This window comes from Ruditapes philippinarum, unplaced genomic scaffold (genome assembly GCF_026571515.1).
Source record: "Ruditapes philippinarum isolate M1 unplaced genomic scaffold, ASM2657151v2 ctg11922_1_1_1_1, whole genome shotgun sequence".
NCBI lineage: Eukaryota > Metazoa > Mollusca > Bivalvia > Venerida > Veneridae > Ruditapes > Ruditapes philippinarum.
The window spans coordinates 1-66,975 of NW_026855192.1; the positions used below are offsets into that span (position 1 = coordinate 1).

General features: G+C 33.3%; 1 protein-coding gene across 2 annotated transcripts; it reads right to left on the reverse strand.

The window, feature by feature from the left end:
• Positions 1 to 26,406: 26,406 nt before the first annotated feature.
• LOC132742397 (uncharacterized) lies at positions 26,407 to 58,215 on the reverse strand. Of its 2 annotated transcripts, none has more exons than XM_060730811.1 (5): positions 57,961 to 58,215; positions 55,234 to 55,408; positions 51,944 to 52,146; positions 27,520 to 27,603; positions 26,407 to 26,682 (listed from the first exon to the last, which is right to left on the reverse strand). In XM_060730811.1, exons 2-5 carry the CDS (start codon positions 55,355 to 55,357, stop codon positions 26,536 to 26,538), a joined length of 558 nt encoding a protein of 185 aa, XP_060586794.1. In that variant the 5' UTR covers positions 55,358 to 55,408; positions 57,961 to 58,215; the 3' UTR covers positions 26,407 to 26,535. The 2 variants fall into 2 exon arrangements, with proteins under 2 accessions (XP_060586794.1, XP_060586795.1); XM_060730812.1 differs by lacking the exon at positions 57,961 to 58,215 and adding an exon at positions 57,373 to 57,507 and having other exon boundaries at positions 26,411 to 26,682.
• Positions 58,216 to 66,975: the final 8,760 nt, after the last annotated feature.

A 66,975-nucleotide genomic window follows, 5' to 3' on the forward strand; every position in this document is an offset into this window, starting at 1 on the left:
AAAAGGGGGTTTTAAATTTTTAAAGCCCGGAATGAAAAAAGAATTAAAATGAAATAAATTTTTTTTAAATTTTAAAAAAGCAATCTAATTTATTTAAAAAAAGAATTTGATAAAATTTCCCTTTTTAAAATTCAAAAAAAAATGGTTATTTTCCCATGATTATAATTCAAGGCCCACTAATTTTTTAAAAAGGGAGTAATATTATGGGTTTTTGACCCATGGTAAATGAATAAAGTTTTGTTAAAAACAAAAAGTTTAAGTAAACCTACTCAAAAGATTTATGAAAATTAAAAAATTTATTGAAAATTAAAAAATAATGGCTAAATTTTCCCATAAAAGCCTTTTAAAACTTTACCAAAAATAAAAATTTTAAAAATTGGGGGAAGTTTACCCATTAAAAATTTTGGGGGCCCCAAAAAAAGTAAGTAAAGCCAAATAATGTTATACTATCAAGTACAACTACATATAATTGACTAAAATAAGAAAACCCCATTGAATTATATTTACAATGAAGAAAGATAGGGTAAATTTTCTATGATGCCTATTTCTTCAAGCAAATACATTACATCTTTAAAAATAGGGGTAATTTTACCTTATTATAACCTCCTAGGAAATGAAACCAAGTTAGTAAGGCAACATATTACTATAATATTGAATAACAATTACATCTGTTTGATTGATATGGAAAAAAATCCACCAAATTTCATTGAAAAATAAAAAAAGGTATGGCAAATGTCCTATAATGCAGACAGAGGTGTTCAGATCCACTATCAGTAAGGAAGTGTTCCCTTCCCCGTCAGGGGACCATTACTGGCATGGTATATGGAATCACAAAAAAAGATACTGTAAAACTGATTTTTTCATTTCTACAGCTCAGAACTGTTCACTATTGAGGGGAGGAGATGTGAAGGGAAATGAAGTTTGGGCCCCTAGTCAGCTTGACACTGAATTTTAAGGGGGCCCGGTTTAAGCTTAGTCGGCTGATATTTAAAGGCGTCTTTACACCAAAGTTTTCATAAGCTAATGAGTCAGTAATTTTATGAAAATGTGGAAAACCCAAAATTTCGGAGTGGGGAAAAGGCAACCCGGTGTGTGATAAAAATATTATCCCCACCTGTGGAAATTTTTGGAAATCCTAAAATATGGTATTGGGAGGGCCGTGGATATATTTTGAAAGTGACTCCCTTAGGTTTTTTGGGAAAACATAGTGAAAGAATGCTAATGTTTGCGTTAAACCCAAAAGGAAAGGGCAAAAAAAAAATGAATTTATTTTATTTAAAAAGTTTTATTTTTGGTATGGGGATAATGAATATTTTAAAAACGTGTAAGTTATTTCTGAATTTTTTTGGGATCGTTGAATAAATAGAGGATATTGAATGAGTGTAGTTTAACACTAAATTTATTGAACAAGTTAAATAAAATCATATTATGCGAGCCTTTAGTATTGATTCTACACGAATATAATATTCTATTTATCACATATTAAAAATAGGAACAGTAAACTGTTAAAATGAGTATTTTTTCAATGACGCGCCCGTAGTGTAACGCTAACATTAGCGCGCTTTAACGCTATGTTTCTATATAGCGCAAATGACGTCACGTCAAAGTGTTATTACATTAGTGTAATATCGTTTTTATTAAATGGCTTTATTACACTCCTGCGCCGCGGTTTATGTGATAAAGTAATATTATACTCACCAGAGGCTCGCGTAATATAATTTTATTCAACTCGTGCAATAAATTCAGTATTGAACTTACACTCATTCAATATCCTCTATTTAATGAATATAAAGCGCATGTCAATAAATTTCAATTTAAAGTGATATGAAAAATATTTTCTGTTGCGCTGTCTTTGTAAATCCCATAACTTTACATCACAACCCGTTTCCTTATTTTCCTCATATTTTCCTCTCAACTACAGTTTCAGACCTAAAATAAAATTGCGTTCTTAATATTTATATATACTCATATATTGTAATGCCCTAGAAATTTTACCTTTTTTGTGATTTCACTGGATTTCAGTATTGTTTATTTCTACTTTCACTTTCGTTTTGAGAAACTTTTACTGGCGATAACACAGTAAATCATGCGGTGTCCTAATGAAACATACAGAACATCAACTTAAATCTACGTATTGTGCCAGCAATTAATCATACCTGATTCTGGAAGCTTTTCTCTTAATGTTATCCATAATGTTATCCGTGGTAGAATCCTGTGTTTTTAATCCGTTTTCATGACTTCTGTCAAAATAGTTTATTCCTTTATTTTACACTCAAGATTATATAGTTCGATTGTTTATGATGCAGCCTCACTTAATATATAGATTTGCCTCATAAATCCATCTGAATTTAATTGTTAGCACTGTATATTTATGAAAATTTGCAATGTGTTTTTCAATGTCGGCCATGTTGGACTATTACGTTGAGATTACGTAGTGAATGCAAGGAATAGTTCTTTATCCGATTGCGCATAAAAAGGAACACGTTACCCTAACTATTTTACTTTCGATATTCGCGCATGATAGCTTATAAATTTTTCTAAAAATCATTTGTTGAGGCTGTGACAAAAATTAATTTCGGTGCTAGGTTGAGTGCATTTCAGTTCTTACATACACTCGTTTAAAATACATTTCTAGCTACTATATACATGATATATAATCAAAATTTATCGCTAAACGATCTTCAAGTAGCTAAAGTTGTTAAAAACTTAATTAATAATATGATAACGATATTTTAATAAAAGGATTAGAAACGTTTTTATTTTGCGTGCGTTTTAGCGTGCGTATATCGTTTAGCGTATTTCGTTTAGCGTTTATCGTTTTGCGTGCGTCTGCGTATTTCGTTTCGTTTTGCGTGCGTATAACGTGCGTTCGTATAGCGTGTAACGTGCGTGCGTTTTTTCCAGAACGTGCGTTTTGCGTGTAAACTGACACGTTCACCCTACTGTACTAATGAATATACTAACAATTTTCAATAAGCATGTAACACAATTTGCCAAAATTTTCATCAGAACTACATAAATTACAGATTTTTGCTATGTCAAAAAAAATGTATGCAAAGGAACCAAATAAATATTTCCAAAGCAGTTTAAAATTATGGATTCACACTGTATAAGTTATCATACTATTGACATAAACCTTTATAGAAATCAAAAGTATCAATAGGCATTCATAGAAAATTCTAATATTATACTCTTTACATTAATGGGCAATTATAATTTTTTCTAAATGAATAAATATAAATGAAACTTTTTGTGGAGTCAAACTTATGTCCTTCGAATTTTAAGTTTGTTTTTGCTAAACATCATAATTTCTATGCAGTTTTAGTCCTATCATTTTTAAATAAATCTTTTATCGGATGGACAAGCCTAACGAAGATTTAACAAAATATTCAAGGACCATATTTTTCAACTCAAAGCTACTTTTTCAAACAGCAACAAAAACTAAAATTGTGATCAAACAACAATTTCTCTATGAAACAATTACATTCAGAATTAATTGTTCAATGCCTCCAGATATGCCATAAGAAATCAAACTTGTTAAAACAGATATTAAGAAAAGTTAAAAGAAATACCTTACATTATGTGCCATTAATGACTGATTTTGCAATATTCAAATGATCCCCATATTTCTACAGTGTGACTATCCCCGGGCTATTTTTGCATATTTTGGCGTCTTTTTGGTAAATTATATGGATTGTGTCATTAGCAATATGTATAATTACTTTCTTTGTTTACTTCACAATATTTTACTTTGATATACATTTTCAAAATTTTCATGAAAAAATAGCAATAACCTAGAGGCATGCTGCTTCAAGATAAAAACACAAAAAAAATACAACTCTATTATACATAACATACTTGAGTATCTTTATAGGCTAGAAAATCTACCAACAGCAATGAACTGAGAGTTATGGTATCAAACCCCAGGCCAATGGGGCCATTTTTTGTTTAAGTTTAAACATTACTTTTGTACTTTTATATTAGTTTAAGATAGAAAACAGTTTCAATTTTAATCCTATTCTTATAATAGTATTCATTGGATTCATTATTCAAAATTAAATGAAAGAGCATGGAACATAATATTTTCAAGATCTATAAAATCCAATTGTTTTTAAAATCTAGTAGAATTAAAACTATATAATAAATATATTGATAAATACACTATAAAGTACATTATAACAAACGCTCTCTTCGCAGCTCACTGAATACACTCATGTTACTTCAGAAAGTGAGCGATAGTGGAACATTCGACCGATGCGCAGGAGAGTAATTATAACAATACATGTATTTTGGATAATACACTCTAAGCTGAAATATTTAAAGTGGGTGTGGTAGCTTAAATGTTTGTAAATATTGTAAGTTATCTAATCAATGAGTCTGTTCTTAATAAAAGAAACTTGCACCTTGATATTTTTTTGTACAAACAAATTTTTAAACATTGATAAGTTAGCTCAGGTGATGAACTGGTGCCTCTATATACAAATGTGGTTCTGTTCAAAAACATAGGTTATCTCATGTTCTTTGTTGATAAACTCTCACCTTAAAGTTTATAAAGTTCTGTTCATACATATTTCAAAAATAGGTAAGTGATCATATTTTCCTGTTGAAAACTGGTGGCTCATTATAGTTCTTTACATATGATATTTCAAATAATTGGAAAAGTTATCTCATGTTCTTCGTGAAAGACTGGTGACTAGTTTTCTCCTCAATGTCATTTCTTTTTCTAATTACATTAAGTAAGGGTACTATATTCATGAGGCTTTCGACATCACATCTAAAACTCATTATCCAATATTGCAAAGGGCAGGCAGTCTCCTGGTATTCCAATTTCTTTAAGTTTTGAAAAAACCCAAACATTTCAATTTCTCAGGCGTTTCCGACATAAAGACATATCCACATGTAACTTCTATTATCACTCCTGCTTTAAAACTGTTCTGTCAATAAAAGCGCCTCTGTTTCCTGAAATATTTGTTTATATAGAGGATATTTGTTTAGTTCTGTGTAAGATCGGAATATATTTCACCGAGTGAGCACCAAAAGGTATATTTCACGAGTGGCGCAGCCACGAGTAAAATATGAATTTTTGGTGTTCACAAGGTGATATATATAATTCGATCTTACACTAAACTAAACATTTTTTCTTTTTATTATATGCAAAGAAACGTTTTAAAAATAACCGTTTTTAACCTTATACTGAATGAAAAGCGCGCCAAATAATAATATAACGTGACGTCATTTCCGACGTCACGTCATTAAGTTGGCCCGCAGTACTGTGCACGCTGGTATTTCACTGAAACAACGTAAGGGGCTTAAATTCAAAACAATGAAATTATCAAAGTGGTAATTTCACTGTTTCAAACAGTGAAAATACCATTTTTATATCACTGATATATTTCTATAAACCACCGAAAAGCATGTAATAAAAAAAGTTAATTGCAAAATTAAAATTTCATTATTTTGATTTTTTTTTAGGGAGGGAGGGGGCAATTTAAAGCACAGATTATATGCCCAATCTCCAGCTTAACTGGTTGAGGAAGACCTTGGTGCACCTATGTGTATGAGTTCAGGCACTAACAAGCATCTGGGTACCATCAATGTTCCATAAATGAGCTGGATAGCTTTCTCACATGAAAGAATCCGTAAACCCTTGCAGGGCTCTAACCTACAGCAGTGACAGCTTAAAGGTTTAAAGTCAAGAAACTAAATAATCCACCACAGACACCCCACGTATTTTATCTATTTGCTTAGCAGAAATTTTTTACAAAACTATTTAAATTCATAAATGTGAGTGATTCTGATAAGCTATAGACAACTAAATGAAGATAAGATAATCATGTATGTCAGATATTTCAGAGTGCTTATTGTGAATATTCAATATTTTTTGCGAATTGTCTTGAGATGAAAAGGAATGGAAAGCTGAATTCCTAAATACATGTAACATGTGACAATTGTTCTTGCTACCTACTTTTGTTCCTAATTTCTAGTATAAGATATTTAAATACAAATACTTCTTAATAATCATGTACCTCTTACTTAAATGCCCATGCTATTGAAAGAAACATTTTTCCATTTATTCACTTCAAGGTTAGTCAGATTGACAGTCTCACATTTTAGCCTTTATCTCTCTTGATTCCATCCTCATTGACCATGAAGCATCCATAAAATCGATATCCTGCCATTCACATTCACAAATCTGACATGTAGGCCTACCTTCTGAAACAGAAAGTTGGAAAGAGAAAATATAATTATTATCAGATATACATATAGTATCCCAATAATTATGTTAGTTCATATCAAATGAATAATTTTAACTATTTAAGAAACAATTTGTTCAAAATTGTCCAAGCACAAAGATTTTTATAGTTTACTATAGTAATACAGTATGAACTAAATGTCTTTACAATCTATCATACTGTCCTGAAATTTTAAGAAAACAACTATCTTTAAAATCCATTGCCTCAGAAGTTGCAGTACCAAATAAATGAAATTGTTCTGAGTTTGTATCATTCTGCACAACTTCTGATCACAAAAGCTTCAAGGACATTTATAAGTGAACCAGGTCCAGAAAGACTGTTGTGTTCAAGTTTGAAGACAATCCATTCAAAAATAAGTTATAGCCACTAATAGCAAAAAATCAAGAAAAAAATAGACATTTTACCTTGAATGTTAATATAAAGGTCAAGTTTAGTCTGGTCTGCTTGAAGGGTTGTTGTTGCCAAGTATCAAGACAATACACCAAGATCTGAAAAAGTTATGAACAAGGTTAAAATTTGTTGACAGCAACGCGAAAGCCGTCATGACTGTAACAATATATTTTGGCCTAAAATGCAAACCGAAAGATTAGCCTATACATACTGTTGAGGCTAGCCATTTTTTCAATAATAAATTAATGCAATGATAAAGTCAGTAACTTGCAAGTCTTCTAACATTTTTACAAAGAATGAACATATTTTTTTTTTAATTCCATGATGTTGTTCAGCCATTTATATTATAACAAGAAATCGGAAAGATCTATCAGAGATAAATTGGCCCGTGGACTTTAATGTCAATTATAGAGCTCTTATGCAAAATGAAATGGTAAGCAAACATCCAGCATGAAATTTTCAAGTCGCTAAAAGTTAAATAAAATTATCAAAAATACTTTTTCATAATTCAACCAGGGCTGGAAATTGACCAGCATGTTTGATTACAAATGTATTACATCTATATTGTCCATAGAAATAATATAATAATATTCAGTCTATTTCTTTTTGCGCCGCTTTCACACAGACTTAAATTATTCAAGTCCATGATTTTCAGAAGGAAAACACATCTTCTGATCATCACACACTAAAATTAATATACCAACTGTAAATTGTATATGATATTCAATATAATCTTCTTTTAGAAACAAGTTTGCATATTATTGTTTTAGGCAACTCATTTTTAAAATGCTGTACGGCTAGCCTCAACAGTGAGTATCTTTTATTACCCTTCACTTTTTTCGTAATGCTAATTTCCCATAGGCCTCTAGAAGTTTTTTTACTGTTAATGCAAGTGTACCACGTGACTAAGAATTTTATACTGTTACATAGGTAACATTTTTTTTTTAACAGTATAAAATCTGACCACGTGGTCTATTTTCTAAATAAAATGAAATAAAATGGCCGCCATTTTTTTCTCGATTCATTCTTATTTTTGACGTTAAACCCCGATAGGACATCAATTTCCTCTCTGGAGTAACTATGACACCCATAAAATTGAGTTGTTGCACCCTGGTGTGCTTTTCGCGTATAAAATATATTTTTGTTGAATAGTCAAAAAGTGAACATCCGTTTTCAACGGAAGTAATTGCAATGTTATAATTATGTCTCAAACTGGAATATGCAGACGATTTAAGCATGCAACAAAGGATTATTTAACAATTTTAATCAGTGAAACGTTTCAGATAAGGTGGATAGACATAGAATATCATCGTTATTTTGTCAAAAACCATGCTAAGAATATTCTGGAAACAGAAGGATCAGATTTCACAGATCATAACCGTGTAAATGGGTTTGTGTTTTCTTTTCTAAATAAAACCTAGCTTATTGTATGTTTATGATTTGTAGATATCATCACTTGCTTAAAGGATAAAAGAAAAAGAAAACTTCTCAAGTAGGCCTAAAGTACACTTAAAACTTAAAAGGTAAGGACAGTTTAGTTATTGTTACTCTTGGTTTATTTTTGTTACAGTTAGATTTATTTGACAATTTCAGATCATTACAGTATTTTCGTTCGGGGTAATAAAATAAATAACACATTGGTTTGTGAGTAACAGTTAAAATATCATCCCTCGTTAAACTAGAACTATCACTAAATGTGATTAATACCCCCACAAGAATGCTTCGGAAATGAGGATGTTACTAATAACAGAATACCTTGTAAAAGAATTGAAATATAGAGTTATGGTTGTGGGCAATTAAAGATAGTTGTGGTTCTTATATGTTGCATTTCCTTTCAATGTGGTTGGCCTTTGATGAAGTTAAATTGAATTACTCTGTAATAAGTCCAGAAAGATAAAGAAAAAGGAACAAAGGGCAATAACTCTATAAATACTGAAGATAGAGTTATAGTTCTTGTGCACTGCACTTCCTCTTATTGTGCTTGACCATTGTATGAAGTTGTTTTGAATTCTAACCAGTACATTTTAAGTTATGCTCCTGACAAGGAAAAGTATCAAAGGGCAGTAACTCTGTATATTGACAAAATGGAGTTATGGCTTTAGAGCTCTGCACTTCCTTTTAATGTCCTTGACAACTGTATGAAGTTGTATTAAATTCCAAACTGTAGTTTTCAAGTTATGCTCTGGACAAGGAAAAGTAACAAAGGACAATAACTCTGTAATTAGTCAAGATGGAGTTATGGTTCTTGTGCACTGCACTTTCTCTCAATGTGCTTGACCATTGTATGAAGTTATATTGAATTCCAACCATTAGTCTTCAAGTTATGGTCTGGACAAAAAAGGAAATGGAAAAGTAACAAGGGGCAATAACTCTGTAATTACTTTAGATAGAGTTAAGGTTCTTTTGCACTGCACTTCCCCTTATTGTGTTTGACAATTGCATGAAGTTGTTTTGAATTCCAACCAGTAGTTTTTAAGTTATGCCCCGGACGAGGAAAAGTAACAAAGGGCAATAACTCTGTAATTAGTCAAGATAGAGTTATGGTTCTTGTGCACTGCACTTCCTCTCAATGTGCTTGACCATTGTATGTAGTTATATTGAATTCAAACTATCAGTCTTCAAGTTATGGTCCGGACAAAAAAAATCAATGGAAAAGCAACAAAGGGCAATAATTCTGTAATTACTTTAGATAGAGTTATGGTTCTTGTGCACTGCACTTCCCCTTATTGTGTTTGACAATTGTATGAAGTTGTTTTGAATTCCAACCAGTAGTTTTCAAGTGCCCCGGACAAGGAAAAGTAACAAAGGGCAATAACTCTGTAATTAGTCAAGATAGAGTTATGGTTCTGGTGCACTGCACTTCCTCTCAATGTGCTTGACCATTGTATGTAGTTATATTGAATTCCAACCATTAGTCTTCAAGTTATGCTCCGGACAAGGAAAATGCAACGGACGTCTGGACCGACCGACCGACCACCGGGTGACTCCTATATACCCCCCCCCCCAAACTTTGTTTTTGGGGGTATAAAAACTGTTACCCTCGGCTACGCCTCGGGTAACAGTATTTTCCTCGGGATGATATTTTAACTGTTACCCACAAACCCATGTGTTATTTATATACTGGTCGTATGTGACTCGCGTACAGCCAGCACTTTTGTCAAACAATACTGGTTCATATTGCTAGCCACTGCCATTGTAAATTATTCCTTCCTCTACCAATTCACATACTTCCATCAATAAAACTTTTGAATACTATTAATATAATAATCATATAGATGTTAAACAATAAAAGAAATGATGACTAAATATGTTGTATATAAAAGACAATTTGTTTTTATTGATTGTTTATATCAACAAAAGTAATGTGGTCAGTTTCATCAGTGTATGATGACTTTTAAATTTTTGTTTAAAATTATTCTAAATATTACCATACTGTTATATTTAATGATATACTCAGTAATCTTATTATAATTGACCTTTGGTTTCTGAATTTTAATACAACTTCTATTTTCATTTAAATGTCTACGAATTTCCAAATATAAAAATCTATAAAATTATGGACTGACCATAAATATCATGAAATCCTACATCTGGTGAAGGCAAAATTGTGGAAATCAGATCTACATGCATGAAATAAGTAGATCTGAACTGCAGTCATATTGTATAACAATAATAATTATTACCAGTCCTTTAAAATTTTGGGATAAGTTAGACAAGGGCCGAGTTGAATCGCATTTCTTTCACATGATTTTATGCATTATTTATCACTAAAGGGAAAAACAAAGGGATGAAGTAATTGTTACACCAGATTGCAATTATTTTTCAAGGTATAGTGAAATATAAACAATGAATATCATACAGTCGTATTCAACAGTGAACAAAATGTCGCAATGTTTACCTGCTTACCTTGTCAACATGGTGATTACGGCAAATAAGGGCTTCTTCACTGTAATAGTGCTTAAATGTTTGAAGATACCATCCTAGACAGTATTTGTTTGCATCCGTTAAATCACTGCAAAATTTCAGTCATCCACTTATTCCCATTTTTTTTACAAAACACTGCTGAAATGGTATGGGTCGTGTTCCTAAAATCCTGGAAAAATTCCTGTATAATATGGGAGAATTACGTACATGAGAAAACAGAATGTATTCATATTTCATATGCATACAAAGTTCTTACAATATATTTACACTTTTGAATCATTTTAAAGCTTATCTTATTTGAAAGAAAACATATTGCAATATATTGTTAGATGTAGCGTTCTATAATAATAAGTTCACATATGACTTAATAATGTTGAAACTATATTTATGCACATTATTTGACCCTCATGGGACAGGATTTAACTTATTACAGGACTGGGGCAGTACCTCCAGTCGCTTGCAAAAATCATGATCACAAAAAAGAAAAAATATCATTTTTTGCCAATTATTACATTTTTCCTGTATACCATGGCAAGTTTTGAACCTATTTTGTCCAGCTTAGATAGCTGAAAGAGATGTGTTCAAAAAGGAAGTTAAGCACCCCCAAAAATGTTATAATAATTTAAGAAAATATCTTTTCACATTTTTGAATTAATCCAGATATCAATTATTTGGTTTCAACAATAAAGAGTGCTAAAACAAACTAATATATTAATAAATTGAAAAGTGGACCAAGTTGGAAAAGAACCGAGCTGACTCGGAGGCAGAGTACGTTTTAGAACCGAGCTGACCCTGAATCGATATAATGCACTAAAATTTCCAGTCTATCAAGAGAAATATATCAATAGCCATTACCAGATTGTGAAGAAAACTTGATTCTACATACGAGATATATTGCAACAGTTATGATATCAACGTAATACAACGTAATAAAATATAAATAAAAAACATCTGGATCTGCTGTAAACAGCCAAAATAGGTCGTTTTCCTGACGATTTTGATACTGATAAATGCAAGAAAAAAGCAACGAAGTTACTTAACAGTTAGGTATAAAGGAGATTAAGTGTTCGTTAAAAAAAAAAACTTACAACTCTTTTGAACGCCTCGGACTTCCTATTCGATAGCAAATCTTCTCAGTCTTTCTCGGAATAACTGGCCAAGATGGCGATGGCGGGAAAATGATGCCAGAGGGAAAATATTTCGTATTCAAACGCATAGACTACAATTTTTTTTCTTTGACATTCACACTTTTTAAGCATTTTAAGCATGAAAGTTTTCTAATAGTGAAATCGTATTCCATTTTTTCCTGAATTATTGTGTTCTATGATAGTTAGTTAATTTATGACTGAATAAATTTGGCATTTAATTTATGCACGTACTTTGGCTCTCATGCATCGGGAACCAGAAAGTAGAAAAATAAACTGGTTCTCTTTGAATTTTTATCGACTGCTGGCGTAGTAATATTCAAATCGCGTAAAGCAATGATAGATGTAAATTTGTGATAAAAGGCTTTAAAATTTAGTAATCAAATGACCAGTCAATTTAAAAAAAGATAAGGTTTTATGATTATCTGAAAATTATGGCAAAATTTTGGAACTATTTTTGCTCAGTGCAGCTAGATAGCATAGATGCGTTCAAAAGGTAGTAAACTGAATTTATCGTAATTACACTGGGGGCTTGCGTCCCAAAAAAGGAAACTCGTTAAATTGATATCCCCCGCTGCATGATTCTTATCACTTGACTTAAGTTTCTTTGTAGTGTGTACCTCAGATATTGATGAAGATAATTTATTATCCTTACCTATGATACAAAACCTCCAACAAAATTTCAGTGGAAGATGGATTGTTATTTCTGCTACCAGGAGTGAAAATATTGATTTATATCATCACAAGTGAAATAAAAAATGAAATGATCTTTCACTGAATTGAACAAATTTTCTGTTTCTTTTATTTTTTTATGGATGATACTTGTTTTTTTCATTGTTTTTTCCACGGTTGTTATTTCATAGTACAACGTCATTTTTCACTTAAATCAAGCCAATAGTTTTTCCAGAAATAGCTCGGAAACGAAAATAACATCATATTATTGTTTAACTAATCAGGGGTAATAACTCTGTGTTTAATGGTCGAACCCGGTAACCTCAACGTTATTCTCATCTTCCTTGATAAAGAAGTTTCATTGAAATCTAGCCATTAATTTTCAAGAACTAGCACGACGCATAGATGGACGCACACACGGACAACGCCAAAACATAAACACTTCCCGATTTTATCGGCGGGATAACAATCTACCAGCGATCTTACTTGGTGATATTAACTGTGAATGTGCGAAAATTACGATTGACAATATTTCAACATGTCGCTTTTTATTTGTCTTACACGTGACGAATTCGTTTCTGCTTCCGGGGGGATGGTGGTAAAGGTGCTGAGCGAATAATTCACAAATGTGTTCCAAATTCGTACGAACTTGTCACAAACGTGTAAGGAATTCGAGCGAATTTTTCACACGTGTGACGAATTCGTTTTTGTGAATATTGAGGTTCAACACAGCCTAGTACAAAAAAAAACAGCATGGCTCTTTTACTTTATGAATTTGATCATCCTTTAAAGTTTGAAGGTTGTGGATCAAATTGAATGTTTTTCACATTAAGGACCCATTATAACTCAGAATGCTATTATTTTTATTTATCAAAACTTTTTATTGTTGGTGAAAAAGGTTACCCGTTGGCCAATTACCTTAATCATATTTTTCATCTTGTGCTTTTTGTCAATAAGTACAGTTTATATTCTTGTATGGAAGTCAAATTACTAGTGTGTTAGCATTTTGCTCCTTATATGACAAAAAACTTCAAATTTATCGCAACTTTCTGCATGTAACAAGCATTGAACATACTTTAAAGCCATTATTTAAATATTATAGAACTCAAGTTTGATCTTTCTTAAGAAGTGAAAGTTTGTTTCTGAAACAAAATGTGGCTTTCAATTCAACATTCAAGAGACATTGACCTGTAGATACTGACGCTTAGAAACAATAAAGATCTTCTTAATAATCTTGTAAAGATCTATGGCTATGGGTTTAAAAGGTTCACAAGTTGATGAGCGGAGCCGGTTTTCATAATCAAGGTAACTGTGCCATTGACGCTAAAAAATTAGGTGTCTATACTTAATATAGTTGATAATACTAGACAGTCTAAAGGATGGTCGCCATGTTGAACAGAAACGAAGAGGTCAAACGATCGACCGACAATTGCAAGCAATACACCATTTTGTCTTCAAAATGGGAATGATAAAATCTTTTTAATGTTGACATCAGAGTATCCTTACCCTGTACAAAAACGATCCTTTTCCTTGCATCATCTCACATTGGGTGTCAGGATTGTAAACTTGACCTGCAAGGTCATTTGCATAAGGGTCAATGTCATCATTGCCTGTCGCTGTTCTTGCAGTCATACAGTTTCTAGAGCTTAAGTAAACAACAAATGAATACATTTATTATATACTTGTAAATGCAATATTTTAAATATTGATAAAAAACAGACGTATTTTCATGTTCCGTATTTTCTCACTGCAGAGAAAACATACTTTTCGTACTTTAACTGGTGTCCTGTCGGACTACTTTCTTCTTAATTCAGCCAATACACAAAATTTATGGGGAAGTATTTCAAATAGTGATGTCAAAACCAGAAATGTATCCATAGGACACGGTGCCCCCAATCTCCACTGTTTTGTCAATCTACTGACTATAGGTCAAATATTTTTTGGGCTACACGCGACGTACGTTAGAAACTGAAAATCTTTTACTAAGTCAAAAGCAAAAACTCTACAAACACTGAATAAATTCACAAGCAAACCCCATAACTACGCATGGTGACCGACCTTTTTAGAAACTTTCAAGACTACTGATCAAATACCATTTAAGATATGTATGAACAAGTTGAAAAATCCAATTTTTGTTTCTATTTCAAGAGTAATAACTTTAAAAATACTTAATAAATCTACAACCAAAGACTTCAGACAAAATCATATGATTTTAAGGGAACATTTTGAGTAAAGGGGAAATTTTTCACTGAAGATTCTTTAAGAATACGGCCTGATGTGCATAACTTCAAATGCTATTCAGGTTCATGACTCTAGGTCAAATATTTGAGCTATGCGTGGCACAAATTGAAAATTGCAATTTTCTACTAAATTAAGGGCAATAACTCTACAAATACTGAATAACTCTACAGGCAAATCCCCTAGTTGCACATCTAAACATGCTGACCAAAATTCCTGTCAAGTTTCATGACCCTATGTCAAAACCTTTTGAGCTACGCACGACACAAATTGAAATTTGAAAATTTTTACTAAGTCAAGAGCATTTACTCTGACAAAACAGAATAAATCCACAAGCGAAACACCAGGTGCACAAATTTACATAATGAGGAACATTCCTGTAAAGTTTCATGTTCCTAGGTCAAATATTTTCTGAGCTACGTGCGACACAAGTTGAAAAATGCATTTTTTTTATAACTAAAAAAAATACTAAATAAATCCATAGGCAAACACTCAGGTGCACACAACTACACATGCTTAATTATTTTCCTGTAAAGTTTCATGACTCTAGGTCAAATACCTTTTGAGCTACGTGCGACACAACATAAGAACGAACGGACGTATGTCCGCACGAACTCAAGTGACATTATTGGATAGATATCCATGTACCTTCCGTACAGACTTGTTATTTTGGGGAGAAGGGTTGCCCGTTGGGTTGAAATAAGTTGCTTGTGAGGTTTTATAGATCAAACAAGATCCAATAAAATAAAGAGCACCGTAAAGCGGAGCATTATATGCCTGAAAATATGTTTTTTAGTAAGGATGAAGCATTTGTAAGAGATGGGAATTACCTCCTTCAAATAGCAATCCTCCAATGAAGTTTAAATATTGTGGGCCATATGGAACTTAAGTTATGCTCCAGAAACTTTTTTCAGTTTTAAGGTAATAGTGACCTTGACCTTTGACCTTGTGACCCCAAAATCAATAGGGGTCTTCTACCCAATATGGACAATCATCATATGAAGTTTGAACATTGTGGGTGAAATGGAACTTCAGTTATTTTCAGTTTTAAAGTAATAGTGACCTTGACCTTTGACCTTGTGACCAAAAAACCAGTAGGGGTTTTCTTCCAAATATGGACAATCATCCTAAAGTTTGAGCACTGTGGGCTAAATTAAACTTAAGATATGTTCCAGAAACTGTTTTCAGTTTTTAGGTAATAGTGACCCTGATCTTTGATCTTGTGACCCAAAATCAACAGAAGTTTTCTGCCTAATATGAACAATCAACCTATGAAGTTTGAACACTCTGGGTCAAATAGAACTTAAGTTATGCTTCGGAAACTGTTTTCAGTTTTAAGGTAATAATGACCTTGACCTTGTGCCCCTTAAATCAATTGAGTCTTCTACCAAATGTGGACAATCATCCTATGAAGTTTGAATATTTTGGGCCAAATGGAACTTAAGTTATTCTCCAAAAATCAAATTGGTAATGGACGGATGGACGGACGGACCCAGGGGGGGGGGTATAACATAATATGCCCGAAATATCAACTCAGGCAGAATGTCCGGATTGAAGGGACAGACTGACAAAAGTAAATCTAATTTAAATACCCTCTATGGTGGGGACACAAAAAAGATAAACAAGAACGTGTTTGTTAAACACAAATGCCCCCGGCTCAGATTCTTGTCAGTAGCAATATTTCAAAAAATGTCTACCCATTCACTAAGTTATGGACAGAATAATGCCAAAAAATTGTAAACACAAGTTATATAGCTTGAAAAAGTCATGGCATTTTGTAATTGTGAAAAATATAAGTTGCCAAGTCATTGCTCTGACTTGTGAAGTTGAAAAATATTCAATTTCATGCAAGTTATCTTCCTACTAAATATGAAATACATCTGTTATTAAATAAAGGCTGTATGGGCAAAAATGTAAAAATCTATTTTGAGCACTGGTGACCTTGACCAAACTGACCCCTAACTCTATCCAAAAGAAGTATACCATGTAAGTTATCTTCCTACCAATATGAAATACATCTGTCAATAAATAAAGGCTGTATGGGCAAAAGTGTAAAAATCTATTTTTAGCACAAGTGAACCTTGACCCAACTGACCCCTTACTCCATCCAAAGGAAGAATACCATGCAAGTTATCTTCCTACCAAATATGAAATACATCTGTCAATAAATAAAAGCTGTATGGGCAAAGTGTAAAAAATCTATTTTTAGCCCAAGTGACCTTGACCCACTGATCCCTACCCCAATCAAAAGGATGAATACCATGCATGTTTATCTTCCTACCAAATATAAAATATATCTGTCACTTAATAAAGGCTCTGTATGAGCAAATGTGTAAAAATCTATTTTTAGCACTGGTGACCTTGACCCAACTGACCACTAACTCCCTCAAAGTTTATGTTTCTATCAATTATAAATAACATCTGCCTATAGAATAAGGTCAATACTGGTTAGAGACCACCAAAACCGGACAACCATTAAACCCGGACGGCACTGAAAATGCTTAACTTAGTGTTTTTCTTTGTTCAGTGGTTTTCAATCTATCAGTGACTTTATTATCACATGCATGTTTTTTCTCTGATTGATAAAATTTATTTCAACTTCCGTAAACGGTAATATTTTATTGTCTATTTCAAGAAGGTTGACGCTGAAAATTGGGGCATCAGGAGTGCAATACCTGATCTCGTATACCACCTATAATCATTTGCAGAGTAAACAAAAGAATATCCAAAACTTCAGCATTTGCTGCTAATATATTGTTCATCATGTTAAAAATAAAGAATTAAAACACCCAAGCTTTTGTCTGAATTAAATCATGTCAAGTACAAATCCGTCCGGACTCATGGTACTGTAGTGTGGACAATTAAGGTAATTTTGATACCCTCCTTCATAGGCCTATGATTTAAATGCCAATAAAATCAGAAATAAACAAACTAGTTTGTTAGTTAGGAGAAGAACCTACATAGTACATATCTTCATTTCAATCTTTTGACTGTAAAAAATAACAATTTATTGGACTCAGGGCTGAAAACTATGAGGATCTTACACCGACTACCGGTAAAGACCGGAATATCTAGCTCGAGGTGGTAACGAGGCTCGGCCGAGTTTCCGCTAAACAGCCACCCGAGAGCTAGATATTCCTGTCTGTGACAACAGCCTGTGTTTGCTTCTTTTTCTTGCATATTACATATCAATTATTTTCAGAACAGAAATCATGAAAACTGATATTTTCATTACGCACTTTTTTCTTATAGTTGCGTATGAGCTAACAACATTCAAACCGGTAAAATGACGTCATCCTAAGAACGCAATTCATTCATTAAAGGCGCACAACAATGGCGTCATTTTAAGCACGCGACTGGTCTTACAGGTGAAAAGGGTAGATAATCATGTCTGATATGCAAGAAATAATAACATTTGGCGTTAAGCAAACTTGACAGAGCATTGTAACTATAATTAATCTACCTAATAAAACGAGAACGGTGACCCCATTTTTTTTTTTTTTTTGAAAACTTCCGAAAACGTCTTTAAAGTTTATTCTATAAGGTGAAAAGGCGAGATTTCAGCATGTGATAATTCAAGCGTCGTGTCCGGTATATACCGGAATACGGTATTTAGTGTGGTACTCCAATCCTTTTTAGTCTCACTCAAATCAATCAGCGTAATATAAGAAAATCGGCACCGAAAGTAATCGCTAGAAAAAAAGCATTTATATTAAGTGATCTTCCTCATTTTGTCTTCTTAGAATGGAAACGATATCTGTCTGAATGGTGATTATCGGCTAAAATGTCGTTTTATGCGAAAAAAGTACCCACTCAGGGCTCGTGCATTATAACTCCAAACCGGTGTTAAATTAAGAATTGAAACACGACCCGAATTTTTCCATATTGAATATAGAACCGAAAGTGTGTGTTATTTAAGAAATAATATATCCAAAACAGTGATTTTATCGCTCATTCACATCACTGTTTGGAGTTCGGATGCGAGGAATTATATCACGAGGGCGTAGCCGAACGACAAACAGTGATGTTATCAAGCGATAAAATCACCGATTTGGATATATTATTTCGATTCTAACACGACATCAACAAATAAAATGCTGCCGTACCTGATATTAAGCAAAATTGCGCCTGATTTGTTTCCGTACTTATTTTAAGCGCGTCTAGTGGTTACGTCACATGTATAATGATTACGTCACATATCTAAATATAGAACTCTTCTATATTCAATAGTGAAAAATGTCGGTCGTGTTAGAATATGCAATATTATATCTCATTTGCATACGCCTTTCTATATTAAATATTAAATATGACGTCATCCGGTCCATAAACCGCAAATAGACCGGGGCGGTCCATAATTCTTATATGGACTTGATGAGGTCATATCAAATATAGGAGAGCGTATGCAAATGAGGTATAGCATTTTATTTTGTTGTTAAATGATTCTTTTTACTGAATGTATTGTTATGTTTCACATAAATTTATTACATGTTGATCAAAAGTCATGATTTTCTTTAAATTTAATTATAAATCTTATTTATTAATATACAGTTTGAGAAATTCTTAATGTCCAGGTCCTTTTTGCCTAGTAACATATTTAATTTGATTAGCGAAAATGGAATATTAAAGAAGAGCATGTTTTTTTGGTGCATCGCTTGAAAATAATTTTAAAAAATTCAACTAGGGTTTGAACTATTTGACACACTGAACAAATAAACTTATTATTTGAAAGCAAATTACAGTAAATATGAAAGCAACAAAAGGGATGAAAGGATTTAGATTCGGTATAATATAACAGTTAAAACATGGCCTCTCGGGCAAAATGACGTTCTATATTTAGTTTCTAAATTGCGTCGACAGTACATCTTCCAGACATTTTAACCGAACTGCGCATCACTGACTATGTTATCATCATTTATCCAAACGCTTAATTAAATGCCCTTTGAACCTTATAACCTGCATAATTCTCCGTGGTATAGACCTGTACAGGCTCTGAACATAGGCGGGTGTAATCTCTTGCCAGATCCTAAAAATTTCTTCAAATAATATCTACTCACTGTTTATGATAACTGTACTGTTTGTAAGTTTCTGTTTAATATATTAAGAGGATATGTTTCCGTTTGATTGAAATATGGAATATATTTTCACAAAACATGATTCAATGCCACATATTTTCACGAGCCTGGACGGCGAGTGAAAATATGTGGCATTTTATCATGTTGAGTGAAAATATATACCATACTTCAGGAAAAACGAAAAAAAGAAAAAAACCTTTTTATTTAATTTCATTATCAAAGAAAAATGGTTACGAACCCTATTGCTTGCAACTGCGATTGTACAGCGCGCAGCAATATATTATAGCGTCTTGTTTTGCAAGCGATATTTGGCGCTACATTATGACGTCACGTAAACAACTGTTTAAACGTCTGTACAGCGTTAATAACTGAATTAAAGATATTGGTGTGCGGATTTATTTTCTTAGTTAGAACATTTTTTAGCATTCTAGATAGTTTTCAAAGCAAAATTCAACAAAAATTTGTTTTGTATTTATCAGATTTTTCAAACAAAATGGCGAAAAAAGTCTCTTAAGATAAATTTGAGTAGCACTCCGCCCACTTTCATATTTATATCTCATAATTATTTTTTTAAAAATATAAAATATATTTGACTGATATAGCACCATATTTCATGGGTAAAATTAAATAAAAACAGATATTTTCAATTATGTTTAAATCAGGTGATTGTGCTGGCCAAAACATAGATTTTATACCTTTTCTGGTCTTATAAAGATGAAAATCACGAGCAATAACTGGTCAAAGATTTTCTTCTAAAATTTCCTCGTATTTTTTAGCATTAATGTTACCATTGACTTTTGCTAGGGTACCAACACCATGCCAAGTGACACACCCCCATATCATCACTTTGATCACCTTCTTGGTATTGGAAGATTTCGGAGTCAATAATTCAGGTATATACTCTTCATCACGCTTCCTCCGTTTTAAACTCTATTGTCACTGCCTATTACAACTTTACTTTCATCAGAAAATATCACACGGTCCCATTCACCTACTACTTTAGACCTTCTTTTCTCTCTACACCAAGAAAGGCGCTTTGCTCTATTCACCTTTGACACAATAACCCTTTTCTAACTCACTCTTTTAAAAAATCCATGTTTATGTAAATGATTTTGATTAGTTCTCTTACAAACTTGCTTTGTTCTCCCCTCATTAAATTTGCTCGTTATGTCTGCTAATGAAGTCCGACGATTGCACTTCATAGTCCTTTCAAGATGGCGATAATCTCTGTCTGTCCCTGATCGAGGTCGGCCTGATCTGTGTACGTTTTGCACTGATCCTTATGATTTTTTTTTTTTTTTTTAAACAGATGAAATGGTACTGTGAGGTTTCTGTAAAGTTCTCAAAATTTCCGCTATTGACATTCCATCATTATACATGCAAACAGCAATTTGTTTTTACATCAATGGTCAATTCTGAACCAGGGTTCATACAGACCATCCAGGACAAAATTCAAGGAGTTTTCAAGGACTTTTCAAGGACTTTTTCAAGTATTTCAAGGACTAAAATATGTGAAACACTAAAGACAAATATGTGTAAAAGGGCGACAATGTATGAAATTAGTGTTTTACATGCAAATACCTGTTGAAGTACTATCAAATTTATTAAGTTTTTTCTAAGTGTGCAAGATTTTGCAGTAGTTGCTTCAGAGGGTGGGAGTGGTATTGTCAGATTATTGTTATTGTCATCTTTATGCAAGATAGTACTTGCACCGAAACTGAAGAACTTCAAGAAGCTAGTTACATTGTATATCCTGATTACATTCTCTCGCTGTTGAGTGTTGTGAATTGTTTGTGTTTCTCACTTTAATGTGCGATTTTATAGCGCTTTCACCCATTCCTGAAACGTCTATAACCTTATCACAAGCGCTATATACACATTGCCTTTCTTTAATCACCCTTGAATTCTTTAATGAAAGGGTATTTTTCTACACATTTTGGCGAGAAATTACACTTCTTCATTTTTTGATGAATAACCCAAACCATTCCGTGAAATTTACACGTCATGAATATTTCAATCGTGTATAAAAGCCGATACCCGTTCCGTACCGTCTTACTATCTCGTTACGAAGTCGTTTTTTTTTAAATTGATGTATATTTGAGTTTTCTTTTTTTCTTTTCTTTTTTTTTTTTGGCCGCTGTTTTACTCATTTTAGTCGTTTTGTGGTACTTAATGAGGAATTCGTGGATTACTGAACAAAATTCACAAGTTTTCTGTAAAATTCAAGGAGTTTTCAAGGACTTTTTCCCTGGACAAAATTCAAGGAGTTTTCAAGGACTAACCACCAAATTCAAGGACTTTTCATGGCCTGTGCGAACCCTGTGAACCTTTTCTACCCATTTTAAAATAACTATATCGAACGTAGGCACTAAAGGTTAAAAATTAAACAGAAAGAGAAAAATGACGTTAGATATTCTATGTAACGGTCCATATTTACATTTGAATTTCGACGTTACGTCATGTGACTTTTGACATTTTTGACATATGGATCAGAGGTGTGGGGCTTTCATAACTCATCAGATATTGCTAAAGTTCACTTAAAATTCTTAAAACAAGTTTTAAGCGTTCGTCAGCAAACATCAACTTCGGCAGTACTTGGTGAATTTGGCAGATTTCCCTTGACAGTATATCGCAAAATTCGATTCATAATTAAATTTTGGTATAGAATTATGAAAGCCCCTGACACACTTTTTAAAATAATGTTTATAAAAGATTCAAATGGTAATGTGACTAATTCATGGACAAAAACGTTATGAAAATGTTGTCTGATTTAGGTTTTGGAAATTTATGGAACAATATTAATGTTACAAGCATCCAATTAAATAATATTATACAAAGAATTTATGATCAGCAATTACAACAATGGTGTTCTGAGCATAGTAGTTTTCCTAAATTATGTAGTTACAATTTATTTAAATTTAACTTTAATCAAGAAAAGTACTTAAATGTTGTAAATAACATTAATCATCGTAAAACATTATCAAGGTTTAGATGTTCATCCCATAAATTGTTAATAGAAGTAGGAAGATATAGAAATATTGATAGGAATTTACGTATTTGCACTAAATGCAATATGAATCAAATAGAAAACGAATATCATTTCTTATTAGTTTGTCCATTCAATAGTGAATTGAGAGGTCAATGTTTTCCTCGGTATTATTGTCATTGGCCAACCGTTAATAAATTTATATCAATTATGCAACTTTCGCAAAAGAAAATAATTGTTAATTTAGCTAAGTTTATCTATTGTGCTATGTATAAGAGAACATCAAACAGTTTATTTTATGAATGTAGGTATTTGTTTCTATATTAATATAGTCTTTATTTTCTTCTGTGACTCATATTGACATTTTCATATTTTGTATTAGTTATGTTAACTGTTTACCATACTTTTCTTATGTTATGTAAATATGATATAACCGCCACGGTAACTTGGCGATGAACATGTATTTGTTTTCGCCAATAAAATATTTGACTTCACTTGAATATTATTGACAACCCGATTAAAGTTCGGCAGTTTTCCTATAATACCTCTACGGAAACTTTCCGTTAAATCAGGGTTCCACTTAACATGGGTTCTCTTAATGTGCATATCGTCAATTAAATCTATTGCTCTTATATATAAAATGTTAAATGATAACTTGGCATGATCTGGCCATTCACAAAAAGGGTGGCCTTTAAACTCGTTTACACAATACCTGTCACTATTATACAATAACACTTGAACCTGTATGACAAGTAAATGTAAAATCATTACTATTATATAATCGACCGTTAGCAATCCGCAAGTACGTAGATTTACATAGCTCAATTAATTTTAAACCAAACTTATTACAAACGGTATCAACTGAGTCACGTGACAAGGGAATATCAGGTAAATAGTTGTCATCGTCAATGAAATCAATGTTACGATCACATACAATATAATCTGCACGAGCGCCCGTGCGTGAGTTCCAGTCACCAATCATAAACACTTTGTCCTGTGAGTGAAAATCATTAATATCAGTTTGCAATAATGTGAAAAAGTCGTCATCTGATAAATTATACATGGGCGAATTTACTATTGGTTTCCATCACGCACTGGGTGGCCTTTTATGTATAACGTGTCGAAGCTAAGACAAGCACGTTTGCCGTCACGTAACGCCTGATTTAATTTTGGAAGATGCGATCTACGTCGATCAGCAATTTCCACGGGAAAATGTTCAAACACAAAACGCAGTAGCCAATATAAATGGATTTAAATCAATACAGGATTGGAGCAGTACCTCTAGACGCTTGCAGAAATCATGATCACAAAATAACCAAATATCGTTTCTTTCGCCGATTTTTACATTTTTCATTCATTATCATACATAAATCGGTGTGAAAAGATGAATGTGACCTATTTCAGTTCATTCCGTTGGGTAAAATGGCAAGATTTTAGCATTTTATGATTCAAGCGCCTTGCCCGGTATGTACCGGAATACGGTATTTAGTGTGGTGCTCTAATCTTTTTTTAGTCTCACTCAATATAAATAGGAAAAGATAATTCATTTTACGCAGTCAGTCACAACAGTGGTCCGGAAAAATCCCTGATTTTGATTTTGATTTTGATTATGCTCTGGAAACAGTTTTTAGTTTTAAAGTAATAGTGACCTTGACCCTTGACCTTGTGACCCAAAAATTAAAAGGGGTCTTCAACCTAATATGGACATTCATCCTATGAAGTTTGAACACTGTGGGCCAAATTGAACTTAAGTTATGTTCCGGAAACTGTTTTCAGTTTTAAGGTAATAGTGACCTTGACATTTGACCTTGTGACCCTAAAATCAATAGGGGTCTTCTACCCAATATGAACAATCATCCTATGAAGTTTGAATATTGTGGGCCACATGGAACTTAAGTTATGCTCCAGAAACTGTTTTCAGTTTTAAAGTAATAATGACCTTGACCTTGTGATCCCAAAATCAATAGGGGTCTTTTACCCAATATGGACCATCATTCTATGAAGTTTGAACACTTTGGGCAAAACAGGCCGGAAATTGTTTTCAGTTTTAAGATGATAGTGACCTTGACCTTTGACCTCAAAATCAATAGGGGTTTTCTACCAAATATGGATAATCATCCTAAGAAGTTTGAATATTGTGGGCCAAATGGAACTTAAGTTGCTAACGGACGGACGGACAGACGGACGGACGGACGGACGGACGGACGTTCTAACATTTGTATTATTGTTGGTTATTTTGACAGACAGACGGACGGACGCCAGTGGGTATAACATATTATGCCCGAAATTCTTTCGGGCATCTAAAAACGGATTAGAGCACCACACAAAATACCGTATTCCGGTATATAAATTTTTATGTATGATAATGAAATAATTGAAATATAATAGTTTCGTTAAACTTTCTCTAATTTTGTTACATTTTAACATGATGTATGATAACATTCACTTTCTTTCCCTTAAGAAGCAAAATTAACGTATGACGACATTTATTTTTGCCTGTTATTCCATTTAGTAATGATAGTCTTTTCATCCGCATCAGATATAGTCCAGCTACAGTGAAAATTATATTTTATAAATTTCACTGGTGGTTTATAAGAATTTATTTTATGATTTTCAGTGGATTACTGTTATCAAAATATAATTTCACACTCATCAATGACGAAACTACTTTTTTAAGATTTTTCCCCATGTGGTACCTCAATTTTATTTTTGCTGACTATTCTGACAATGTCAGGCTGTTTAAAGAAAAGCAAAGCTGAAATTGATAAATAACTTAAATGTCAAAAGTAATAAAAAGAAGAAAACTTACAGTAAGTTGCTTCTATTCATTCAAATTACTAATCACCAAATATCGTCTCTTTAATTTTTTGTTTCATTTTTACAGTCTGAAAAATACATTCCTTCCACATGCAAAACTGCTTTTGGTGACATTTGGGAATATTTAAGTATTCTACGAGCAATAACTGCCGTATGCTTTATGAAAACTTTAAAAGCAATGGCAGCTTTCAGTCGAAGAATATGTAAACAACCAAGCGTTCGTAAGGCTTCCAAGTTTTCCAATTTCCTATCCACTTTTTTGAATGTTTACACATCTGCCAACTCTTATTTATTGTCTGTTACAATCCTCAAATAAGTTTTCTTTCTTTTAAAAACGTGTATGACTAAGAAATCCAAATGATATCCCTCTGAATCAAACACAATTATTGTCCTCCAGTGAAATACACAACTTTAAAAATGGCGGCCGCTTACATTTAACAAAGCCAGGTCTAATATAAATTCGCAGTCAGTAACAGAAATATGAATGGATGGTTGGACTTTTTCTCCTACTAGAATTGCGGTCAGACATATTCTTTTAATAAAATGAATACTATCACCACCATTTAACGTTGATTGTGGAACTTATTTTTCAGCCCATGACTTCTTGTATTTAATGAGAAATTCGACTTTTTGAGGCTCTCAAAGGGGAAAACAGATTTTAATATTAACGTAAATATTGAGAAAATTTCGTTTTAACTTGTTTTTAAGCACAAAATAAAAAGAAAATTTGTTTGTTTGTTGTGTAAGATGTAATTTTATTTCATCTCGTGAACTTTAAAAACAGTATTCTCACTCGTGGCTACGCCACTCGTGAGAATACTGCTTTTAAAGCCCACTCGATGAAATAAAATTTCATCTTACACACAAACAAACAAATATTCTCTATATAATCATCTGATATATTACAGTTAAAGATCGGCAAGCATGAAATAAAGGATATCATTTGCATATGTTAGTCACACATCATTTTTTAAGAAAGAAAACTTATTTGAGGAAAGTTACAGAAAATAAATAAGTGTTGATAGTTGTGTAAACATTCAAAAAGCGGCTAGGAAATTGGGAAACATGGAATTGTTGAAAAGCTGCATAACGGACACTGGGCTGTTTACTTGTTCTTCGGACTGATGGCTGTCATTGATTTTCAAGTTTTCATATTGCACTAGGCAGTTATTGCTGGTAGGATACTGAAATATGTCCATATGTCACCAAGAGCAGTGTTGCATGTGAAAGGAATTGTAATTTTCAGACTGTAAAAATGAAACAAACAAATTTTGAGGCGCTATTTGGTGGTTAGTAATTTGAAAGAATTGAAGTAAGTTTTCTTCTTTTTATTAATTTTGAAATTTTAAGTTATTTATCAATTTCAGCTTTGCTTTTCTCTAAACAGCCCCGACAATGTCAGAATTGTCAGCAAAAATATAAATGAGGTACCACATGGGGAAACATTAAAAAGTAGTCTCGTCGAAATTATATTTTGATATTTTTCACTGATTGTGAAATTATCAAATTTATTTCATGCTTTTCGGTGGTTTATAGAAATATCAGTGAAACAAAACTGATAATTTTACTGTTTTAAACAGTGAAATTATCAACTTGATAATTTCACTGTTTTGAATATTTGAGCCCGTTACATTGTTTCATTAAAATACGAGCGTTCACAGTACTGGAAACCAACTTAATGATGTGACGTCGTAAATGACGTCACGTTGTATTATTATTTGGCGCACTTGTCATTAAAGTATAAGGTTAAACTGTCTTTTTAAACATTTCTTTGCATATAATAAAAAGATAATTTGTTTAGTTTAGTTTAGTTAGCTGCGCCACTCGTGAAATATACCTTTTAGTACTCACTCGGTGAAATATATTTCGATCTTACATTAAACTTACCAAATATCCTCTATACAATTTTCACAGATAAATCATTTATTCACTGAAAAGCATAAAAAAGGTTAATCTATTTATGTGTGACCGTGTCACTGATTTTGTCGTATGATCTTGTTGTTGTTTTTAGCAATACTCACAATATCAAAATCTTCAGATCCCTCTGATGCCAAAGAAACTTCAAAAGCGGCACCATGCTCAACATCTATATAATATGCCATGGTCTGAAATGGATGATAGAGCAATTAAAAATATATACCTACAGATAGTTTCCGTTTTTACAATATTAATCTCCCTTGCCAACAGTTGTAGCCATTATTGGCGTCCGCGCCGAAGCATGGACCCTTCTGAAATGAAACAACTTTGCTTCTTTAAAATGAAGCATGCGAGATGTCTTTTTGCTGCCGTGGTTCGAAAATATTTGTGGATATTTTTTATAAATTACAATTATTTAACAAAATAGAATTTATTAAATATATTGAATATAGTATCATAATGAAAGATTGTTTAACACTTCATTTCTTAAAATATTTTGAAAGATTATATGCCGGAGAAATGGACTTTTTTCTTGGCGCACCCGCACTCCAGAGCAAGCCCATTGGTCGGCGAATTTTTGCTAGGGTTTACTTATTGTGACGGCAGAGAAAGGGAAAGCGACAAAAATATCATATTCAGATGCTCGTTTATTGGTTCCTTTTTTTCCGGGGTTTCATATTGTGACAAAGGAGAACGTGTTTTATGTTTGACTATGATACAAAAGAGAAAGAACATCAAAACACTCGGCAATCTGATTAATACTTGGGGGCTACGCCCCTCATACAAATCAGATAGTCTCATGTTTCGATGCTCTTTCAATTATTAAATTTAAAATAAATTATATATTAATATATATGTTAAAAGTTGTTTCAAATCAAAAGTTTTTTGTAAAATTCAATAAGCAAATTTTCGGTTGATGTCGGTAAGTATATGGAAACATTTCTACTACATTTTCAAAAACGGGCATAAAGTTTTTTAATCAAATAATTTTAGTCCAGGATTTACATAGAAAATGTATATAAACAGTATATATAGCTGCATGCCTCCAACCACAATATTTGATGAAAATCAAACTTGAGTAAAATGTGTGCCATTTGTTCCAAAATATCTCCGTTGCGTTATTAAGTCATACCAGTTCAAAAGCAAACAGGACGTTTCTTTCCCAAACCAAATCGGCCCCTATGCAAAAATCAGCCCCTAGGCGTTTCGGTCCTTTTCCGCGAGACTTTTCGGCCCTTTTTTTAATTACATTTAAAAATGAATTTTTAAACTTAAAGTTGTTAGAAAAATGTAGTATATTGATTGATTGATGGCACACAAACAATATTTATTTTATATTTAGGTATGTTTTTTTTTAAATGTGTAACAAATTAATTATTTAATAATTGCTAATTAGCGGTTAGTAATATCAAAGAAAACTTCAAATGTTTTTAAACTTATGATTTGCTATAATTTCTTGATAATATTTTAGATTATTATCATATCGTTCTGATTGTAAATCTGTCACTTTTATTGTAAAAAAGTGTTATTTGTTAAAAAAAATGCCTGTTTACAATGTATTGTTTGTTTTATTTCATGAAAGTACAAGTATCATTTTTAACTGTTATGTGCTGTTTTGTATTGCTGAAACTCGTCATTTACTATTAATTTAATAGTTGTTGATAATAAATATTTGTTTTATGTATTGTTCTTTGTCTTGCTTTTTAAATGTTCAAGTTAAAAAAAAAGCTTGTTGATAATAAGCAGGTGAAAATCTTTTTCAGTGTTTGTGTACTATGTTTTGTTTAATAAAGTTTATGTTCTGTTCTATTTGTTTTGATCACTACTACTTTAAAAGCCTCATTCAATTACAAAATCATAAATTTAATTATTCAATTAATTCTCCCATTCCCTTACTTCATTCATTTTTTGAAATGCTATTAAAATTCTGGCATAAAACACGTAAAGGTAAAACTTATTATTACATGCTTTTCGGTGGTTTATAGAAATATATCAGTAATATAAAACTGGTAATTTCACTGTTTGAAACAGTGAAATTACCACTTTGATAATTTCACTGTTTTGAATTTAAGCCCCTTACGTTGTTTCAGTGAAATACCAGCGTGCACAGTACTTGGTACCAACTTAATGACGTGACGTCGTAAATGACGTCACGTTGTATTATTATTTGGCGCGCTTTTCATTCAGTATTAGGTTAAATGTCTTTTTAAAACGTTTCTTTGCATATAATAAAAAGAAAATTTGTTTAGTTTAGTGTAAGATTGAAATATGTTTCACCTTGTGAACACCAAAAGTTCATATTTCACTCGTGGCTGCGCCACTTGTGAAATATACCTTTTGGTGCTCACTCGGTGAAATATATTCCGATCTTACACTGAACTAAACAAATATCCTCTATTTCTTAACTAAATATTGGGCCGATTTGGTAAAGGGCCGAAACGCCCGGGGCCGAAACGTCTTGGGTAATTTGAGGCCGATACGTCTTGGGGCCGAAATGACTCGAAATCTTTCAAAAGTTTAAGGAGCAGCAAAATTTCGGCACACGGTTCACTCGGTCATAATTTTTATAATAGTGCATGGTGATACTGTAGCTATATATATTGTTCACTGTTACTATTTATCAGAACATGAAATAGTAAAGAACTATTCAGAAAACATACGGTAATCGACTTATACAGTTTAAAATATTAAAACGGTATGAAACATTCACGTGGGCTAAGTAACGCATATGATATTTTTAGATTTTTCTATGTACCAATTTGTTCACTTCGATGTTGATTTTTCGTTTAAGTTAAGTCGTATTCTGAAACGGAGCGTGCGCAAAACATTTTTTGTAGACTGCTCCTAATGACTTTACACTTTAAATGAGATTCATTTACTACAATCAGATACGCAAAAATGGATGCCGCCAGCAATCAGTCTGAACACTGTGGAGAGGTCTGATGACCTCTCCAATCAGATTTTGTGAAAGGGCGACAGCAACTTCTCGGGCCTTTTCGACGGTCATAATAGCCGATTATTCCGATTGGTATTAGGGTGTTTGATTATCAAAAAGAAAATGTCCCGAACAATGAATAGCAAACTATGTTCGTGAAGTTTGCAGCCTAGCAGCTAGGCAGTCTAGCAGCCTGAAGTTGGTAACCTAACAGTCTGGCAGCCTAACAGCCTGTGGTTGGCAGCCTAACAGCCTGACAGCCTAGCAGCCTTAAGATAACTAAGAATAGTACAAACATGAAAATGGTCGGAAATAGATCATTCCACGCCTTTTTTTCAATATCGTGATCTTTATTTTTTAAGATGTTGAACTTTTTCTTTCTGACGCTTCAAAATTTGTGGTGAAGTTAGCAGCCAAACATCCCAGCCTAAAGAAAACTAAGGATAGTACAAACATGAAAAACGTCGGATATACTTAGACCATTCCACGTCTTACTTAAATATCGGGATCTTTAATTTTTAAAATATTGAACTTTTTTTTTTTTCATTCTGACGCTTCGAAATTTGAGAAGTTAGCAGCCCGGCAGCCTAACAGCCTGTTAGCCTAGCAGCCTAAAGAAAACTAAGAAAAGTACAAACATAAAAACGGTTGGATATACATCAGTAGCACTTCCTTAGATCATTCCACGCCTTTTTAGCAATATCGTGTTCTTTATTTTTTAAGATGTTAAACTTTATCTTAACATATTTTTTTTTCATTCTGACGCTTCGAAATTTGTTAAAACAGCATATTAAGCCCCGCCTATAAAGTAAGCACGAATTTCTGATAAAGCGTTATCATCCTGATAGACTATAGTGTAGCGGAAATGATCACTGTCCCTGTGAATGTGACTTGTAAATAGTGCATATGCTTAATCCTCCTTATAAATATATATATGTATGTCTAAAAATGGAAAAAGATTTTAAAGTCTTCAGGACATACGAAGGATGATCAAAAATAAACCGGACTGGGACTGTCAATTCAAACTTATCACACACCCGTGCTGATTTTGCGACTCCGTAAAAATGGTATTGCACGGCCGTGCATATATTTTGACGTGACGTCATTAGCGTTATACAAACATAGTGTCAAGACGCGCTAAATGTTAGCGTTGTACTATAGGCGCGTCATTGAAAAATGACTCTTATTTTACTTTAAACGGTCTTTATTTTGGGAATGTGATAAATAGAATATTAAATTCGTGTAAGTTCATTACTGAATTTATTGCACTCGTTGAATAAAATAATATTATGCTCGCCAGAGGCTCGCATAATATAATTTTATTCAACTCGTGCAATAAATTCAGTATTGAACTTACACTTATTCAATATCCTCTATTTATATCACAATTAATCGGAAAACTATGCCATATCTAATTTGATAACGCAACTAGCTTGTACGTTACAGCGAATACAAAAAAACATGGCAGAGCACACCCTTCGCAGTACATAAATTTGCGCTATAAATAGGCGCTTTATGAAGCGTATATTTTACAATATGACACAATAAGATTTCAAAATACGCCGAAACGTCATGTTCAACATTTGACGCTGTCAGAAAAATTGCTTCGTTTAAACCACAATTATCTCTGCAATCACAATTCATATGTCACATGTGAAAAAAATGCGTTAAAATTATGCCGTCAGAACGTCACGAAATTCGATCAATAAGAAATTGTGTCAATAGTAAGTCGAGAAAATGTCTAAAACATATATAGAAAGGGATAATGGAAAAAGGGAAAAGGTTAAGGTAGCAACAGTTAAGTTTTTGATTGAAATAAATGATTAAGAAAGGGTAATTGAGAAATTGAAAATAAGAAAAATAAGGGAGAGGCAGAAAGAAGAAATTTTCAAGGACGTTGGTGACGTCAATCGCCGAGAGACGTTGAAAAGTGGCAGGCTATTGACTGCGGACATTATAAACGATGTTCGACAGTAGTTACGGGACTGATTAAGGAATGATAAATATCAATATTTATTTATCACACTGGCAAGCGGTTGGTTTATGGAGATTTCATCACAGAAGCGGTGGATAAAATATAGCCGTTTGCTGCTGTCGGTAAATTTATGACTGAATTACTTTATGTTTTAATGTTTTACCGGAAACACCTAATGAGACTGGAGCCCACATATGTACTTTTCCAGCTTATTACACGCACACGGTGCAATTCATTGCCATTTTTGCTAACACTTATGTACAGTTTGACGTGGGGACGCCACTTTTGCCTATTTTAGGTTAAAACAACTACAATTGTTTGCAAAAACGGCACCTTAATGCACAAGCACTACATCATATTTATAATACTTGCAACGAAACAACTATATTTTGAATTTTTTAAAAAATTTATTGCCTTTTTATAAAATAGTAGACAAAAAATTGATTACAACGCAGACGGCGGTTGGTCCCGATACCATTAATGTCTAGTGTGAGGGTTTAACTTGACATCACGCATTTTTCAATTTAGAACAACCATTTTCTTACAAACGCTTTCCTTTAGTTTTTAATATTATGTCATGATGTTAGAATATGATAAACATTTCAAGCCAAAAAACTTAGGGGTCACTGATCTCATTTTCTGCTCATAAATTTCATTTTTTTACTTATTCGGTAGTAGAGCAGAATAATTCAATTTTAAGAGGTATTATGGTAATGAAAACTGATGGCTGAAGTGATAACAGATTTGAAACCTATGTATATACTGGTGGCTGAAAATAACAAAGGGCAATAACTGAAATATAATGAAGGGTAAGTTATCATTCTTGTGTGCTGCACTCCTCCTCAATGAGATCTATCCCCCTATGAAGTTTCAAGTTGATATCTCAAAGGCTTTTATAGTTATGCTCTGGACAAAAATTAAGCATGAACAATAACAAAGGGCAATAACTGAAAAATTATGCAAGGAAGACTTATCAATTTTGTGTGCTGCACTCCTCCTCAATGAGACCTAATCACATATGAAGTTTCATGTTGATATCTCAAAGGCTTTTTAGTAATGCTCTGGACAAAAATTAAGCATGAAAAATAACAAAGGGCAATAACTGAAAAATTATGCAGAGTAGAGTTATCATTCTTGTGTGCCACAATCCTTCTCAATGAGATCTATCCACTTATGAAGTTTCAAGTTGATACCTCAAACACTTTTTGAGATAAGCTCCGGACAAAAAGTATGAAAAATAACAAAGGGCAATAACTCAAAAATTATAATGGGTTATCGTTCTTGAGCATAGCATTCCTCCTCAATAAGATCTATACACCTATGAAGTGTCATGTTGACATCTCAAAGACTCTTGAGTTATGCTCCACACAGGTGACAAATTAAGTATGAAAAATAACAAAGGGCAATAACTAAAAAATTATGAAGAGTAGAGTTATTATTCTTATGCACTGCACACCTCCTGAGTGAGATTTATTCACCTATGAAGTTTCAAGTTGATATCTCATAAGCTTTTTAAGTTATGCTCTGGACAAAAATTCAGTTTAAAAATAACAAAGGGCAATAACTGAAAAATTATGCAGGGTAGATTTATCATTCTTGTGCACTGCACTTCTCCTCAATATGATCTATCCACCTATGAAGTTTCAAGTTGATACCTCAAATACTTTTTGAGATAAGCTCCGGACAAAAATGTCGGACGGAAGGACGGACGGAGACAATTTCTATATAAAAATGGATCTTATTTACTTTTCATGTGATAAACTTAAAAACGAGATCGGTGAATGGTTTCCTCTAATTCAAAATATTTCAGATATTTCGTTTTAGTTTTGACTGTAAACTCTACTTATTTTGGAAATGTGATAAACATTTATTACATGCTATTCAGTGGTTTATAGAAATATATCAGTGATATAAAAACTGGTAATTTTACTGTTTGAAACAGTGAAATTACCACTTTGATATTTTCACTGTTTTGAATTTAAGCCCCTTACGTTGTTTCAGTGAAATACCAGCGTGCAAAGAACTCGGACCAACTTAAAATGGCGTCACGTTGTATTATTATTTGGCGCGCTTTTCATTCAGTATTAGGTTTAATGTCTTTTTAAAACGTTTCATTGCTTATAATAAAAAGAAAATTTGTTTAGTTTAGTGTAAGATCGAAATATATTTCACCTTGTGAACACCAAAAGTTCATATTTCACTCGTGGCTGCGCTACTCGTGAAATATACCTTTTGGTGATCACTCGGTGAAATATAACCCGATCTTACACTGAACTAAACAAATATCCTCTATATATTTTCTATTACTTAATTCATTTAAGTTGTTAGTTAAATAAAGTAGTAATATTTTATCAAACGTGTTCAATAATAATTAAGTACTGAACCCTAAGTGACATTGTACTGCACAGTCTGAGTTAGACCTGGAAACTTAAAGACTGTTGTTTTCTTATTTCTTATACATGTTTTATGTTTTTTTAACCAAATGTAAGATTTTAGAAAAAACATCGGCCTGAGAGGTGTATATCGGCTATTTAATTCCGGTTTGGAGTTTTGATGCGTAGGAATTAACCACGAAGGCATCAAAACGACAAAATCAATGTTAAATAACCGATATACACCTCAGAGGCCGATGTTATTTCGATTCTAACACGATAAAATGAGGAAGATCGATAATGTTATTTTTTAAAGCAGAAATAACTTCGGGTGCCGATTTTCGTATAACGGCGGATGTTCAGTCAGAGAAATTGATAACGTTTACATAGCTCTGTGACGTGGCGCGCTATCTTTAGTAATATTTTGGGATACCATGCGCGGTTAAATTGAATTCCGCAGGAAACCCCCTGACATATTACGTCGTTCATTGACCAATCAAATTCTTCGTAATAAAAAATGCTATGCCGTAGTTTTTATCCTAGGTAGATCGGTTCAGCGGATGCTGCGTTACAGCAAATCATAACAAAAAATGTGAATTTATAAACGGAAAACTTATGTGTGGAGGGACATAATTTCAAAGGTGAATATTTAAAAAATTAAACAGCACCATTGGTCTTTTATGTTATGTTCAATGTAATTGCGGCCAAGCGTTATTATCAGACGACCCCTATCCAGAAATTCACCCATGAAAAAAATGGCGCCGGAAGTTGATCCGAATTTCGTTATAGAAAAATTACTCTGTGGTATTTTCATAATACTAGTCTGAAAATTTGAAAGAAATATAAGAGTCGTTAAAATTATATTGATTGTTAAATGTTCTCCTTGCAAGATGTACCGCAAAAATTTATACGAGTGTGAAAATGTGACTTTTGTAAAATAGCAACTTGCATGTATTCGGACATGTACTTGAAACGGACAATAAACGATAATGCATTTAAACTGGCATGACCGAAGGTATTACAATTGTTTTGAATTGTTATATTACTGTCTATATATAATAATAATATTAATAATATTAATATAATAAATCCTCCTGGTTATATTTTTTTTAAACTTTTAGAGCAAACAAAGAAAAGGGTGTCTAATCTCTGACAATATGCTTATTATTATGTATTTCTTATGTTATTTATTGACATGTATGAAAAAGTACAGCACACTTGGTATTCAAATATCACTTTTTTGCATCTTCTACCCCACCCCATACCCCCTTTCCCTGTATGAATTGTGTCAGGTCTTCCAATCTGCCACCTTAATGCTATGCCCCATACATCTCAAAATAATGCGTGCACCAGTGCTGTTACTTTAGTTTCGTTTTCATTTCGTGCGTTTCTTTCTTGTTATCGAAATTGTTCGTTCATTTTTCTCAAGATGTCGGAAGGGAATGTAATGCAGCGGTATGTATCATTGTTTTATTACTTTATTATACATTTAAGTTAACAAGTATAATGTGTTTGTTTTACCATAAAAGGTAATGAGTTGTGTTCAGGCTTGTTCTGCGGCATTTTTCATGGAGCACTGTGAATTTTATGTGTGTTTCTGTTTAATGCTTAGGTTATGGCTGAAAATTCATCAATTGTCTTTCAATCATGGTAATCATTGTAATGTACTAAATCAATCCTTTATTTGCATCCAAGATGATTTGACGGACCTAGAAATTAGGAGTGTTTGCTACATAAAAAAAATCTTAATGACACCGATGACTTTCAGAAGTATTAATAATTTTAACTGTCAATAAAAATACTGCTAAAGTTAATATTTATTTATATTAAAATTCAAAAGTATTAATGAAATAATTTTGAAGAATATGAATTTATATTAGATTTGTAGTAAATTTTGTGCACTACACCACATTACCTTTTACACATGAAAAAAAAAACAAATAGTTGACTTTTAAGCAGCTTAATGATTAACTTTTGAGCCGACTGTGTAAAGCAATGCATGCATGCACATTGCGCTAGAAGACCACCGGGTTTTTATCTGGTATCTGAGTCTCTGCACTCTAGTATCGCCTCGGCCAAATGTAACTTTGTAAACCTCAAGCTGTTTCAGTGTTCAGCAAAAAATCACCAGCAAGTTATATCAATATACATATATTTATAATTCTTACACGACCCGCATTTTTCCTATTGAACAAAGAAGAACCGAAAGTGTGTGTTATTATGCAATAGAGTCACTGTTTGACGTTCTATATTTAGGCATGTGACGTAATCATTATACATGTGACATAACCACTACAAAATCCGACGCGCTGACAATAAGTACGGAAACAAATCAGGTGCAATTTTGCTTAATAGCAGGTACGGCAGCATTTTTTTTTGTTTATGTCGTGTTAGAATCGAAATAATATATCCAAATCGGTGATTTTATCGCTGGATAACATCACTGTTTGTCGTTCGGATGCGCATCATTATATCACTCGGGCTACGCCCTCGTGATATAATTCCTCGCATCCGAACTCCAAACAGTGATGTTATTGAGCGATAAAATCACAGTTTGGGATATATTATTTCTTAAATAACATAAAGTAACGATATATAAATATAAACCCCATATTTTCGTGATTTTGGTCACAATACGCTTCCGTAGAAAAGAAAAATTACAGAACTGTTGAATTTACATTTTTTAAAATACACAGTAAAAATGTATGGTTATTTCTGTTTCATTTAAGATAACTGTACAAAAGAAAACAAAGTATGACAGTGAGTAAAAGACAAACACTCTTTTAATGATTACTTCATTTAAAATTGTGTTTAAAATCGCGAAATTATATGACACCTTTTGTCATCTGCATAATCGATTAGTTTGTGGTCAATTCTATTTATCTACAAACATATTTTTTCCTTAAAATGTATACAGCTGCACATAAAAGTGACTAAAATTACTCACCTTTGCTTTTGGAATGCGGGAATTGAAGATACTTCAGATCTTTCAACGAAAATATAATAAACGTGACGTCACCAGAAGTGCATAACATCAAAGTATGGTGTAATTTAAGAGACACATTTAAATATCGATTTTTTCTAAACTTTATGATCGATTTTTCAGGATTCTGCAAGGAGTTTTTTGAGGACTTTTTTCTCAAAATGTAGATTATGTTTATCATTTATATAATCGTGAAAACATTTGTGAAGGAATTTGTATTACCATATTTTTTATTATGACTGGCCTATATTGATATATAACAGTACAGTTTTTTCATTGATTCATATAGGGAAAAAACTCGACTATTATATATCGGTCGAGTTTTTTTCGCACCTTGTATATATCAATGCAGTTTTTTTTTCATAGAGGCTCCAATGGGGCAGTGGTAACGACCATTCCCAGTAGCAAAAAAAAATGAAATCATAAAATAAAATAAAATAGATATATAAATACAATGAAAAATATAAACAAAGATAATTAATGAAATGAAATGTACTCTCATTTAATCAAAAGGTACATCCGCTGAATGAGTTATTTCCACTGAAAAAATGCCCTTTAATCTTGAATCAATCTTGGTAATAGTATACAATCCGCCTCTAATATTGGATGTCTTTTGTTTATATTTCTTTTTGCAGCAGCGAAAACAGCTTGAAAAAAATGCCTTATCACAAATAACTGTAATGTAGCTAACGATTTATTTATTTATTTGTTTCTATTACAAGAAAAGAAAACATTATGTCATTGCGATAAAACAGTTATAGTATATGAAACTCGATAGTTACTGGGGTTTAACACTGGCTGGGGCGATATCTCGGGATGTTTCTGCAAAAAATAAATTGTCTCGGCCTAACGGCCTCGCCATTTTTTAGCAGAAACACCCTTTGATGTCGCCCCCAGCCAGTGTTATATCCTCGTAACTAACTCGTTTCATGTACTATAACCATAACGTAGCAAGCAAGGGGGTTCGTAACCGTTTTTCTTTGATAATGAAATTAAATAAAAAGGTTATTTTTTCGTTTTTCGTGAAATATGGTATATATATATTTTCACGAAACATGATAGAATGCCACATATTTTCACTCGCCGTCCTCTTAATCTCTGAAGTAGCGTTAGTGTATTAAGCGAACTGCGAAGGGAGCGTACTATATGACATTTCTATCGTTATCCCTTTCACTGTCGTTACAATAAGTAAACCCCGGAAAAATGAACCAATCAATGGACATGCTTTCGAGTGCGGGTAACTAAAACTGCACTCCAGTAAACGCACTATGACTGTATATGTATACGATTGAAGTCTGACATATTTTCAAAAGAAAGGTCCCCAAACTATGATACAATACTAGACTGAATTTGTGTTCTCGGTATGGTAATATAACACAGCGACATTAAAAACTAAGATTTTCTTGCACCTCAGACAGGATTATCTACCGTTTACACCGGTGCTAGAAAATTGGAAAATTAAACGAGACTTACCTTGGTTAAGTCGATGTTTGATTGAAATTCTATGAGTCAAATGAACACTTGAGGGATTAAATGAGATAGTACTGCGCATGCGCCAATTCAGTCTTTAAAGCATTTTGGCATTATTGCCTAAAAATTTTAAGAAATCTGCGATTTCTATACTGAAGTCATAAATGAACACAAATTTCATACATAATGGGATGGGTGTGGAGGGCATTTAATCCCTCAAGTGTTCATTTGACTCATAGAATTTCAATCAAACATCGACTTAACCAAGGTAAGTCTCGTTTAATTTTCCAATTCTATTTCGTCAAAACACTTTCGGTCTAAATGAGAAGTTTAAAGCGCAATAATGACAAAATATAACAGACCTTATTTCAAAACTCCTTCTTCAAAGGAAACAGTTTCTGTCACCTCCCTGTCATAGAATCTCGAAAATGTTTTACAGTTTTGACCATCCTGCTTTTTTCCAAAATAGCAGACACAGGAACGGCATTAAGTTTTGCCTTTGATGAAGATGCGCCTCGCACACTATGTGCAGAAAACATGTCTGTGTTAACACCCGATCTAAACATTACTGTTTTTATCCACCTTGATACAGTGTCACGTGATACTGGTCCGTATGGTTTCACATAACTTAGAAGCAGTTTATTAGTTTTACAACGAACAGGTTTGGTTTCTTGACAAGTATTCTTTCAACACGGTATAGACACAAAGCCTCCTATCTGGAGGATATGCTTTAAGAACAAAAGTTGAAAAATCAGCTCCCGGCCGACTCTGTTTTAATAACGCATCAAATTTAAAAAACAAACTGTGAACTGAACTTTTTCATGTTATTAACTGATAACAAATGTATAGTCTGAGCTCTAGCTGCATTCGTAATTGCTATAAGCATGACAAGTTTCATAGTAAGATCTTTCAAAGACAAATGTTTCACTGGACTTAACTTGCGTAGAAATTAGTAATACAGTGTTAATATCCCAAGTACTAATGTACTTCGACCGTGTTGGTCGTATATTAAAAACTCCCTTCATAAATCTTATAACATCTGGATGTGATCCAACACGATGGTTATCTATGACAAGTCAATCTAAAGCTGATAAAGCGCCTCGTGCTGTATTTAATGCACTATATCCCAAACCCGTTTGGAACAAAACTGTGAAAAACTCGATAACATCCACTATAGTAACTGAAATTGAACTAATGTGTCGTTCACAACAATACTGTAGCCATCTTGATATATACGTTTGATATTGTCTTTTAGTACCAGTTTTCCATGAAGACATGATAATTTTGGTTGCTTCTGAAGAAAAGCCACGGTTTCTGAAGACTTTCCTGACACAAGACAAGCTATTAAAACCATTTTCCCCAATAATGGATGTACCTTTTCCCCTTTTGGGAGTGATAGAAGATTGTTCTGTGATGGAAGAATCAACGGTTCCTGTATTAACAATTTCATCAGCGTTGTAAACCATGTCTGTGTTGGCCACAGTGGAGCAATTACTATGCAACTTGCCATATCTATGGTAATCTTTTGAATACAGCGTCCCAGTAAACTGAAAGGTGGGAAAATATAACAACATGAAAAACTACTCCAATCTAATGTAAATGCGTCTACATACTTGGCTCCTGGATCAGGCTTCCAGGAGCAAAAATCTGATATTTTAGCATTCAATCGTGAAGCAAAAAGATCAATATCTGGAAATTTGGTTCTTGTGCAAATTTTTGTAAATATTGTATCATCTAGCTCCCACTCTAAATGATCCTTGAACTTTCGCGATGGAGCATCAGCTTGGTTTTTGTACCAGCTATATGAGCACATGACAACCAAATATCATGATCAATACATAAATTCCAGATTTGCCTACTCACAAAATCACAATCTTCTCTGACTTACTTCCCCCCATATTGTTTATGTAACATACTGCTGTTGAGCTATCTGACAAGATTTTTTATATGTTTGCCAGAAATTTTCTCTATGCTCGCTTTTAAACTATGCAACACAGCCATTAATTCTAACTTATTAATATGCCATTTTGATTCTTCTAATGTCCAACGACCCCCACTTTTAACGGTTTCTAAAACAAAACCCCATCCTTGCAGACTTGCGTCTGTTTGTATTATTAATTCTGGATTTCCATGACTAATATGCCTGACTTGATGTCTTATATTTGAAAACCACCAATGTAGTTCAATTTTCATACTCTCAGAAATAGTCATTTCTGAATCAAAATCACCCTTGTTAACCTTCAATGCGATAGTTTTGGCTTTTTCTAAATTTCGATAGTGCATTCTACCGTATTCTACAGCAGAAAATGTTGACACAATAATACCTATAACTTTAGCAACATTACGAATTTTAACCTTTCCAGCTTGATAAAGCTTTTTACATTCTATCTCTACTGTAAGCATTTTTCTTGTGTTAAATAAACAAGCATTTTTTCAGAATCTATCACATTTCCCAAGAAAACAATTTTCTTAGATGGCTGGAACACTGATTTTTTCCATATTTAACATGAAACCTAAACTGAAAAACATGTTCCTTGTGACATCAAGATTTTCTATACATTCTTCTTTTTAGTTTCCCCGCAAAGGAGACTATCGTCTATAAATCCAGAATTAATTATAACCTAACCCTCTCAACTTTGAGTAAACGGGCTTTAACAGCTTTGTAAATAACCTTGGACAAGGTGCCAAACCATTTGGAAACACCTGATACTCGTATATTTCTGAATTAAATGAAAACCTAAAATATTTCAGCTGTTCTTGAGCAAGAGGTACACTGTAATATGCATGGAGTAAATCCAATGATGCCATAAAACATATCTTTTCTTATCAGTTGTAATGTTTTTTCAAAAGTGTCCATTTTAAAATGATAATATGGTATGAACGTATTCAATTTTTTCAAAATTTAGAATCATTCTATAGTCACCATTTTTCTTTTTTCTAAGAAATATTGGGATAAAAATTGCCCCCGTCTCGTGGTTCACTTTTTTGATAACACCTAGTTCTAACAAATTATCTATTTCTTTTAATATTATATGTGATTCTTCAAAGTTAAAAGAATATTGTGGACAGTGTTCTTGTTTATATTCATAAAATTCTGGTTTAAATTGGAATATGACAATGTTGAACCATATCCAAAACAGTGTTATCACTTGTCAATTACTCCATTCATTTACAAAGTACCTCAAATCTGCCTGCTTTAAAAATATTAAAATTTTACCTTATCTACATGCGTGCCCTCCCCCACTCCCCGACGGGAGTAGTTTTTGGATCATATGAACCAGCAGGTTGTGGAGCCGGAACATTCCACGGCCCAACTCCTCTAGGGTAAGTGCTACGACCCCTAAAAGTCCCTCTGTAGGGCAATCTGTAACTTGGTCGTCCTCTCAATCCCCCACGGTGGATTTTACTACTGATTTTTGCACAGTCCTCTATCTCCTTTGCTGTTTTGGATACGTCGTCTCCAAACAAACTCTTGTGTAAAGGGCAATGAATGTGTACACAAATGTGCATATTCTGTTTTTATTTCCGGCTTCATCAAATCTCTACGTAACAAATTTATTTGTCTATTAGAGTGACCCAAAAGAGCCAAAACATCATTACAATTTTCAATTAACTCACCATATTTCTCATGTTCACGTTCCAAAATTGCCATTTTGTTCACCGATTTCACCAAAATTGTGGCAGCTTTGATTACAGAAGTCTCGACATTCTGTAATTTTTTATCATTTGTCCTAGCACCTTGTGATATGGCATCCCCATATCAAATGATTTGTTTTTACAACAACTAGACTGTCACAGTTTTTCAGGTCTAGCATTTTGTTCATCTTTAACACAAGTTCTGGAAATAACGTTCAATCTTCAATTCCATTCGGCCTGAATAATTCATTAACGTTGTCGGACAATGTTTCATCAACACTCTTATCGCAGTGTTCTGGCATTTTAAACCTCTTCGCCATGGAAGCAGAAACGACTGTCAGTGTTTTTTGCGTTTTGTCACATTTCGCGTTTTCGTCTACGCGATTTTCAACCGGAAGATTTCATCTTCCGAAGGCTCAGGCACATAAGAACATTCGTCCTCGTACTCAAAAACTTTGTTCAAAATAGTCCATTCTGTTGCTAACACTAGTCAACTTTTTTATCTTGTTCGTTCATGGACTCTTGAATTTGTTGCAACAACGTCAACATTTTAATCATTAGTATTCCCGCGACCACGTCAAGAATTTTCCTTTTCCCCGGATTTACCGGGTTGCGCCGGTGATTTTCCTTTTGACGAATTTGCTAATTTATTTGCCTTTCCAGGCCTTTCCGAACTACGTTCGGACCTGTCTCTTGTTTTTTCCCCTTTCCCAGAGGGAATTCTTCCGGCAATTTCTTACTTGATTCCGCCATTATTTTATGTTGAACACCACGTGTTTACAACGAAAAAATCCTATTTTTAACACAAAATACACAATGATATAAATATCGAACGTCGTCCGAATAATCAATTATGAAATATTACTCAAAATATATCCGAATATTAAACAACAAAACTCGATAAATCTTATTGTAAACCGCGTTTACAAATTATTTATATGAATTAGCGTGTCGTCTTTACGACGGCATGCAGCACACTGAATTGGCGCATGCGCAGTACTATCTCATTTAGACCGAAAGTGTTTTGACGAAATAGAACTCTGTCTTACACTCCCTATGTAAGACAAGTCCCGTGCTTTGAATGACGTCATTGACGCGCGACTTTAATGAATGAATCGCGTTCTTAGGATGACGTCATTTTTCCGTTATGAATGAAGCTGTATGTTCATACGCTACTTACTATAAGAAAAAAGTGTGTAATGAGAATATCAGTTTTCATAATTTCTGTTCCAAAGAAATTGACATGTAATATGCAAGAAAAGAATCAAACACCGGCTGTTGGTACAGACGGGAATATCTAGCTGTCGGGAAACTGTTTAGCGGAAACTTGACACAGCCTCGTTACCGCTCTAAACAGTTACCCTCGAGCTAGATATTTCGGTCTGTACCGGCAGCCGGTGTAAGATTCTTATATTTTTTCATATTTAATCTTACGGGAATTTCTTTTTGTCTTTTTAAGTCCCAGGTTGAACGTAAACTATTCTACCAAAGGAATTACAATGGAAGGAAAATGGAAGCGCAACTCGAACATCTCTTTGCATAAATAATCATATTATGTAATAATAATGTTAACTAAACTAAAGAAACACGTTTTCTGATGTCAAATTGCTGTGCTCTATGGAAAAATGAGTTCTGTCAAGTAAACCCTCATTATACATAATAATTGTATCGGGACAAACGCACTGCGTTATGTACGATCAAATCGACCGCCGTCTGCGTTGTAAACAATTTTTGTCAATTCTTCTATAAAAATGGTAAAAACAATTATAAAAGTTCCAAAATATGTGTTTTTGTGTTTTTATCATACATTTTGTAATGTTGGCGTATTTAGTGGTCGTTTTGCACACAAGTGTAGGTGATTTAACCAAAATTAGGCAAAAGTGGCGTCCCTTTATCAAACTGTACATAAGTGATTGCGCAAATGGCAATGAATTTCACCGTGTGCGTGTAATTAGTTGGTAAAGTACATATGTGGGCTCCAGTCTCACTAGGTTTTTTCCAGTAAAACATTAAAGCATAAAGCAGAATTCAGTCGTAAACTTACCGACAAAATCAAACGGCCATATTTTATCCACCGTTTCTGCGATGAAATTTCTACCGCGGCTTCGATGGACCCACCGCTTCTGTGAAAGCTCTGGCCAGTGTGATTATTATGTTCTTGGTTTACAATTGTATAAATCATTTTACTATTCTTCGTAATAGTCTTATCGTCATTTTTTTACAATTTAACAGTCCCGTTCAAAATTGGTTATGCGTTATATGTTTTTTTTAAATAATGACAATTTCGTTCTTAGTTGTATTTTTTTCTCGTAAGTATGATACATTATTATGCAGCAAAATTATATTAATGTAAGACATATAATTATAGAGGATATTGAATGAGTGTAGTTTAATGCTTAATTTATTCAACGAGTTCAATAAATTTAGTATTGAATCTACACGAATATAATATTCTATTTATCACATATATCATGTACATGTATATAGAATAAGATCAGTAAACTGTTAAAATGAGTAATCTTTCAATGACGCGCCTATAGTGTAATGCTAACATTAGCGCGCTTTAACGCTATGTTTATATATAGCGCAAATGACGTCACGTCAAAGTGTTATTACACTAATGTAATACGCTCATTCTCAATAAAACACAGCATTTGATGTTCCACTGGGTAGCTCTTATACGAAGGTTTTTCTTGAGGTCAAAATGTCGATAGAAAGGTGGCTGCCACTTTGTCTAATAGGGACACTCTCAGTTTTACATTTCTATCTGTTATTTTTCTTTTACAAGTACCACTAATGCCCTAAAATGTAACATACGTTACTGTCGCTACCTAGAATTTTCAACTTTGAAATTGTGTTTCAGAAAAATAAGTTCCAGAATAAACGAAACACGTGCAATTAGTCATTGCTGTGTGTATATGAACTTTGATTATTGGTAAAAATTATATTTGACTGTTAAAATTACATTGGTATAATGGATGATCAAATGTCGCCAAATGCATATAAATAAATAGTGACAAACCTAAAACAATAAAAAGTGAAACCCAAATTACTTAATTGAATCGATGCATGCTTAATAATACAGCTTATATATAATCATAAGTAAAAATAAGCTTGCAGCCTCTCAAATATCCTTCTATTTTCGGAAATTTTCATTTTTTATTCAAATCTTTTCAACAGCACTTTAAAAAGAAACATACGTTACCATTATTTAAGAGCCAATCCATTCAAAGAAGAATCCAAACAAGAAAGAAAATTAACATGTCTGTAACTCTGATATATTAACCACAAATTATGGCGGCTTAAACGGTCTTGCGTCATTTTTAACACACTTTCAATGTAAAAATGAAACATACGTTACAGAAACATACGTTATCAACTTTTTAAAGTAAGTTTATCAAAAGGGAAATTGAAGTCAGAAAGCACGTATAACAGCAACATTAACATCTATTTGACATTAGTAAGTAAATTTTGTTAACTTTGGTCGTGATTTTACTTGTTTGAGTCACCACAGTGAAACAAACGTTACTTTTATCAAACAGACTTTATATTGTTTACACATGCATATATAAAAACATAAAATCGCATTTTTATGACAATAGAATGATTTGCATGATTCCTAAATAAAAATGTCGATTTTACATGTAAGTTTAAATTCCGTGATAAAGTTCATAAATAAACGAGTGTGAAACATACGTTACTCCAACTTACAATTCAACATTTTTTGAAAATTAAAGATATAGTTGGGATTAGCATGCCTGTTAGTATTGGTAACCTTGTATTAGATGTAAGAAGACACAAAATTGTTTTTACAAAGGAACGATATGTTAATAATATGTTGATGTACCAGCAGAAATGTTAAAAATATATTACAAGATATTGATGTTCTCAGCAACAACTAATTCGTTTCTGCAAAGAGCTTACTGGCCGTATTTCATTCTATATATAATAATGTTAAAATAATATCTATAAATATAAATTATTTTACAACAAATAAAATAGTTTTCTCAACCTTAACTTGCATTTGAATAAAATGAAACATACGTGACATCCTATATGGGGATAAATATCGAACTGCTTAGTACTAAATTTTCCAAATATTAAGAAAGTGGAAAGTTGAATGTTTTGGAAAAAAAATTGCTAATACAACATTTGTGTATGCATTCGACCTCTCATATATTATATATGATATACATCCCTTGAATGGAGACATAAAAAAATCATTTCCAAAATTGACTATTTTTGCTTTCTACGAATATTTAACTTTAAAGAAATTGACTGAAAATTAGCAAGGTACCCAACTTCTTTGAATTTTCCTGGGTTAGAAAGTCCCTCTAGATAGAGAATTTACAGATTTTGATATATTTTACAGACATTTGTTATTAATATGCAGCCAATATGTTACATTATTAAATCTGAAATCTACGTTACCGAAGAAATACAGTGTCATTACCGAAATAAATGCCATCCTGTTATATCATAGTTTCTTGTTCAAAATATTTCTGGCAAACTTGCAAAATACCCTAAACTTTCACTTCAGCGATAAAAAATGAGACGATGACAACATCAATTTTTTAATATTTTTCAACCTCAAATGCTTTATTTATTGAGAATGGGCGAATATCGTTTTTATTAAATAGAGGATATTGAATGAGTGTAAGTTTCATACTGAATTTATTGCACGAGTTGAATAAAATTATATTATGCGAGCCTCTGGCGAGCATAATATTATTTTATTCAACGAGTGCAATAAATTCAGTACTGAACTTACACGAATTTAATATTCTATTTATCACATACCCAAAATAAAGACCGTTTGAAGTGAAATAAGAGTCATTTTTTATTGACGCACTTGTAGTATAACGCTAACATTTAGCGCGTCTTTATACTATGTTTGTATAACGCTAATGACGTCACGTCAAAATATATGCACGGCCGTGCAATACCATGTTTACGGAGTCGCGAAAACGGCACGGGTGTGTGATAAATGGCTTTATTACACTCCTGCGCCGCGGTTTATGTGATAAAATAGTTTATTTCATGTGCAATTTTCCAGCAATCAAGTTACAGAAGGAAAGAACGGAAGTTTGCGTCATTACAAGAGCTCATTTATTATCATACAGTCTATTACACCGACTTATACAGGCAGTTGATCAGCCGCAATTAACATGTGAAACGCGTATTGGCCTATTTCGAGCTGCTCCGTTAAAGACAATACACTTGCGACGTCGTTAACGTCAAATTTTAAAGTTATACCGTGCGCCGGGTCGCTTTACATGTACATTGCATTAACGGCATAACATTTTCAGTTGTTAATGTTTCTTGTTGGTATTTTTTCGTTTAATATAGAGGATGTGATTTATGTTCCGTGTATTTTTATGTAAATGCACCTTACATGATATCCCCGCATATAGGTTCATATCGTGGTTAAATTATTAGGCATATGAAAATCCATTATTATACGATTGCATGTCCTGAAGATTTTAAAATCTATTTCAATTTTTACATATACACTTATAAGGAGGATAAATCAAATGTCTTATTCACCGACTGTGTATATCCAGTAACACCGGGATGTGAAAATAACGCACGATTCGTGCAATAAGTAACGCAGAATTGTGCAATAAATGGCGGATAGCTGACAGGATTTCCAAAGCGGTAAGTAAACTGGTCAACATAATTTTTATTTAATCGAACTGGAAAAAAGGAATAACCGCATACGGCTGCGGAGACCTCATAAAAACGACTTGAATCACATTTTATCAGCTTATTTCAATTTTCAATATCACCAAAAGTTTAGTAAAAGTCACTTGCCTACCGAAAATCGAAATTATACGGTATAATATGCATTGCTGTACTTATAAGAGCCGTCAAAAAGCCAAAATCTCGCTCAAAACGGTGGTCAAGTCATCATTTTCACGAATGATCCGCCATAATTTGCACAATTTTGCCTTACTTATTGCACGAATCGTGCGTTATTTTCACACTCCGGCGTTACTGGATATACACGGTGTTATTTACAAGTGACAGTCACAGGGACGCTGATCATTTCCGCTACACTAGTCTAGTTTAATCAGGATGATAACGCCTTATCAGAAATTCGTGCTTACTTTATAGGCGGGGCTTAGTATGCTAAGTGTTCTGTCCCATGATTCAAATTATCGAATAAATTTTTTTCAGTAGATCTATACAATAATTTTTTTAACTATACAATATATATTTTCAATTCTAACACTCACGTGATTTTGTCACTATAGACAAAGAAGGAAAAAACTGGTGTTAAACTGCCAATAGACACCGGTTAGGGACTACTTGTATATGCGCTGTTATGTTTTTACCCTCGATTGTATACTTTACAAAGCATTTTAAAGCAACAATAAAAAACATTTTTATTTATATTTTCAGTTCGTTTAATGTTTTCTTTTCATACAATACCGAAATAATATCTCACATACACTAACGCCACATATAAGATCCACATCAGTTAATAAATATTTTGACAAAACGGCGCCAATCCGTAAGCAGCGTAATGACGTCATCCTAAGTAAAGTTAAACAACTCATTCATAAACAAGCTGACTTATTTCATACAGACAAGAATGATAATTGGGCACTGATGTAAACACAATACGACGTATTTTTTTATTGTTGAAAACTTGATAAAATAACGTTTTTTTCTTATTATTTCTTTTGTTTAATAATTTCTATATCTTCGCAACAGTAGGGTGCGAAAATCGAACAGCGTTATACGAAACTCGGCACCGGAAGTTATTTCCGCTTGAAAAATAACATTAGTGATTTTCCTTATTTCATCGTGTTAGAATCAAAATAACATCGGCCTGAGAGGTGTATATCGGCTATTTAACACCGGTATTGTCGTTTTGATGCGACAAAATTAACCACTCAGGCCTACGGCCTTCGTGGTCAATTCTTACGCATCAAAACTCCAAACCGGTGTTAAATAGCCGATATACACCTCTCAGGCCGATGTTATTTCTTAAATATAGAACATACATAAAGAAACTTATCGCACACAAATATTTTTATGATGAACAAATATTCAGCAGGATTGAATAAATATAATAATGGTATAGCATATAATATTTACAATGTATACAATATAAATATTGGATATAGAACACAAATTTAATTTATTGAATATTGCAACGTTTAACATGCCATATTTTTATATTACTGCGCGCTGTACAATTGCAGTTGATTTGCTAGCAAGGGGATTTGTAACCATTTTTTAAAAATGCAATTAAATAAAAAGGTTACTTTTGCGCTTTTCGTGAAAGAATAAGATGGCTTATATTTCCACTCAACATGATAAAATGCCACTTATTTTAATCGACGTTCCAGCTCTTGAATCATCTTTTATCATGTAACGTGAAATTATATTCCATATTTCACTCAAACGAACAAAAGGTCATTTTAATATTTGATATATATGATTAATTCTATTTAATTAAATAATTGTAAGTCATAAACATTAATTGTGCCTTTTAAGTAAAAATATCTTCAAATATTTTCGAAACAAATTTTCCACAGCTGCAAAAAAGACGACCTCTCGCATGCTTCTTTTTAAAGAAGCAAACCTGTATCCCTTGTTTTCATAAACAAAGACATTAGAAAACAAGAGCCGGTTGAACCGGGTGATGCTCCCCGAATGGGTTTTGGACACATGAAGGTAAACCTCTTGTAGTGTCAGAGTTATGTCACAGACAAAGTTCAAAGTGTAAAAACAACCCAAATGCTGTGCACGACACATTGTCTCAATATGGTGATCATTTCAATGAAATAGTTGTAAAATCAGACTTCAAATAAGGAAGTTATGGGCTAGACACGATTTTGCTGCAAGGTCATGCTGTGACCTTGACCTTCAAGGTAGCACCCCAAATGTTGCATGTGACACGTCGATTCAATATGGTGATCATCCCTGTGAAATAGTTGTTAAATCCGACTTCAACATGTTCAAGGAATGAAGTTACTGGCCGAACGCGATTTTGCTGCAAGGTCATGCTGTGACCTTGACCTTCAAGATAGCAACCCAAATGTTGCGCGCAGCACATCATCTCAATATTGTGATCATTTCTGTAAAATATTTTTAAAATCTGACTTCAAATAACAAAGTTATGGGCCATACAAGATTTTGCTGCAAGGTCATGCTGTGACCTTGACCTTCAAAGTAGCGACCCAAATGTTTGGCGCGACACGTTGTCTTAATATGGTGATCATTTCTGTGAGATAGTTTTAAAATCCGACTTCAAATAACGAAGTTATGGGCTGGACATGATTTTGCTGCAAGGTCATGCTGTGACCTTGACCTTCAAAGTAGCGACCCAAATGTTGCGTGCGACACAAAGTCTTAATATGGTGATCATTTCTGTGAATTAGTTTTAAAATCTGACTTCAAATAATGAAGTTATGGGCTGGACAGGATTTTGCTGCAAGGTCATGCTGTGACCTTGACCTTCAAGGTAGCGACCCAAATGTTAGGCGCGACACGTCGTCTCAATATGGTGATCATTTCTGTGAGATAGTTTTAAAAACTGACTTCAAATAAAGAAGTTATGGTCCAGACAGGATTTTGATGCAAGGTCATGCTGTGACCTTGACCTTCAAGGTAGCGACCCAAATGTTAGGCGCGACACGTCGTCTTAATATGGTGATCATTTCTGTGAAATAGTTTTAAAATCCGACTTCAAATAACAAAGTAATGGACCGGACACGATTTTGATGCAAGGTCATGCTGTGACCTTGACCTTCAAGGTATCGACCCAAATGTTGCGCGCCACACGTCATCTCAATATGGTGATCATTTCTGTGAAATATTTTTAAAATCCTACTTCAAATAAAGAAGTTATGGACCGGACACGATTTTGATGCAAGGTCATGCTGTGACCTTGACCTTCAAGGTAGCGACCCAAATGTTGCGCGCGACACGTCGTCTCAATATGGTGATCATTTCTGTGAAATAGTTTTAAAATCCGACTTCAAATTACTAAGTTATGGGCCGGACACGAATTGGGACGGACGGACGGACAGACGGACGGACGGACAACCCGACGACTATATGCTCCCCCGAAATTTTTCGGGGAGCATAAAAAAAGTTACGTATAAGTGACTGAAGATATTGCAACAAAATAATGAATTACCTCTTTTCTTTCAAATCTGAACTTTTTAACTGCTCCATTTTCCATCATGTGAACATACTTAATATGCGGAACGTGATGATTTCTTTTTAGATTTTGAAAATGTTCATGCAATTCATCTGTTGACACGTCAACATCTAATTGGTCAGGAAACTGGTTGATATACCTTCTTTGTCTTTTATCTGTAGCTACGACCTTCACTTTAACTGAAAATTAATACTAAAAGTCTTGGATGTACATTGAATCAATCTATGGCACAATGGGCACATTTTCCATAAGTATTTCTTACAAATATTAATAAAAACAATAAATGTATCATTTTGATTAAATATATAGAGGATATTTGTGTGTTTTGCCTGTAAGATTGAAATATAATTTCACTGAACACCAGATGCAATATGATAGCTGGTGTTCACGAATGAAATATATTTCAATCTTTCATGCAAAACAAATAAATTTTCATTTTATTTTATGCATTTTAACTTTTTAAGTGATTTTAAGTATTTTATTACTGATTTTGCCGCGTAACGTCGCGCATTCTCCTTTGTGACGTCACCATATCATGACGTCACGTCATCAATTTTGAAATATAGTTCTGTTAAATTTCTCTAATTTTGATAATTTTTTAACATGATGTATGATGACATCGACGAAACAAAATTTACGTATGATGGCATTTATTTCTGCCTGTTATTCCATTTAGTTATGATTTTCTTTTCATCCTCATTCAGATATAGTTCGGCTACAGTGAAACAGTGAAGGTTGAGAGATTATAAACCAATTTGTTTTTTTGTAGTGCCAGCAATGCTGTTTTCAGTGTTACCCAAACAAATAAAAACTAGAAATTGTAACAAGTGCCGAATACCCCCCCCCCCCCCCACACACGCGCGCGTGCTTGTCAGAATAAGAGATTAATACACGGCAGAGTAGGGCCAGAAGGTGATAATCGGCCCGCAAAATGAATAATGGACCAGAGGGCTTTAGCCCGAGGGCCATTATTTATTCAGGGCCGATTATCACCTCCCGGTCCTACTCTGACGTGTATTAATATCTTTAATACACTTGGTAGATCTAATAGTAAATAGATCTACAACAACAAAGTTCTTTCGTTGACATTCTTGTCTACTATTCTACTGTTCTGTACAGAGATGTTTACTGTTTGTGTTCAAAGCAGTAGAATCTAGAATCAAGTTTTATTTTCTTTCTTTTTTTTCGGAATAAATTTGTCGTATTATTTCATCAAATTTCAATAGTAACAAAAATGTGTTTCTACTAAAAACGCTTAAGCTCTCATAATAAGAATAAAGCAATTCGTGCTGACAACCTACTTTCACTTTTACAGTTAACTGTTTGATGACGTAAAATATGACGTCATTGTTTCAGTTTGTGCACGTGCGCATGTTCTACGGGCTGATAACTAGTTCTCGGCCCCGGGCCGCAAACTCATAATAGGTCACGTGGCACTCAAAATCAGTTGAAATCATAGGCAATTTTGTTACTATATATAGTAACAAGTGTATTAAAACGTGTTTTTATTAAATAATTTTGCACGTAGGATGATGATAAGCAGAATGCAGTTTTTTACAGATATTTTTCAAATGTTTGTGAATTTTTTGTCCTACATCAATAAAATAAATTATTAAATAACTACACGTTATAAGTCCTATAAAAAAGCACCTGCCACGTTCAATAACACGATGACCTGCCTTAAAACAGGGCCAATATCTATATCACTTTTTCGGCCCCGGGCCGAAAAGTGATATAGATATAAAGCCCGCATTTGGAGTAATTTGATTGGCTAATAAAGCAGGGCCAAAAAATGATATAGATTTCTGCAAGAAACTGGAAAATGGCAGCCATTTTGTTTTAACTCGGTCTATGTGTAGACGCCGACAGGTTGTACAAATAAAACAAAATAGTCTTAGTTTCTAAACATTCACAGTCTGACATTTTGTTGTACATGCACAATATAAGTTACAAAATGTAGTTTTTCCAAACAAACTGATATAATGTAGTAATTTTCACAGTTGTTCTTTGTTATAATTAAAATATGTTAGAATTAAAATAAGAAGAAATATCCGAGGATTAAATGTGAAATATTATAAGTTAAAAGTACATGTAGTTATTTAATAAAATTGTCAATAAATAAGTGATTTGATATTGGCCCTGTTATTTGTCCTCAGGTCAGTCGTATTGGCCCTCGGCCTTCGGCCTTGGGCCAATACGACTGCCCTCGGACAAATAACAGGGCCAATATCAAATCACTTATTTATTAACATATATTAAAGTTTGGATTTGAAGTTTTCTTGACTTCTTTTAAGGGCAATACGTTCTTTCTCCCTGATATTTCTGTACTTCTACTCAGTGAGTTCTATCTATTTATATAGTGTCATGTTGATACCTTTCATAGTTCTCATGTTATATCCTGGACAAAGTTCAAAGTATTAAAATGAACAAAGGACAATAACTCCAAAATTAGGGTAGAAAGGGTAACGGTTCTTCCACACTGCACTTCTCTCAGTTACATCTATCTACCTACACATTTTCAAGTTGATACCTTTGATAGTACTCAGGTAATTTCCAGGACAAAATTCAAAGTGTAAAAATTGACAAAGGGCAATAACTCCAAAATTTGGGATATGAGGATCATGGTTCTTATTCACTGCACTACTCAGTAAGTTTATATGCCTACAATGTTTTTAGTTGATACATTGTGATGTCCCGAACAAAGTTCAAAGTGTAAAAGTGAACAAAGGGCAATAACTCCAATATAAGGCAAGGCAGAGTTATGGTTCTTTTGCACTGCACTTTTCCTCAATGTGAGCTGTCTACCCACAAAGTTGCTTGTTTATAGACTGATGTCCCGAACAAAGTTCAAATTGTTAAATAAACAAAGGACAATAACTCATAAATTAAAGAAGGCAGAGTTACGATTCTTTTTCAGTGCATTCCTACTCAATGATTATATATAACTACAAAGTTTCAAGTTGATACATCTTGTCGCTTTAAAGTTATGTCCCGGAAAAAGTTTGAAGTGTAAAATATGGGGCAATAACTCCAAAATAAGGCAATGCAGTGTGACGGTTCTTTTTGGGCTGCTTTTCTACTCAATAAGATCTATCTACCTACACAATTTGAACTTGATATCTCTTTTAGTTTTAGAACTATATCCCGGACAAGAAATCTGCAACGGGCCGACCGACCGACTGACCACCAGCTGACTCCAGTATACCCTCTTTAACTTCGTTTGGAAACAATATTTATAAGTAACTATTTGTAGAAAAAAATCGCACCTGTTGCTGGCATCTCTACATTTCCTTGTGAATAGGGAATGGCTTTGGCAATGCACGACTGACGATTCAAGCTTATAACAAAAACCATTGCAAGGAAGATGTGATTTATTAACGAAGTCTTCATTTCTCCAGCGGATAATTTATAGCAAGTTTATCTTCTTTGTCAATTTAGATTCTGAAAAAGAGTTATAAGCTGTTTTAATTGCTGTATATATGAATATTAGATGTATTATTTTAGAGATATTGTACATGGTATGGAAGTATAAAATGAAAAAGCATTTATAAAGAGATAAACATTTTTTTTTAATTTTCTTATATACATAATAATAGTTCAAACTGCGATTGACATTCTGGTATACAAGGTCAATTTATTTTTTTTATAATTATTTCTTTATCATAAAGAGTTGATCTAGGAGGGTTTTTTTTTAAAAAATCATTTTTAAAGGGATGGGATGATGGCAAAACTGGGCAAGCCTTTCCTTTTAAAAGGAAACTTTATTATAAAATATAACTAAAAAAGTCACTCCGTAGTTTACAATAAACATGGTCACTCAGGCGCTTGCTAACGGCTCGGGTGATATAAAATCTTGACAGGTAATATATTCACATATATCACTCCAAAACCAAAATAATAATTTTATTACCCTTCCCCTGCCGAGTTTAGACGATTTAAAATAAATCATTGCTACTTCAAATGAAACGTCGAAATAAGAGTCCCTTTAAGGTACCCCTTCACCACTACATGACGTCACATAAATACATGACGTATTTTCCTTCGAACCTAACGAATGTGAACAAGAGAAAAGGAGTAGTCTGTTGAACGCACATTTTTGGAATTAATATCAAGCTTTCACTATGTCATATTTGTTTTCAATACTCATGAGAATATGTATGACTACTCTATTTTGGTAAATATTTATCATTTGACAGTTAAAAAGTGCTTGTAAATCGGAATTTACATCGCGTAAAATCAAATCGTACGCGCATCGCCACAGCGCATGTTGTTTAGAACGTGGGGTAACCAACGGGTTAATTTAGTGTGTATATTACCCGTCTGGCTCGGTAATATCAATTTCTTTCGGGTGATCAATATCCAATCAAAAAGGCGGAAAAAATCTGGAAGGGTAATAATATATTATGACTATGTAGGCATGCACATTAGTTTAAAATTCTTAAAGTTCAATTATATTTAAAATTTTAAGTTATTTAAATGTACGTAACGGAAATATAAACATTCTACAATCTATTCTATAAAAAGTGTCATCGTGAAATTAAAATAATATAGCACGCTGTCAAAAGGCAAATACCCCACTTTGTAAAGCCGATAAAGTTTTATATTATTTATGATAAATGTGATTCATTCCGTAAAAAAGTGTTCACACACTATCCCAAAAAGTATTCCAAGCCCCATTTTCTAAATCACGAATACCCCCTGAAGAATAACCCTCTTCCCGGGAAAACTTCCCTTAGAATAGCATCATAAAATGAGCCGCGTCACGACAAAACCAACATAGATCTAGAGCGTTTGCGACCAGCATCCGCGCAGTCTGATCAGGATCCATGCTGTTCGCTTACAAACTCAATAACAAGTAGGGAAACTGATAGCGAACAGCATGGATCCTGATCAGACTGCGCGGATGCGCAGCTTGTCTGGATCCATGCTGGTCGCAAACCCATTATGTTGGTTTTGTCGTGACGCGGCTCAAATATTGGAATAGTTTCGCTCTCTCTCTATATAATCTTGTTAATAGTGTAAAATATCTCTCTCTTTCTCTTATGAAATAACTTTTCAAAGCAAAAAATATATATTTAGATAGATTATTTCTATTTTACTTAACAGTAGATCTAAAACTTAAAAAAGATCATTTTCCCTTTTTTTAAAAAATCAATATCTACTGTACATTCAATAAAAACAATGTTCCTTTAAATAGATATTCTTTACTTCTGGCATCATTTTTCAGGTCGGTTTCAAGTCAGGATTATAAAATATCTACAACGAATTTGTAAAATATAGAGAGAAATACAGTAAAGAACATTGTAACATTAAAAAAAAATAATTATTTTTAAACTTTTACTTTAATAATAAGCAAATAGATCTACATGTAGAACTATAAACAGAATAAATATTTCTTCGTGTACCTTCAATTCTGTCAATTTCTTTTATCTCAATGTTTCAACTATCTTTATGTGTTATATTTTCTGTTATCTTTTCCTTACTATATTAAAAATTCGTTCTATTTGTTTACATGACGTCAAAATTAAAGTACGTTTTCCCGTAAAAACTGGGTTAATAGTGACGTCACGATATATTAATAGTTAACAAAATGGCGGGATATTCTGTGCCTGGTATGAATAAACAAAACGATAAGTACTTAAACCAAAACCGTTTTTGTAGATTAAAAAAAGTTCCCCTCGAGATATTTTTCCACTAAAGTTTCTACTTTTCTTCTAAAAGCAAAGTTTGATTTCTCTACGACAAATCTTTGTTGTTTATTTTCCGACGCCATTCATATGAAGATGAACAAGAGAAAGCACGTGTCATTTTTTTAAAATGTACTTGAGGTTCTCGGGGTCGTTTCAAAATTCATGTATATTTTACAAAGCTGGATCTACAAGATGTAGATCTAACAGCTTAGTTGCGAAAGACTCTATATGATGCAAAACTTCAAAAACGTGAATAATAAGCAACAAAAACATCAAGTCACATGGAGTAGAAATTGCACTTACTTTTATGTTTTAAGCGGAATAGAATCCCGTTGAATTTCGAAACAGATCTTTCTACGACAAATTCACATTCGGAAGATTCCTTCATTGCCAGTCTCCATCCAGTTCCATAAATCCTATTTCTGACTTTTAAAACTTCTGAATGACAATCATGATGACTCCTAATCTTAGGAACTTTAATCCAGATGAATCATTGCTCCATATGCGAAGTTAAATCTGTTAGCAAATGAAATATGTTAACGAAACACATCATAAATTCATAATTCAAATTCATAATTCAAGAACTGCCCATCAGTTTTTGTTCTAAAAATCACAATGTTTATTCTCGGAAATGGATTAATGACGAAAACAATTTTGTTAACATATGACGTAACAAAAATGTATCGCGCTTTTTATAAAAAGATCTAATTCAGCTTTCGGAATTGTACGGTCGGTGGCATAAAAGTGACATTTGCAATTTTTTTGTTTTTGTTTTTCACTTGATTTATTTTTTATATAAAATTATATTTTAGCGTCTTTGTTGTAGCGTTTTCGAAAAGTAGTAAATCTAACAGTGAACATTACACAGTATAGATAGAGATTCAGATACAATATCACCATGCACTATTAAATCTGTACATATAGATCTAGAGCTAGATATGACCGAGTGAATCATGAACAGAATTTTGAAGCTCCTAGATCTATATAATTTTTTGGCCGGTATGACTTGATCTAAATTACGCAATGGTACATTTTTTTTCAAGTAATATTGTGTTGGAGGCATGCAGCTGCGGTGGCACAGATGTCACATGTGTTTGTTTTTTATTTATCTCGTGCGCATGAGATACTATGTCATGGCCACGAGTTAATAAGTCGTGGCCACGAGATAATTCAGTGGCGCGCACAAGATACTCTGCCGTTGTCACGAGTTACTAAGTCGTGGCCATGATATAATTAAGTGGTGTGCACGAGAAACTATTTTGTGGCCACGAGATACTACGTCGATGAAACGAGTTAGATTCTACTTAGTCGTGGCAATGAGATAATTCAGTTCTGCGCGCGAGATACTATGTCGTGCCCAAGAGTTACTAAGTCGTGCGCATGAGATAATTGACAAATCAGATTAAACTATTAGTACAAATTTTCCTGGTTATCTAGACATGTGCAATACAACAATAATGCTCAAACTTCATATCTGCCTGTCAAAGTGCCATTTATACAAGTTTTTTAATTGGACATTGATTTTACTTTCAGCGTTATTGTGACCCTGATCTTTTACCCAATGACCTCAAAAATAATAAGGTGTCATCTACTGAAATCTTTTTAGGTTATAGACCTTCTAACAATACGATTTTTCCATAGCAACCGATGTTGCATTTCGCGCATGCGCATTTTGCGTAGGGCAAAAGCGCAATAACGATAGACTACATTTAGCGTACTTGAAGGCTATGAAAACGTGATTATAGGTTATGTCACCAAGAAAACAGATTTGTTTGATGAATTAAAGCGGTCAGTGCTTCAAACGTGAATAGTTTTCAGTATCATTCAACCCGGACGTTTTAGTTTTATGACATATTTAATCACATAAAATTAGGAAATTATCGTAATTTAAGTTACTTTTTAAGATTATACCATCAATGTTTATTAATTTTGTGAAGTGACAATTAAATAGTGTACGTGGCGTGCATTTTAATGTTTTACGAGAAACCGGATAAATTGTTTGTTATTTCATAACCCATCTTAACCTATCAAGAGTTTGAAACATTATTTAAATATATCTATGTGTCTTCTGCTTGGCATCACAGTCAAGTCGGATAAAGGATAATATTAGGTAAGCTGAAAACTAAAAATACATTAATTATCACATGTTCTGACTTATTTTATGAATAATAATTAATACACCTCTATCAAATTATATAAAATAAAATTATGAAATTAAAAATTTCTTTAGTTTTTATAAGAACAATTTGAACAACAATTAAATTGACTTCTCTATTTTGTTTTATATATATTTCGACATTTTTTACAACAATTATCTCATTGTCATGTCCGTGATCGTAAGGGGGTATTCTTAAACAATCGTCTTTTCCGTGCCTTTTTGTAGCAATTTGGCCACAAAGCTATAAATGTATCTTTCATGCTTGTGTAAAAATCTATTTTATATGATTTTCTAATTCTTACCTTAAACTAACTCGGAATAATCAACGACCTTCTACTACATTTCTATTGTAGGGTAACGCTTTTTTGTCCTACGCAGATTGCGCATGCGTGAGAAAATACTGCTTCCTGTCAATTTTTCGTAGCAACGGACCGCGTCGTATAAAGGTAAATATAAATCATGGCTTTTTTCTTCAAAATAATTCATCAGACAAGGATTTTACATGAAGTGTCATTGACCTCAAACATCCTTAAAGGCTATTTACTGGTTATGGGCAATGTCCCTGCCAAATTAAATAAACCAGAACTTATTCATTCTCAAGATATCGTATAAACAAGGTTATCAGGCCGTTGAATTACAAACTGACCAATTCTATCACAGGATTGTCCAAGAAAGGGCTATAACTTTGTCAAAATTAATATCTGATTTATGGGCCTTGGAAGGTGACTTTCTAATATAATCATAAAGACATGTTTCAAGTTTAAAGTGAATATCTTCAGTAATTTCAAAGATGAATGATGCATGTTAAACTTTAAACTGGAATTTAAGTTTAAAGTTTAAAAAAAATCATATACATAGCATAATCTGATTGGTTTATTATCTCGTGCACGTGCACGACTTAGTTATCTTGTTCCCACCACTGATTAACTCGTGGCCACAACATAGTATCTCGTGCGCATCCCTTTATTATCTCGTGGCCACGACTTAGTAACCCGTGGCTGCGACAGAGTATCTTGTGGCCACGAGATAATAAATCTCGTGCGCACCACTTAATTATTTCGTGGTCACGAAATAGTATTTCAGGCGAAAAAGATAAATAAAAACACGCAAATGTCACATCTGTGCCACCGTATGCAGCTGTCTATACTTAGGAAATAGATACCAATTCTGAGTGCATTGTTTACAAATAAAACATGGCCTTTCTGGCAAAATTCAAGTTTACGGACTGGTTGGTCAGAATGAGAAAGGTAAATGCGCTTCAACATTTATTTTCTAAAATACTGTCAGTTCGCGTATATGATGCACTTAAATGTATATTGGGACGAAATTAATTCAAAATCAATACTCAAAACTTAGTGGTATTCAGTATTATTTTATTGAGGACACCTCAAGGTAGTCCTCTCCTAATCTCACAGATTCTCAACTTTCCTGAGTTCACTCGACACTTACTTTATAACCTGAATACCACTTTATTGAAAGATGAGAGCTGTCTTAACAGTTAGGCAATTATATGGGATTTACTCACTGAGTGTGAGTGTAAGTATCGATTCTGAATACGGACCTATGGCCTATTTTCAAAGGAGTGTTCACATTTTATACCCGGAATGGTACAAGTAGTATATGAACTAATAATAGTGTATTCGGCTTGCGGGATACCAGTAATTATGCCAAAAAGAAACAAATTGATATGAATTCAAGTTGGAAATTTCTTGAATTCCCTTGTATCCATAAAAAAGCTGTTCCTGTGTTTTTCAATGTGACTGTCGATGATTCTGGACTCAAGTCCTCGGATGATTTGTCGTATGCGTCTAAATATAGGCCTATGAAAATATTTATATTTTCAACAAATACCATTTAGTTTTAAGTACTTATTGTTTTGTTTATAAAATATTAAAAATAACAGTTAGATACAAGTCATACCACACTGTTGAATCTTGGCCAAGCCATATTTTTTTAAAGATATTTTAAAGTAAACATGACAGACAAAAAATCATGGCGTCATGAATAACCACGGCATAAAGTTAACGTTGATGACGTCTGAGTAATTTAATTAAAAAAGAAAATCAAAATCCAAGTAGCAAAACAATATCTTGAACATTTGTTTAGCATGTTTTATGTAAAATACACTTTACTAAACGAGTATGGTGTTTCATTACTAAGGTCCAGTTTGTAACTTTAATAACAGACGTATAATGTTTTACGGGTATTCCAGCATCACAGTCAAACAGGGTTGTTGTGTTTGTTTGTTTGTTTTTGTTGGATATTATGTACAAAATCATTGAATTTGATTTAAGAAATTAAAAAGATTAAGATTCTATATTTGCAAATACCAACGACAAAGATTTAAATAAAACAGTCTTGTTAAAGGCACGTTATGCCTCTTTCTATTTTTCTAATAATTGAAAAAAACATTTAAAGTTGCACTTTATAGTACACGTATAGTAATGTCTTATGATCGATGGTTAAAATGTTAACAATGTAGTATTTTGACTTCCATACAAAATGATAATGCAATATGATTATACCCTTTGCAAAACTTGAAATTTTGATAAAATAAAAATGATAGAATTTCTTAGGCATAATGGGCCTTTAAAAAGATGATTAAAAAAAGAAAACAAAATTGTGAATTGCAAAAAAATATAATTAAAATAATTAATTGAACACAGAAATTAATTGCTAAAAAAAGTAACGAAAGAATTGAACTGAATTTGAACAATTTTCCGTCGTTAGCTTCATTAATATTCATATCCAACGAGCGGGATTTGTAAAATGTTTTCATTGGTCAATGCAAATGTCACTCCTCCTTCTTCCCATTGCGTACACCGGTCTTACTGACCGATATTTAGAGACCGGTGTATACAATGCCTTCTTCCGGAAGTTTACATTTATAAATAACAAGCCTGTGCAGTTCCAAGGTCTTATTCTAAAACTATCACTAATGAGGAAGTGAGAAGTTTTTTTTTATTGTAAAACTATCACACATGGTTGAAGTGAAAAACAAACAAGCTAAAAAAAAAACAAATAGAAAAAAAACAAAAAAAAGCCAAAATCATATAGGAGCAAAGACGACACCAAGATTGAATTGTTGAGAAAAGATAATGCAGTCAGGTGTAATATCTTAATTGAAATCTTTAGAAATCTGAAATAATGTGGAGAAAGAAATGCACTGAAGATATTAAAGCATATGCATACAATTCTGTTTTACTTTTTTTACCGGCACTGATTTATGCTTTAGTATGTTATACGCTCTTAAGTCTTTTCATGTGTTTGTCCGTTAAGCTCGGATAGAAGAAACAAACATGCGGATTGGGTTCTTTCAGTGTTATCACGGCCCGATCTTGAGGCTATATTTATCGAAGTGACAATGATCTGTGACAATCAAAGTCTTATGTCCATTTTGGTTCTCACCGCTGATTCAGAATCATGAGACATTAGTTATCGGTCATTGAGAGACATTAGTTAATTGCCTGGTAATGTTGTAAGAAAGCCGATTTTGTTGAACGCGACTGACGAAATGAGTAAAAAAGTGTCAAGCGCGTGACGGAAGGAACCCAAAAACACCTTCTAGGGCGCAGTGGATCATTTTCGTCACTTCCTACACAAAAAAAAAAGTCGATCAGATGACCGGACTGCTGAGAATAGCAAACATCGAAACGTAAAAAGGCAGCCAAAAATTCTGCCACAGTAATGTGTACAAAAACATTGCCATGTTTGCCCTTTTGTGCATGATACAAGGCATTTTAACACCTAAAACGACCTTTTATGATATTTATTTTTGTTGGCTTTAAATGACAACTACTTGGTTTTTATTTTAGATAGGAAAAAAAAAACAATATGTCAAAGTATAAAAGAATGATTACATTTCCTAGTGTCATGAATTTCTGACAAATTTAGCCCAATGTAAATGATATTTAATCCAAACTGCTTGCCCATATCAAAATAATACAACACATTTCATAACGTGACATAAAACAGGGATAGTGACGACATACTTGGTATTTACTCAATAAACAAAACAATTGCTGCAATTTCTATATCTGTATTGATTTTATATAGTATTTATTTTAAACATTACTTCTTCCTAACATTCTTAATTGATATTTAACAATACTCCTTAAGTAATTGGTTTAATATTAATTTCCTGACATTTAAATAGTTTTTATGATACTATTAAAAACTAGAAATTATTGCATTTCTCTTAGTACCTTTTGGAAGATAGAAACAACAGACCATACCAGATGGAAAGAATTTGCTACAGCTTAATATAATTTTCATCAAAAAAAGTATAATACTAAGTAAATTTCCCATCTACTGTTTGATAAACGATAGAGATCATGACGGTTTATTTTTGCAAGATGGAACTACTATCCAATGGTGATTCTATGTCAACACATCTGGATGTACTTTCTGGACTACACTACAAATGTTAGTTGTTGACTTAGTTCGTTACACGCTTATATTAGTCCCCACACGGTTTACCGAGTGGACTTTAGGTTTCATCCGTCCGTCTGCCGTCCATCTGTCCGGACGTTCTGTAAGCCAGTCAGTGCCTCCGTCCACAAAACTTGGATCCGCGATTAACCCGCAAAAAGTACTAAAAATAATTTTTGATGAAACTGAGATATGGATAGATTTGATGTATTGAAGATTATGCACGTCATTTTTCTGTTCTGCCTATGTTGAAAATTCTGGTCTCTATGGCACAATAAACTTGAAAAAATATTGGCAAATTTTACACATTAAAATGGATCCAGTGATAACGCAAATGTACTGGAAATATTTTTATGAAAACTTGAAAGTATGGTTAGATGCGTCTGTAAATTATGCCGCGTTTTTCTGTCTTTCCTTATGTTGAAACTTCTGTTGCAATATGCCAACAAATAGAGAAATGAAAAATATGGCAATTTTAACATAAACTGAAATGCATATATATACTTATAAAAGTAATGAAATTTTATGAAACTTTCGACCATATGGGTAGGTGGCAGTTGAATTATTCTAATTCTTTATAGTTTTTTTGAAAAAAAATGGTTGCCATGGCAAACAAATAGGCTTAAAACATGGCAAATATAACAAATATCTTGTTGACAGGTCAAAAAGAGCTGAATTGTTTTATGAAATTGCATCTTGTATTTCAAGACTTATCTCCTCTGTAAGAATTTTTGCTGTTTTAAATGTCTACTTTTTGGTACAGGGATTTTTCCACAATATTTAACCTTTAGAGTGTATTTCGGTCTGTCTGTCTGTCTATTCATTAAAAATGTTTCCTGTGATCACTTTTAAAGAACTGTTTCCAACAAATTTACTTAAAAAATAAAGAACAATTGAAACATTTGTGATATGCCAATGGCCCTCGAATGTTGCCTGGGGTTGTAACCGTTAAGGGACTAATGGATTGCTTCTCTACAGTTGCACATATAAACCTTCCTTATTCGTCTGTTTGAAAACGAGTTTTTTTTCCTTATTCCAAGACTTACTTTGTTATTTGTTATAATGATTAATATTTCATACCTAACCTAAGGGCTAATTAAATTGGTACTAGTTATTAATGTGGGCATCAGATAATTTAAGTGTTGTTTTAGCGAATGTATTGATAGGAATGATACGTTTTATTTATGCTTTTTGTCTGAAGTTATAAACGATTTGGACAGCTCTGAATTTGTGTGATGTTACAAGCACTTAATAATTCGTGAAAATGTATATACATGAAAAGCGGTTGAACGGGTGATGCTCCCGAATGGTTTGGACACAGGAAGGAATATACCTCGTGTTGTGTTCAAGTTATGTCCAGAAAAGTTCAAAGTTACAAAACCAACCCAATATTGCGCCACGACACTATTGTCTCAATAGGTTGATCATTTTTGATTAAATTGTTGGTAAAATCCGACTTCAATTATAACGAAAGGTTATGCGGCCTGACATCATTTTGCTGCAAGGTTCATTGCTGTGACCCTGACCTAAAGGTAGTGACCCAAATGTTGCATTGCACACGTCGATTTCAATATGGTGATCATCTCTGTGAAATAGTTGTTACAAGCTGACTTCCAAGTAACAAATTATGGGCCGGGACAACGATTTAGACTCTGCAGGTCATACCGTGACCTGACTCCAAGGTAGCGAAACCAATGTTGCGCGCGACATATGTCTTATTGGGTGATCATTTCTGTGATATTTTTTAAAGCTCCAACCTTCAAATAATGAGTTATGTGCCAGGACACATTCTTAGCTGCAAGGTATGCTGTGAACCATTGACTTCCAAGGTTAGCGAAGCCAAATGGTTGCGCACAATACACAAGTTCATTTAAATATGGTGATCATTTCTGTGAAAAATAGGATTTAAAATCTGACTACAAAAAGGAAAATTATAGGCCAGGACCACGATTTTCTGCAAGGCATCTGTGACCTGACCCTCAAGGTATGCGAACCTTAAATGATGTCCATGACAGCATCATTTTATTATGATGATCATTTTGTGAATACTTGCTTTTAAATCTAACTTCAAATAGCGAAGTAATGGGCTGGACACGACTTTGCTGCAAGTTGACCTTGACCTCTAAGAAGCGACCCACATGTGCGCTCCAACATCGTTCAATATGGTGATCATTTTCTTGGAATATTTTTTAAATCCAGAACTTCAAATAACAAAGTTATGGAACGAGACACAATTTTGCTGGCAAGGTCATCTGTGACCACTTGACCTTCAAGATAGCGGAACCCAAATGTTGCCGCGACACGTCGTCTTCAATATGGTGTCTTTCTGTGGAAATTTTTTAATCCGACTTCAAATAACAAAAGTTATGCGGCTCGATTTGCTGCAGGGTCACTTCTGCTGGTGACCTTTACCTGTTAAGGGTCAGCGACCACAATGTCTGCGTCTTCAACATGTCGTCTCAACATCATGGTGATCATTTCTGTGACAACATACCCTTTTAATAATCCACTCAAATAGTGAAGTATATGGACCGGACACGATTTTGCTTGCAAAGTCATTGCTTTGACTTTGATACTTCAGGTAGCGACCCAAATGTTGCGAGCGCGACACGTCGTCTCCAATATGTGATCACTTTCTCTTGAATAAATTTAAAAACCAACTTCAAATAACAAATAATGGGCGAACACGAATTTGGTAACGTACGTACGTGCGTTAACTGCGTACTTTG

Coding starts and splice junctions, on each gene's coding strand:
- LOC132742397 (XM_060730811.1), bottom strand. CDS start 55,357: ATGAAGACTTCGTTAATAAATCACATCTTCCTTGCAATGGTTTTTGTT. Junction 27,604..51,943: donor TCAGATTTGAAAGAAAAGAG/GTAATTCATTAT, acceptor CATCCATTTCAG/ACCATGGCATATTATATAGA. Junction 26,683..27,519: donor GATCTGAAGATTTTGATATT/GTGAGTATTGCT, acceptor GACATATTTCAG/TATCCTACCAGCAATAACTG.